This window comes from Quercus suber, unplaced genomic scaffold (genome assembly GCF_002906115.3).
Source record: "Quercus suber isolate HL8 unplaced genomic scaffold, Cork oak 2.0 scaffold_13, whole genome shotgun sequence".
Lineage (NCBI taxonomy): Eukaryota > Viridiplantae > Streptophyta > Magnoliopsida > Fagales > Fagaceae > Quercus > Quercus suber.
The window spans coordinates 329660-400007 of record NW_027069478.1 but is presented as its reverse complement, the minus strand read 5'-3'; the positions used below and the strand labels follow the sequence as shown (position 1 = coordinate 400007).

At 34.6% G+C, this 70348-nt stretch overlaps 3 protein-coding genes and 2 long non-coding RNA genes across 7 annotated transcripts in view; 2 read left to right on the top strand and 3 right to left on the bottom strand.

The window, feature by feature from the left end:
• Positions 1 to 2603, top strand: part of LOC111998130 (heat stress transcription factor A-1b) — a 9361-nt gene extending 6758 nt beyond the window's left edge. Inside the window, 6 exon segments of the mRNA XM_024030232.2 lie at positions 435 to 597; positions 600 to 716; positions 719 to 1363; positions 1366 to 1464; positions 1467 to 1749; positions 2254 to 2603. Of these exon segments, the coding sequence (XP_023886000.2) occupies positions 435 to 597; positions 600 to 716; positions 719 to 1363; positions 1366 to 1464; positions 1467 to 1711 (1269 nt within the window). The 3' untranslated portion in view covers positions 1712 to 1749; positions 2254 to 2603.
• A 7179-nt stretch (positions 2604 to 9782) lies between these two features.
• Positions 9783 to 17212, bottom strand: LOC111998129 (syntaxin-22). Its single transcript, XM_024030231.2, has 7 exons — positions 16703 to 17212; positions 14805 to 14898; positions 14360 to 14499; positions 13043 to 13117; positions 11351 to 11508; positions 11127 to 11227; positions 9783 to 10169 (listed from the first exon to the last, which is right to left on the bottom strand). Exons 1-7 carry the CDS (start codon positions 16894 to 16896, stop codon positions 10104 to 10106), a joined length of 828 nt encoding a protein of 275 aa, XP_023885999.1. The 5' UTR covers positions 16897 to 17212; the 3' UTR covers positions 9783 to 10103.
• A 21865-nt stretch (positions 17213 to 39077) lies between these two features.
• Positions 39078 to 44784, top strand: LOC111998134 (binding partner of ACD11 1). 3 transcript variants are annotated; one of them, XM_024030236.2, is made up of 5 exons: positions 39078 to 39209; positions 42006 to 42109; positions 42340 to 42415; positions 43772 to 43858; positions 43929 to 44784. In XM_024030236.2, the coding sequence occupies exons 1-5, from the start codon at positions 39204 to 39206 to the stop codon at positions 44487 to 44489; spliced, it is 834 nt and encodes a 277-aa protein (XP_023886004.1). In that variant the 5' UTR covers positions 39078 to 39203; the 3' UTR covers positions 44490 to 44784. The 3 variants fall into 3 exon arrangements, with proteins under 3 accessions (XP_023886004.1, XP_065635652.1, XP_023886003.1); XM_065779580.1 differs by lacking the exon at positions 39078 to 39209 and adding an exon at positions 39217 to 39312 and having other exon boundaries at positions 43938 to 44784; XM_024030235.2 differs by lacking the exon at positions 39078 to 39209 and adding an exon at positions 39224 to 39312.
• Positions 44785 to 45675: 891 nt separating this feature from the next.
• LOC111998140 (uncharacterized) lies at positions 45676 to 50191 on the bottom strand. Its single transcript, XR_010631386.1, has 2 exons — positions 46997 to 50191; positions 45676 to 46192 (listed from the first exon to the last, which is right to left on the bottom strand). It is a non-coding gene; the product is annotated as an uncharacterized LOC111998140 (long non-coding RNA).
• Positions 50192 to 54636: 4445 nt separating this feature from the next.
• Positions 54637 to 56289, bottom strand: LOC111998139 (uncharacterized). The gene is made up of 3 exons (XR_010631383.1): positions 56042 to 56289; positions 55847 to 55899; positions 54637 to 55049 (listed from the first exon to the last, which is right to left on the bottom strand). It is a non-coding gene; the product is annotated as an uncharacterized LOC111998139 (long non-coding RNA).
• Between the last annotated feature and the right edge of the window lie 14059 nt (positions 56290 to 70348).

Below are 70348 nucleotides of genomic sequence, written 5' to 3'. Positions count from 1 at the left end.
AAAATACTTGGGGAAAACATTTTGATTGCAAATGTAATTGAGGACAATGACTTTGTTTCATGTTTTCCAATGTTTGAGGTGTATTTGAGGAATCTATAATTTTTAGAAAAAATTTACTTCTTCATGGCTAAGGGAGGCGATTGGTGGGTTCAGTTGGTGGTTGGGTAGGGATAAATGAGGTGGCAGGCAAATTAGTCCATTGTTGCATTTTGTCTGTGGAAAGAAGATGGAGATGTGATTATAATGAGTGCCTCTGCTGGTGACAGATGGTGGAACTTAGAAAATTTGACTTTATGTTATATTCTCAAAAGCAAAACTCATTGAGTTTAAGTCTTGTTGTCTTAATCAACATTTTGTTGAATAGTTTGAACAATTTTGTTTTTTTACTTCTGTTTTTATTTGTATAAATATATATTTTTCATTTGCTTACATAGGGTTTTAAGAAGGTTGATCCAGATCGCTATGAATTTGCAAATGAGAGGTTTTTGAGAGGTCAAACACACCTTTTGAAGAGTATTAGTAGGCGGAAACCAGTTCATGTACCTGGTCATCAAGAACAACCTAAAGTGCAGAGCTCCTCAGTTGGGGCATGTGTTGAGGTGGGAAATTTGGGCTTGAGGAGGAGGTTGAAAGACTTAAAAGGGACAAGAATGTTCTAATGCAGGAACTTGTTAGGTTGAGGCAGCAACAGCAAACAACTGATAACCAGTTGCATGATGTGGGCAACGTGTACAGGTAATGGAGCAGCAACAACAACGAATGATGTCTTTCCTTGCAAAGGCTTTGAAGAGTCCTGGCATCTTAGCCCAGATTGTACAGCAGCAGAATGAAAGCAGTAGGAACACTGCCGCAGTGAGCAAAAAAAGGAGACTGTCTGGGCAGGAAGAAGAAAGTGCAGTTGGTCAGCATCACACTAATGCTCCTGATGGACAGCTTGTCAAGTATCAGCCTTCCATAAATGAGGCAGCTAAAGCATTGCTGCGGCAGATCTTGAAGATGAATGCAACACCTAGGGTGGAACCATTGATGAACAACTCCGATGCATTCCTGATTGATGATGCTCCTACTCATACATTTGACAGTGGATGTTCCTCAAGTCGAGTTTCAGGAGTGACCCTTTCTGAAGTTCCACCTATGTCTGGGCAGTCATATATGCCAGCGAAGGCAGGATTTCCTGTCAGTTGTCCATCTACTTCCATTCCTGATATTCAATCTTCCTCTTATGTAGTGCCTGATCATGCTAAAGCTGCTCAATTCTCAAAATTGAATGTGCATAATTCCCAAGAAGAGACTGTTTTGCCTGACTTCACTGAAATGCGAGGAATCCTGCCAGAAAGCACTGCAGAAATCGGTGATATGAATCTTGTGGGGCTGTGACTGGGAATGAAAGTCATTTGGATCCAATATCTGCGGCTTTGGATGGGACAACACCCATAGAAACTGATGCTTTCTCTCCAGAAAGTGATGTGAGGCCTTTCTTGATGAGATCCCTAAACTTCCGGGCATTAACGATATTTTCTGGGAACAATTCCTTGCAGAGAGCGCACTTAGTGGGGACACAGATGAAATTAATTCAAGTTCGCTAGATGGTAGTGTTGCCATGGATCATGAGTTACAGATTGAAAATAAAAATGGTTGGGACAGGATTCAACATATGGATCATCTTACTGAACAAATGGGGCTTCTTGCATCGGAGAGCAGAATGGGATGACCTTACCAATGTATATGCATGTTTCTTTCCATCTAGAGGTAAACTTTTAATCCACCACTAATCATAGTAACCATGTTGATTGTCACCAACTCCTTTTCCCAACTATACATAAATTAGACAATGCATACAGTATTTCTCATTGATCCCATTTTGCTGCCTTTGATCAGTCATTTGCTTGTTCCTTTTCTTTCCTTCATCAGCTTGGTTTCCTGTCTTGGTGAGAAAGTTTATTTTATAGAAAAAGCAATGAGCTTTGGTTAAATGATGTTATGGCATTTCTCTAGTTACTCTATAACACACACAGAAGTCATTAACACATCAAATGTACCAAATTCCCTCAATCTGTACTAAACATTTTTAAGAATGAATAATGATTGTACTTCAAATACTTCTGAAGTGCATTGTTTCATCTTGTACATATGACTTGTTTAAGAAATCTCATTTAGTCTTGAGTTGCAAAATTTTTTTGTTAGTAATTTAATTAGACAACCATATTACCATCCGGTTTCCAATTTTTGTATGTTTCTGTGACTCGTGCCCAGGTTGATGTCCTGCACTGTTGGCAGACAAGCTTTCTTCAAAGAGAGATGACCGATTATGATATTATGTATAGGAAACTTTTTCCCAGTTAGGATTCAACTTTAATAAATATTTTACTGTTACATATGTATTTCATAATTCTGCGTGCATGGTTACCTGAAGACATTTTGTGGACATATTACAGTTGATGTTTATAGCATAAAACCATAAAATATGTGTAACCATTTTCCTGTAAAAAATACAGGTACTGGTTGAATGCCTGTAATATGAACAAGTGGTTCCATCTTGTTCATTTTCTATGAAATGTACAACATTTTTGCCAGATACAAGTAAAAAATTTAGGTTTAGAAGCTGTTTTTTTTTTTTTTTTGATAAGTAACGTAAGAAATTTATTAGAAAAAAAACCAAGTATATTGGAAGTGTACTATAGTGGCACAAATCAAGAGCTCAGATTACAACGATCAATAAGATCAGAGAGAGAAAAACAAGAATAAAATGGCAAAACTAAACTCCAATCAAGGAGAGTACATTCACAATCCTCAAAGCATCTAGCATTCCACTCCCACCATAAACACCAAAATAAACAATGCGGCACAAACCTCCATAAATCTATATTTCGTTGCCTACCCAACATGCCCCGCTAAGAAGCCAACAACTCCCTAACATGATATGGCATAATCCAATGAATACCAAACAAACAAAAAACCATAGACCATAACTCATAAGCTATAGGACAATGAAGGAGAAGGTGATCTACCGATTCCCCACACCTTTTACACATAAAGCACTACTCTAGCACTACAATATGCCTCTTCCAAATATTATCTATAGTTAAGATCTTACCTAATGCAGTAGTCCAAGAAAAGAATGCTACTCTAGGAGGAACCTTCGATTTCCACATCATTTTCCAAGGAAAATCAATGACAAAAGAAGGAAATAAAGAGTGATAGAAACCTTGAACCTCAAAATCTCTATTCAATGCTGGCTTCCAGCAAAGTTTGTTGTCACCAACACCTCTCACATTTGTGGAATAAAGCATATCCCAAAGCAAATCCACCGATGCTTCCTCCCAATCTCGCGGAGGACGACAAAGTTGAAAGTCCCAATGCAACTACCCGTCAGAGAACCACATAACCTCTGACACTAAGGACTCCTTAGTACGACTAATACCATACAGTTCTGGAAATGCAACCTTAAGAGCACAATCCCTACACCATTCATCCTCCCAAAACTTTACTTTAGTTCCATCACCTGCATCAAACCGAAGGAATTTAGAAAAGTCCATCCAACCACTTCTAATGGATTTCCACACACTAACACCATAAGTACCTGTCACCGGTTTGGTGCACCAACCACCCCCTCCATCCCCATATTTTGCCTCAATAACCTTCCTCCAAAGGGCATCTCTCTCTGTTCCATATCTCTATAACCATTTACCTAACAAAGTAGAATTAAATTGTCTCAACCTTTGAATCCCTAAACCTCCATTCTACATTGGCATACAAAGCTTAGCCCATTCCACCAAAGGCATCTTAGGAGCATCAATACCACTCCAAAGAAAGTCTCTTTGTAATTTCTCCATACGATTAGCCACCTTTGCTAGAACAGGAGAGAGAAAGGAAATAAGTATGTAAGCTGGACAAAGTACTCTTAATAAGAGTTACTTTGCACCCCTTAGATAAATACAACTTCCATCCAGCTAGATGTCACTCCATCTTCTCCAAAACAGGGTTCCAAATTGTCTCCTTTTTATGTGTAGCACCCAACGGAAGCCCAAGTATTTCAAGGGAAGCGAAGACGACCTACAACCCAAAATATCCACTAATTCCTCCATATTAGGCATGATACCAATTGGTACCAATTCTGACTTCAACAAATTAATTTTTAGCCCTAACACCACTTCAAATTTAGCAAGAATCCCACGCAAAGCAATTAAATGGTGTGAGTCAGCATCGCAAAAAATGAGTATCATCTGCAAATAAGAGATGGGACATTGTAAGCAATGTACCAGCTGAATTACCTACTGAGAAGCTCGAAAACTATACCAAAATAGCAGTTGCATCCAACATATGACTCAAAGCCTCTATGACAATATCAAAAGGAGCGGAAATAATGGGTCCCCTTGACGAACACCCCTACTGCTTCCAAAGAAATCATCCGGGTACCTTTATCAGAATAGAAAATTTGACAGTTGATACACCCACATAATCCACCTTCTCCATTTTTTTGAGAAGCCACACCGCCCAAGCAGATACATAAGAAAATTCCAATTCACATGATTATAGGCTTTCTCAATATCCAACTTGCAAATAACCCCGACACCCCTGACTTCATCCTATTGTCTATACATTCAGAAGCAATTAATATAGAATCCAAGATCTGTCTACCTTTAACAAATGCATTATGTGAGTTTGAAATAAGACTAATTGCCACCCTACACAAGCGATTAGCCAAAACCTTAGAAATAATCTTATACATCCCTCCCACCAAACTAATAGGGCAAAAATCCTTCACTTCCACATCATCAGGTTTCTCAGGAATGAGAGCAAGGAAAGAGACATTAAGACTTATTTCAAAAATAGCTTGCTCATGGAAATTATGAAGAACTACCGTAATATCTCATTTCAAAATGCTCTAGCAAGATTGAAAAAAGGCCATGGAGAAACCATTTGGACCTGGTGACTTATCGCCATTGAATCCATTAACCACCCCAAACACCTCATCCTCCTCAAAAGGTCTATCCAACCAGCTAGCATCTACCTCAGAAATTCTTCCCAACTCCACATCATCCAGAACAGGGCGTTGAACCTCATTTTCAGAGTAAACCTGTCTATAAAAACTAGTAATACACTCTTTAATGGATCCCTGGTCAGAAGACAGAACCCCATCCACCATAAGCTTATTAATAGAATTAAACCTTCTATGAGAGTTGGCCATATGATGAAAAAAATTTGTGTTCTTATCGCCTTCTTTAATGCAAACCACTCTTGATTTTTGCCTCCAACAAATTTCTTCTAACGTCATTTTTTCCAATTCTCGGATAATTCTTTCCTTATTCAGTTTTTACTCTATCGTAAGAACACGACTTTTCTCAACAGTCTCCAATACCCCAAGATCACTCCACAACTTCTTCTCCTTTTCTTCTACATTACCAAACTCCTCCACATTCCATTTCTTAAGATCAACCTTCAAAGCCTTCAATTTACTTGCTAAAATAACACTTGGGGCTCCATGGAAATGATAAGACTCCCACCAGGTGCGAATCTTATCCACAAAACCTTCATCCGTTAGCCACATATTCTCAAACTGAAAAGGCCTCTATGAAAATTAACTCCCTCTAGAAGAATTGGAAAATGGTCTGATACCAGCCTAGACAATCGCTTTTGACAAACAAAAGGAAACTTAGCCTCCCAATTTGCTGTCACGAGAAATCTATCCAACCTCGATCTTTGAAACAACCTCATGAGAGTTTGACTAAGTGAAATTCCTCCCTTCTAATGGTAGGTCAATCAAACCATGTTCGGAGATAAAATCTGAGAACTGATGCATAGCCTGGGTAAAAAAAAAAAACGGAGCCTAATCGTTCAGAGGGAAACTGCACAACAAATTAGGCCCATAATAATCTTCTGTCCTGTCAGAATACCAGATAGCTCATCCCGTAATAATCTTGTGTCCCGTCAAAATTAGGCCCATACATTCCAGTAAATTCCCATTCAAATTGATCAACCACATTTTTAAACCTACAAGAAACCAAGAAGCACCCAGCCCCACTACTTCCTCCAAAATCTCCACCACCTGTCTGTCCCACATCACAAGCACCCCTCCAGAAACACCCACAGAACCTAAATAAACTCAGTCCACATGCTGAAAACCTCACAGACTACGAATAATTCCTCTAGTTATAAGCTCCAATTTAGTTTCCTGAAGACAGACAATATCTGCCCTCCAAGACCTAATCAAATTTCTAATCCCAAGCCTTTTCTCCTGCTCATTCAAGCTGTTAAAATGTATGTTTGCCTTACTGGGAAATCCGTGTTCCCGATGATTTTTATCCAGGATTCCAGACACATTGTGGCTTGGTTTTTAACTGTCGTGTCAAGAAATTTTGACAAGGATGGATAGAATCTGCACAGATTTTACTGGCTTTCAATGTATATAAATGCTTGTTGATTGAAGCATATAACAGAGTACTGTAATCCGAGAATTTTTTCTGGTCATTGGTCCTTCAGATATTGGCCAAGATATTATGTATTTCTTCACTGTGAGCACAGATGGTAACCAGAGGACATAAAAGAAAGAAATTGTAGTGGTGTGGGTTTACAAGCTGTGGGAACTATGTAAAAAATGGCTTAAAATCCTAACTCTTGTAAATTTTAGCAAAATGTAGATTTTCATGAAGGTGTTGGGCATTTTATTTTTTCCTTGTGCTTGTGTAGAGAAAGAAAGTAAAAGACGGGTGATAAAGGAGAAAATCTGTTCATACAGCTGGAGTAATAAAATTAAGAGCATCACCTTTGGTATCTGCATGTGCCTTGTGCTGAGTTTGCATTCATTACTTTCATATTAGGGAGTTTAACTAAATATTATACATCTTATGCTAATTCTACTTGTAAGTAGAATTCAAATAGCTTGACATTAGGTGCCTTGGTATTTTATTCATATAAATTCCAAGCAAATTATTTTCATTGAGTACTGGAATGCTCAGTATAGGTTTATATGTATTGTAACCTATTCGTTTTTTTTTTTTTTTTTTTTTTTTTTTTTTATTTTTTTTTTATTTTTTTTTTTTTAAGCTTGTTGGCCGAACTGGTCCTAATAAGCAAAATTCAGGCAAAATCATGACTACGTTGGAACAGCTTGCAGAATATTGTTGCATTTTGTAGATTGATTTCGTTTTCCGACATTGAAATCACAAAATGTTAAAAAAATTAGTCAATAATGAATGACAGATTGTTCCCATGGATCTGCCCAGTTAAAAAAGAGGGACGATGATAAGCAATGTGAATGTGATTTAAATTCCACTTCATCCAAACTGATTGGAAGCAATGCTAGAACACAAGTCAAGATTAGAGTGTATTACTTGATATACAAGTTTAGCCTTGACGGCTGAGTCTTGACGCAAAGATTTGAGGTTCCAGCTGTGAGGGGGAAGTATACATTCACATCCGGAAATTAAATTTATTTATAAAAATAAAATAAAAATTTGCATCACCAAAATGCTACTTATGCAAAACTATTTAAAGAACACACTTGCATACATATTCTTTATTTTGACATTTATCTAATTAAAATAATACTATGTTTTATGCGCGCCAATAACAAAAGGAAAAGGAAAAAAAGGAAAAAAAGAAAAGAAAAGAGTTTTTGTTCTTTCTAGCGACAGTAGTAGGAGAGAATAAAAAACTTTTACATGTTGCTAAAGTAAATATGAATATTTACAGTTCACTATTGCAAGATGCAAACAATTTTGCAAGATGTGTAAAGTTTTTGTGGATTTGGTGTTACCATGAACCCCAAAAAGGCATTTTGCATCACCAGATGCTAATGCTCTACCGTACCGTGTATATTGATCATGCTGAGGTTTGGATGTTTAATATATCCCTTATTTTGGCGAAGGCCTGGTTGGCTCAATATTTTGGCGTGAAAGGAAGAAGCCTGTTGGCCAAATATTGATAAACTTATCCATCAAGAAAGCTCCACCATTTACATACACAAGTTGTTATGTTTGCGAGTTTCCCTCCACACAATAATAGGTGGAGAGAGACACCGAAGAAACATGATTCACCTCTGGTTACAACAGGCCAGGGAACATGTGAAAACAATCAATGACATACAAACGATCATGGAAGAGTTTCAAGTTTTATTACAACTAGTCACAAACCTATGCAATGCGTGAGAATTAATAATTACTTTGTAATTTTGATATAAATATAATTTGTTCTCCTAATTTGTTGAAAATAATTTATTTCACCAAAAAATTAAGAGAAATGTTATGTTGACAATAATTTCACAACACTTTCACAACAAATTATAAGTAGTAAGTTATTATTGTTTGTTATTGGTTGACAAAAAAGTAGTTTTAGTGATATGTTTAAATTAGGACCAATAATAATTTACCAACTATGACTTCTTGTGAAAACGTTGTAGACGTAGCACTTTACAAAAATTATATAATTTCTAAAATTATTTTTCATCTCAATATCTCTACAAATACAAATATATCATTTTATTATTTTTGGGTGTATTTGATTGATATTTATCCATTTTTTAGGTGGCTCATATTCCTTTAAATTATATTATAGTGCGTTACGTTTTCCTAATTTGATTTTTTAGTTTTAGATTTTTGGATTATGCTATTTTCTTTAAAAACTTGATTTTCCTTTTAGAATGTTCTCCTCTTGAATATCTAGAATACAACTAAACTTTTTAACTAAGTATTATCTCAAACAAAAATTAAATCAAAACAATAAGGAGAGAGAGGACTTTTGATAGAAAACTCAATTCAATTCAATTGGTGGTCTTCATATAGCCAAGCATACATCTTTTTGGAATTTCTCATATCCAATTGGTTTTCGTGGATTTTGAAGCTTTGTCTAAACTTGGATAATCTTTCACCCTAGTCCTTTTTTCGGTTGTTTGTGGCAACCTTATATACATGTCCTTTGATTTTATTTTCTTTCCATTGACATCAAATTCTATAATTTTGGCAAAATGTCTTACAACAAAGGCATCCCATAATAATATCTAAATTTGTTACAATACAAAAAAAGAAAAATAACATATCTTGTACTAAGTTATGCATATATATTCATGTCACAACTAATATGTACATACACTAGAATTGATTTATGCTACGCATTTACAAAGATAATCATTTATCCATAATGGAGAATGCCACACAAATTTGCGTAAGAGGTATAACATCAGTGGAAGAAAAAAAAAATCATTAATGATTAACAACCACATAAACTATAGTAGTAAGACCCCATTGCAATTCTTTTAATGTATTCTTCACCATGACGTTGAGATTTTTTTGGTTGGTTTATGGGAACCAATATTGTTGGTGCCTGAGATCTCCGATGATACATCACTAACAAAATTAATTAAAAAAACTTGAAAAATATGAGAGAGAGAGAGAGAGAGAGTTTGCAGGAGTGAAATAGAGCAATTGCAATTATATATGGACACAAATTAGTAGTTTTTTTTTAAAAAAAAAAAATTTATTTGAAAATTCTAATAGAGTGGCAATTGAACAATTTTCATAACTACTTGACTAGGGAGAGGGAGAGTCATAAAGTTGAAGGAAGTTTGGATTATTATCAAATTGGGCTTGATGGAATAATAAATAGAAAGTAAAAGAGTTAGGAAACGTTAATTAGGAGATAGAGTTTTTTTTGTTTTTTTTTTATTATTTTTTTTAATTTTTTAATGTGATTGGGAAAATGTTAATTTGCAAAAAGAAGGAAAAGAAAAAAAAAAAAAAAGTTAGTGGGAGTGATGATTTGTCCGCTAATGTGGTTCAACAAGAGCATCACAACAATAAATACTATGTTTTAGCTTTTAGATATATATAAATTTCATACATAATTTTGCTCTAAAAGAGGTTGTCTTTTTTTTTTTTTTTTTTTCCTTAAAAAAAGAAAATAGTTAAGACGATGTCAGCTCCAAATAAATGAACTGTACATTATTGGGCTTCATTATTTTACTGAAAGGATGGGAACTGTGTGTAATTGGAGTCGATAAGAGCAGCACAAGTTGGGGGGAGGACCACTTCCTAAGGAACACCATCAGAGACATCGCAGGTAGACCATGCCTCAAAATTAAACTTAAAATAAAGCAATTGATTTGTTGCTCAAGCTACAACCACTATGATGACAATGATCATAATGATTCCAAAGATCACCAAGAGCAAACACAGCTGCATATAAAATAAAATAAAAAGAGGGAAAACGATTAATGATATTGTCAGAATGAAATTTTAAATAATTCTGGAGCATATTATGCATTAGTGATATTACGATTGCTAGAAATGGAAAAAGGAGATTTAAATAAGAACATGTAGCACAAATTATAACTTGGCTCCTAACACTGTTAATTTGTTAAATAAGAATCAGTTGAACCAGTTATTAAAATACAAGGCTTAGATGGGTTGCTTCCACCTGAGGTTCAAGTTACACAAAACCAAATGCCAAATAGTGTTATCATATCTAAATATAACAAATTCACAAGGGTAATTAAGTGGTGGGCTCATTGGTCTGGAAAATGATGTCAAGCCTGAGGTCCCAGGTGCAATCCACCATATTATCATTTCAGTATATGGGATTAAGAAGTGTCTTATGGGTAGAGAGTGGAATAAAAAAAAGAGTCTAAATATAACATTAAATGGACATATTCTAGGCCACATCTCAAAGCCACCATGTTGGCCCAAAGACAACATGAATGGAAATGGTGTATCAATACAAGTTATTTACAGAGGCAACAACCAAAAAAGATTCAAAAAAGAAGAAAACGAAAAGGAAAAAAAGGGTCAAAGCAACATAACTGTAGATACTAGAGGATTCCTCTAACCATCATCTAGTTAAGCCGTCAATACAACAAGAATCATGTCTACCAAGCTAACATTTAGAGCCTCATTGCCATTCCAGATATTGAGTATGTGTAGTATTGTCAACTGAATTTAAGCAACTGCTTGGTTCAAGATCAATTTTCAATTATAACAATTCCAATCACAGCAGAGCAAAAACCTGGGTGCTAATGATCTAGGCATCTACTTATTTTCTCTATCTAAGATCTTTTTTTTTTTTTTCTCTCTACATAAGAATTAAAAGACAAAGAAAAATTGAAACAAAAGAGAACCACATTAATCAAAGTTTACCAGAGATGAACTAGATTTTTGGCTTTTGGATGCTTTATGAAGTTGTGAACTAGCTTGTGTAGTTGCAGTATGAGAGCTTTCAATGTTAGAGCTAATGTCATCTGAGAAGATAAAGGAACACATAATTGACATTGTCCTTATAGAATATGCAAAAATTTTAACAAAAAATGCAAGAAAACTTAAAAAAAAAAAATGGTAATGATTATTAATAACACAGGGCTTACCAATCATAACTCCTTGCTCATGAACCAGCACAGCTAGATCCTTAAAAATCTCATTTACCTCACTTATCTGGTGCTGAATTTCTTTGATCCCCTGCTCTCTTTCTTCAATAATGGCTTCATTAAATACAATCTCATTATCAAACAGTATGACGTCTTGTCTGCACATAATGTAATAGAAACTTAGGTTGCAATATAAACATAGATTCTAATTGCAAAATGGGAAGAGAAATTTCAAACACTTGGGCAGCAAACTTATATTTTGATTAAAACAAAGGTAGCAAAATTATATTACATATACAGTATGGAAGAAACATACTACACATAAAAACTTTGAATATTGTCATGTATTTGTTCAAAAATGTCATTTGAAATAGGTGCTGTCTGTTTTTTTCCTTTTTGGGTGGGTTTTTTTTTTTTTTGGGGGGTCCCCTCTCTCCCCTCTTCTGTTTCTGTTGTTAGGTCCTCAACATATAAGAGTACTTTCACACAACTTAAGTTTACCCATTGCATGGTGCTTCATCGCACCTAATTATAGAAAGAAGTTACAAGCATTACATTCATGCATAAGTTCCAGAATAAAGCCAGTACAATTTCCAACACAAGGTTTGCATTATTATTAGTATCAGTAAAGGTATTAATTAAATGATGTTAATTATCAACTTCAGGTTGGTTGAAACTGAAACCATTAAGTTTCTAGAGACCTATTTTCTTCAAGTTCAGTCTTACTTTTTAATCTTATACCATTCAATTTAAATCAATTTACAAATCCTAAAGCTTTTCCTCCACCATTCAAAATCCTGAAATTGTAACTTTTCCCAACCCTAGCCAAATTGAGCAATCATAGACAGATTTATAAGTCTGTCCTATCTCCTATGTCATGCGTTCAATAGTGAAATGCCAAAATTGATTACTAGGGCTTCTTCTGTTTCACAGGATGATGTGTTTAGGTTTCTTGTTAGCTAACCAGGCCTTCACTCAAAGGCCCTTTTGGGCCTGATTTGAAAAGCTCAGGCAGTTTGAATGGTTAAGCTCAGGTGGAATGAATGTATCCACAAAGTGGAAGCCCCAGGGCCTCATTCCTGATCAGAATGTTCACCATTGTGAACATGGTGCTCAGTATTTTTGAATAAAAGTTATATTACCTATCAAAAAAAAAAAAGAGAATGATACAGGCAGCATTGAAAACTTGACTGGCTGGATTCGTCCCTTTTAAGTCAGGCTATCCCTATAATTAGTTAGAGTTATCTGGTTTGAGGGAATGTCTGGTATACTCAAAACCAGCAATATAAAGCTGACAGGCAAAGGTCATGGTTTCGAAAGGATGAAAACAAATCCTTAAGGATCTCCAAGCTACAAACCATCCATTGATTCTCCTTTAGCAATAATCCTAAAGAAAATGTCTGCACTTGACACAAAGAAACTGTTTTATATGTCCCATTTTCTTTATGTAAGTATGGCTTGCCCCCCACCAGAAGAAGGGGAAGAGGATACTGGGAAGAACACATTTTTTCCTCACTAGAAGTTCAATTAACACTAGACTAAAAAACACAAAGAAAGGTTAATAACTGACAGAAATTTATTTTACTCACAAGACATTATAATAAAATGAAATAAATTATCCTAAGGCAGAAAAATTACCAAGTTATGAATATAGAACAATATTAGAAACATACTGTAGGAAGCAATGCTAACCTTTTGGATTCCAGAAGAAGAACTTGCTGTTCAGAAGTCCTGGATGAACTTATTTCCAGCTCATGGGCATCATAACTGCATAATGATTGACAAAGTTAAGGCATGCCAGTTATTTATTTGACCGAAGTTAAATGCTAATGTATGCATGTCTTTATGCATGCATGCACAGATGTATAAGTGTGCATGTGAGACCAAATACTTAGTCAAGCATCACTGACACCGGAACGTTTTAGTCCATCCATCTCTATTTGGACTGGGAATGAATTGACATCCTTATGGATAAGGTGGAATTTTAACATTGCACAGTGCAACCCAATATATATCGAATATTAGGTGAATTGTTCTGTACTGGTGATACTGGCAGTGAGGCTATGTATAACATCACCAACATTACAAATGAAATGTGCAAGTCCAAATTATAGAAAATCCATGTGAGATCAATTAAAAACATCATACTATTGTCAGAATTGGTAAATGATTGGTTCACCAATTACCATGACAAATTTTCAGCCCCCAAAATATATATTGACTTTCTAGGTGCAGGATGGGAACAACCTTTTTGAGGTTAAAAAACATTTAGTGAAAGCTACTTCCTAATTTACACTCTTTTTCATTTCTAAATGGATTATTATCATTTTTATTTTTAAAAAAATAAAGATATTATAGGAATTCCATAAACTAGCAAATATTCTTTTTTAGAAAGAGGATGCAAATTTTGAGACATTCCAAAAAGCAATAGAGGATTTACGAAATGAGACGGAGTAACATACATACACAGTAAGGAGACATTCAGTTGTGTAGAATTTCCCCTAAAGAGGGTAAACTTTTAGTCTATGAAGGTGAACTTTCCAGACTAAACTAGTGACAAAATATATACAACCCAGAGAGAAGGGAACAGACATATATATTAAACTTCCCTTTTCAACTCTCCCAATCTTAAAAAACCTCATCCAATTTTCAACAGAATTTAGAATCCTAATTCTCCTTCAAGCCTTCTATAAGAATAAATTGAAGTATAAAAATGCCGGTCTCTTTGACGACATTAACAATTTCTATTTACTCTTATGGCCTTAAAAAAAAGAGAACATTAACATTTTTGTGCTGTGCCAAACCAATCCATTTTTCATGGTCATAGTTTCCAATCTCTAAGGTGTCTTTGATTTCTTTTTGAAACATATCCAACAAGTTTCACTTCCTATCAGGAATAAGCAGTTACCTCAAATGCACCAATATCCACATCCTGGAACTTTAGACCAGACAGGCCAAGGAAGTGACATACGAAATTTTGAAATAATCAAGTTGTCAAGAAAAATCTACCTGGATGGAAGAATTTCTTTGGGAACAAATGGAGCATATGTTGTTTCCCTCTCAGCTGCAAGCCTTTGTGCCTTCTGAAATTCCTTAAGAACTGACTGGAAATCTTTTGCAAGCTTAGCATCAGCAATCTTCTTGGCAGGCTGGAGTTTAATGAGTAAATGTCAAGGCATAAGAATATAAAACTGAACCCCCTCCATCCCACCCCAAAACAAAAGAAACAAAAACTAGAAAAATAATTAATTACCCTGTCCTAAATAACCAGAAATGTATATTGGAGGGAAGGTAAAATAAACTCTAGAAACAATGCAAGATCAATTTTTTAAATACAGTAAGAAAGGAAGGAAGGGGGAGCATGGGTAAGTGAGCCAAGAGAACAACAACAAGAGAGAGCGATTTCTCCAATGATGAAATGTTAACTTAGAAATTATGTTGGGTATGAACTTACACTAACTTCCAAATGCTGATCAGCCTCGCTAGCCTGCTTAAGTTTAGCTGAAGTATCTTTTACCAACTGCCCAATGTGTAACCTTGACTTGTGCCTGCCAGTACAGTCAATCCAATTTAAATAACAGTGACAAACAAGAACAAGATTGATTGATGCGTGCAACAATCTTTTCCTTATATCATTACCTAAAGATTAACCAAATTAAATATTTAGAATGTGAAAAAATAAAATTGTTGTTATTTGTACAAGATTTCAAAAATATTTATTGTTCTAGTGAAAAATTGCAAAAACATTAAAGGTGAGTAGTTGAAAATGCAAATTCATATGCTTTATTAGCATCATATCTTCCATCCATAAAATAACCAAAAAGAAAAAAGAAAAAGCCAACCACTTAAAACTAATAATAGGAAAAGATTGAAATTGGAATTAGAGGAGTAATTAAACAAAAAAGGGTCAAAATGGAAATTAAGGTATTTTTTAAAGATACAAAGACAACCCTACAAAACCTTTTTTTTCTTTTTTTTCAATAATGAAAATTTTATTAAACTGTCAAAAAAGAGTCACCCAAGTATGCAAGAAGAATACATTAGGGACAAGTACAGTCAAACACACTAATTACAAGCAACAACCCTACAAAACTTGTTACACAACTCTTTTTTTTATAAGTGCTCGTTACACAACTCCTTACTACGTAGTTTAAACTTGTTTTACACAACCATCAACATTTAAATAGTTGCAATTCCTCTCAAAAAGGGGAAGAATAGATAATTTTTTTGATAAATAGGGGAAAAATAAATAATCCAATGCGGATTTTTAAAATACAAATGTTATTCATTTAGTGTAAATTATGTAGTTTTTTGTTTATTTAACATTTATTCTCACATTGCATTCCTTTATGAACTCCCAAAAATAGTGCTAAACATGGTAAATATTTCTTAAACAAAAGCCTACAAGAAAAAGTAAAACACCCACAGCTTGTTATAGGGTGTCCTTCAAAGTTACAAGTCTATAAAAGGGTGCAAGCATTTACAGCACAATGTACAAGTACTTCTTACAAGCTTCTTTAATTTGCTTTTTTTTTTCTTTTCTTTTCTTTTTAGATTAGATAGAATTTAAACCAATGCCATCTGCTTTATGATGATTTTTTTTTTTTTTTTAATTTTTTTATCATCAAGCCAAGACACCAATTGGTTTTTTGTGTAGATAGGATTCAAACCCCAAATTTCTTATTCAAGAATAAAAGATTCTAAACATAAAATACAATACATAATCTTAGATTTACCGATTAAATTCAATTATGTGTCCTTGGAAGCCACAACCATACAGACAGTAAGTGCATCAACTAATAAGCTACATGTTGTGTTGCATTGGCTAATAAGCAACTTAATGCCCATTAACCAATACTGTAAGTAGAGTTTTTGCAATATAGTTTTATCTAAAAAGCTCTTAAAATCTTTAAAACTCTGAATTCATAAAATATGAACAGTAAATTATAAAGCTCTTTTTTCCCCTAATAAAAGCCCAAATTCTCCAAATTTTTGGGAGTTCATGAAAAGAGGCAAGAAAAGGCACAAGCAATTACAGCACAATTTACAAACACTTATAGCACAAATGTATGGACTTAAATGGATCCTCAATAAAATGCAAGCGGTAGCATGTGGGACCTACTAGTCACGCAAGAATTTGATTAGTTGACTGATTCTTCTACCCAATACACATACATAACATTATAACCAAACTAACAAATCCCAGAAAAAAAAAAAAAAATCAAACCAACTTTCAATTGTTAAATTCCACAAAAACAAAAACCCAGAAATTTTTAATTTAAAAAAAAAAAAAAAAAAAACCATAAAGCCGTACAAGTTTAAGGAAAAGAAGAAGAAGAAAAAAAGACTGACAGTTTGTCACGGAGTTCGAGGGTGTCTTTGGGAGTGCCAAGAGAATTGACAAGGCGAGAGAAGGAAGACACGGCTGTGTTGATTTGGAAAATTCCAGAAGCCAAAGCCTGAGATGGGTCTTGAAGCAGTTGTTGTTGTTGACGTTGTCGTTGTTGTCTTAGTGGTCTGCCAGCTTCAAGATCTTGAAAGCTCATTTTTTCGAAACACAGGAATTGAACAAGTTTATACTACTTATTATCCAAAACCCAAAAACAAAAAACAAAAAAAAAAAATCTAAGTCTGAAAAACAAGTTACAAATGTTTTTGTGTTGGAAGGAGAAGTTTGGTGGGGATATATATTATTGGTGGAGTTGTGTTTAAGGAAGAAGAGGCAAAGCAAAAACAAGAAATTGTGACTTTGAAGATTTCAAAGTTTGTGTCTTTTGAGTTATTGGGTCTTAGAGTTGAATTGAAGTTGAAGCTCTTCTCTTTGTAGTTTGTATTGTAGTTTGTAAAAAGTCAAACTAGGAAGGAAATTTCCTGTGGGGCCCGGACGACTGTTTAACAAGGCGCAAGCGAACACATCTAGCTCTTTCCTTTCCTTTTTGCTTTTTGTCCTTTCAATTTCATCGTTTCCCTCTTTTAATCCAATATTTATTTTATTTTTGGTTAAAAGGGACTTTCATTGAAAACAAACAACAAAACAACAAAGCACTTTCACTGCCTCGCCACAGGTGCAAGGTCGGCATTCATGAGTCTCTCATAATATATATCTGAAGCATCGAGATTTACAATAGGCAAAATATCAGGGCTCGGAGGAAATGTAAAGACAGCAAAGCTCTCCGACATGTTTACCAAAAAAAAAAGAAGCTCTCCGACATAATGGCAACCCTTCTAGCCAGCGCATCAGCGCCCTTATTTCCTTCCCGATAAGTTAAGAGTTGTGTTAGGATAGAATAACTACAATTTTTTATTGTAAAAAGTGTAATTCAAATACTTTTTTTTTATAAAATATTTATATTATTGTCTTATTTAATTGACACCAATTATATTAATTTTGCATTAATTTATAAGTTTTTATTAGAAATATTTTATTTCAATTTAATTACATATTTAGAGTACGTTTGACTCCATCTTAAAAAGCCAGCTTATTTTATTATTTAGTTTATTTTTACTACTATTTATGGGTCTCATTGCACTTTTTGGTACTATTTATGAGTCTTACTGTATTATTTCAGTTAACTTTTACCTGTATCTACAGTACTCTCAGCAAAAAAATTTTAATTTCAACAAAATAAGTGGATCTCAAATAGACCCTTGTACTCAACTTTTGTCCCATATTTAAAATTAGTCCTTTATCTTATATACTTTAAGTTTGTATCAAAAGTTCCTCACTATTTTTGAAACATGGGACAAAGCTTGAGAAGTAAATATATAATTTACCCTACAATAAAATACGTATTTTGTCTTAATGTACCTAATTAAGCATATCTAGTTTTTGCTAATCAAATATTTCAATTCAATGATAAGATAAGATAAAGACTTAATCAATAAGCTAAAGACAAACTAAAGAATATCACTGCTATCAAAAGTTGAGAAAGAGGTGCTAATTAAGGTTGTGGCCCAATCTATCCCCACATATATACAATGGGTGTTTTCCAGTTGTCGACAAAGCTTTGTGACGAGCTTAATGCAGTGTGTGCAAGATTCTAGTGGGGTCAAGTTGGCGGGGAGAGGAAAATCCATTAGAAGTAAGGGCGTAGTCAGGAATTTTTGCTTGGGGGGGGGGTCTAGGTAAAATTATCATTTTGATTTGCAATTTAACGAAAAACTCAAAGTACAGTATATTTATAACACAAGATCATTGATAGAATTTTTTTTGTTGGTGTAATTCTATAGCACTCAAATATCAAAATACTAACAAGTTAATCGCCCAATTGAGCATAAGTCTTTTTTTCTTGAGTTTCTCCCATTCTTTTGAAAAACTATAAGTCCACAACATTCATAGAAATCAAATATAAGTATACAACAAAACTGCAGAAGAAGAAGAAAAAGAAGAAGTTGGTATTTCTCAATATTTGCTTAGCTTTAAATAAGAAAACTCTTTGTTAAGAAAGAGTGAGAAACTAATGAAAATGTGATTATGTGAGAGCATCCCATGGAAGAGTTAATGAAGAGTAATTGAAGAGAGAGCACCAGTGATGACGAGAGTCTTTTCAGTGGTTTTTAAGTGCAAAGGGATATTGTAATAGTTTTGAGAAAATGCAAAACTTAAGTACAATATCCTAAGTGTAATACTTAGGTTCTTCAATTAAATTCAAGCACATGTTTAACATGACCAATGAAATACAAATAATGTTATTATTTGTAAGGACAATTAAATTCAGTACATATAATTTTAATAATGTAAGGTTGAATTTAATCAACCATCTAATTGGCTTTATTCCGTGACCAATTTGCTTGTAATTTAGCACTTAGTAACCCTGTATTTAGGTGGGAAAATTGTAAGGGTAGTGTGTGAGAAGATGTGAAGAAAAGCTCAAGAGTGTGCAAGAAAAACAGAGTCTCGCGACTAGGACTCGCGGGTGGTTCGCAACTGGCAAGCCGCGAAAGGCAGTCACATGAGAGGCACACTGGGAAGCTGAAGGGTCGCGCTCTCTCCATTGTCATACCCTTGAGAGGTCATTTACCAAACCCTTGTCTCACCACACCCACGTCTGTGAGAAGGTCCATTTGGTGCTTTGGGAAGCAGTTTGGAAAGGAACCAATATACATTGGTTAATGCTATGGTCAAGTAGCGGAATCCGGGAAGCTAGAGAAGAAATAGGTTCGGCGTAACCTCGTTGGAGCAAGAAGCTTGAAGGGCTTAGGTACTTGGGTAGATTAGGCTTGGAGGGTCTTCTGCTGTTCATGTATCCCAACTACATTCTTTAGTGGATTATTTGACCGCTTGGAGGGCGGCAGAGAGGTTTTACGTCGAGGACTTCGGTTTCCTCTTCGATAACACATCGTGTGTTGTCCGTGTGTTTGCATCTTCTTTCCCTTTATCTTTGCCTTATATTTACTGCTGTAGATGTGTTTATATTTGGCTTAGATTGCTCTATCAATTCAGTTATAAGCTTGTTATCATATTCCGCACATAAATTGTTTGATATAAAGCTTGAATTGGTATTTTTGTTATTTGGGGTCTAAACGTTCAAAGGTGTTTTATACACTTTTTGAACTTTCAAATAAGGTAATATGATGTACTACATCTCAATTTTATCCCTTCACAAAAATTGAATAACTAAAAACTAAAAAAATATGGATGTGGCTATCATGCTTTAGAGAAGAATGGAAAAGACAAAATGAGTTAATTTTTATGATTGCACAGTTAGGATTTGGGGTGGGAAGAATTTTATGAGTGATGTGTTGGAGGAGGGGGCCAATCTTTCAATCTTGTGGGGGCCAACTCTTTACTCAAAATGATTCTAGCCTAGTTTTACCTATAATTAGAGAAGTTTTAAAAAAATTTGGAGGGGCCATGGCCCTCCCAATGCATAAGGTGGCTCCGCCCCTGATTAGAAGAGGTGGCGTATGCTAACTCAATCCAAGAAGGTTGGAGGCATGGGTTTCCAGGACTTGAAGTCCTTCAACCTTGCCATGCTAACTAAACAAGGGTGGAGATTATTACAAAACAAAGGGTCCTTAGTGCACTAGTGCCTAAAAGCTCGATATTTCCCACGTTGTAATTTCCAGAAAGCTGTTAATTCTCTGAATAGCTCATTTGTATAGAAGAGAATCACCACTGCTCAGCCAGTTTTAAAAAGTGGAAGCTGCTTGAGGGTGGGAGATAGGGCGTCAATACATGTCATGACGGATAATTGGATTCCCAACCATCCTACAAAAAAGATCCTATTCCACCCTGTTAAGGAAGAATGGGAATGGAGAGTTTCTGATCTCATGGACCCCGAATCAAGGTGCTGGAATAAAGAGGTTATCATGGCAAAGTTCCATAAGGATGATGTAGAGGCAATTTTGCATATACCATTAAGTAGGAGGCAAATCATGGACCCTGTGATGTGGCTACATACGACCAATGGTATGTACTCAGTGAAGTCAGGCTATCATGTGGCAACACAAGTTCTAAGAGATGCAGACTGGGCAGAAAGTTCCAGAGGGCCAAGTGGAAATAAGGTTTGGGCATAGCTATGGAAGTTTAAGGTACCAAATAAAATTAAAGTCTTTGGTTGGAGGGTGTGCCAAAACATTCTTCCAACTCGGGATAATTTAGTCCAGCGTAAGATTATGGTAGACAACACCTATGAACTATGCAGGATTGCACCAGAAACTGGAATTCATGCTTTATGGGAGTGTGGAGTGGCACAGGATGTTTGGGCAAACAGTTTTGTGAGTCTGCAAAAATTTGTTGGTGCCCAATGTGATTCGGTCCAACTGTTTGAAGAGTTACTGGATTGCCTGTCAATGGAAGATTTTGAGCTGTTTCTAGTCCAAGCCTGGCTCATCTGGAACCAACGGAACATGATCACCCATGAGGGAAAGTTTTAGGAACCAACTCAACTGAATAAACGAGCCTCTGATTATCTAGTAGAATTTCATCAAGCTCAAAAGTAGCAAGCTATTGTTAGCAGAACTGGTACTAAGAGCAGATGGTGCCCACCACCAAATTCTAAGTTCAAACTTAATTTTGATGCGGCCATTTTCTCAGACTTGAGGTGCTTAGATATGAGAGCTATCATTCGAAATAAGAAGGGAGAAGTTATGGGAGCAATGTCTGCTAAAGGTCCTTAGGTACAAGAGTGTGGAAGCTGAAGTCTTAGCATGTTGCAGAGCTCTGTAGTTTGCCATTGACATTGGCTTTTCTGAATTGATGATTGAAGGTGATAGTGCATAGGCGTTGAACTCCATTTGATCTAGTGACACAAACCAATCTCGGCTAGGCCATGTCATTGCAGACATTTAATCCCTTGTAGCTGGTTTAAACTGGTAGAGGTGACATGGGTGAAATGGGATGCAAATTTTGTTGCCCATACTTTAGCGCGTTATAGCTATATTACTATTTTTAGCACCAGCAATACTTAAAAAGCATGTTGTAGTGGTGGTACCATAGATAAAACTTTTTAGCTTTTTGCAACAATGCAGAGCTATTTATGGCTATGCACTGTAGCTCAAAGCTAAACTCAAATATTATTTTTTATTCCCACTCTCATTAAAACAATATTTATTTCTTTCTTTTTTCTATTTCTTTTATTCCTCTGCCGTTTCACACTTATTCTCTCTTTCTCAAAAATAGAACTCTCACTTCTCTCTCATCCTCCTCAAACTCTCACCTCTGATTCATCCATCATCCTCCTCATCCATCATCCTCATCAATTCATCATCCTCCTCACCGCCACCACCGAAGCTCACGCACCATTACTGACCCAATTTATCATCCTCTTCACCCATCTTCGAAGCCCAACTCCATTCATCCATCATCCTTACCGCCGACCCGATTCATCATCACTGACTTGATTCATCATCCTCCTTACCCATCTTCGAAGCCCAACTCCGTTCATCCATCATCCTCACTAAAGCTTTCTGTTTAATCAGCCATCACACCCTATCGCCGTCTTTGTGTGTGTTTGTTTATGTTGTTGTTGATTTTGCTTTGGGGTTATTGAAAAGATTCTAAATTTTTTGAAGTTTCGTTTGTGATTGGTGATTTTTGATGGTTTGGGTTGAGGAAAAAGATTAGGGATTTGGGTTGGGGTCATGCAACCCTTTTGTTTGGTTACTGAGAAAACAAAGGATATATTAATAATTTGATTGTTAATTGAAATTGGGTTTTGCTCGGTCAAATGGTATTTTTCCTTCATTTTCTAATCAGCTTGAGATTGAATTGAGGAAAATATTGTAAACATATGGATTGTTACGCTTATTATTTTTTTATCTTGTAAATGTTTGTTTGAGAATTTTCTGTGTGCAGCGAGGTTTATATTTTGTTGTTTCTATATATGCATGTGATATTGGCAGAGGCAGAGGTGGTGGCGGTGGCGGTGGCGGGGCGGTTGTAATTGCGGTGGTTGTGATTGTTGTTTATTGTAGAGGATGTATATTATTTTATTGTAGTAGATATATTATTTTATTGTATTGAAAGCTAAAATAAAACCACTGATATTGGATGTTTTGTAAAGTGACAAGGTAAAATAGATAAAATAGTTTTTTGTGGTGCCAAATAGCTAAAATTATAACTCCACTAATGTGGATGCTCTTATGCAAAAATTATAACTGATGATGTAATCTGGCTGGAGGACTCTCCACCACCAGCCTTGAAGGCTTTGTACCATGATTCCCTTCAGTTTCAATGAATGAAGTATCGTTGCGTTCTCAAAAAAAGAAGAAGAATATTACTACTTAACCAAGGACAATTTAGTCCATAAAAATAGGATACTTAAAGTTAAAAAGTAAAAATAAGAAATGTATTTTATTGTATTTCCTATATGGCTATATGTAACAAAAAACTCAAGAAGGGGACTCTGATACCCTAAATTATTAGATTGAATTGTATGAGTGTGTTTTACATGTATGTGTGTTGAGTTCCACATTAAGGATATACTAGTAGGACAAATAACACCTACAATGGAAAATTATTAGAAATAGAAATTATTTTGATTTATATAAGAATTTAAACTCTTCTTTGGAAACTATGAAACATTCACATATTTTGCAGATTAAATGACTTCCACAAAGACCATGAGTCCATAACCAAGTTAATACAAAAATTAGAAGTAAGCACATAAATTAAAAATCGTCAAATTTTCGAAAGTTCGTGCCTTAAACTATGAGCATGACTAAACAAATTTTGTTGGAAACCATTCTCTTTCATTTCAGAAAAGAAAATTGTGACGATGTCCAAAAGATAGTGAACCCCACATCTTCCTGCCAACAACTTAAAAAAAAAAAAAAAAAAAAAAAAAAAAAAAAAAAAAAAAAAAAAAAAAAAAAAAAAACAATCGAAGATGCATAAGGAAATAACAAAATGGATTCCAATATTTTTAATTGATCTCCAAAGGAATAGCAATTACGTAATCATTGAATTAAGAATTTGAATTATTTTGAGTAATCAACATATTCCAAAGTAGCAATAGCATAATCAAGTAGGCATCATACATAGTGTAAATCTGCTGCACTGACTACATAGTTTCCTTTCCTCCAAAAAAAAAAAAGAAAAAAAAAAAGAAAAAGAAAAAAAGACTACATAGTTTCCATACTGAATTGTTTTTACCAAGAATTTAGGAAGATATCTATTTTGCACAATGAAAGGTTTGAGTCTTGATTGCCTTTGCCAATCTCAATTCCAAACCCCGTCAAATGTGTCCTTAACATCAAATCCACCAAAGCCATCAAATAGTTGCTAAAGTTTGGCTTAAAAAAAAAAAAAAAAACCATTGAAAAGCCCAAATTGAATGAAATGTTAGAAATAAATTTATAGAGAAAAATAAACTTGAGATTGATGAGAATGAAACTTGGCCCTTGTTTTGTGGTGCCTTCACAAATAAAAGATAAATATAAACATGATTAACAAACATGGAGGTTAGTGATAATGAGGAGATTGTGAGTGTTCATCAAAAAAAAAAAGAAAAAGAAAAGAAAGGAGATCATGAGTGAGAAAGAGAAAAGTAAAAGCCTGATAGTATCATATTATATCATATATTATATACTAGTATTAAAATTTGGGTTTAGAAGTTGTGGTTGTGCCAAGTAGCTTCACTAAATTGCAGCAATTTTTTTTAACAAAACATGCAACATGAATTTTTAGATAAAATAACAATAAATATTTTAACAAAACATGCAACATGCATCCAAGTTTATTTATTTATTTTAAAGAGAGTTCTAACCTATGGCGTCCGCTCCTGACGATAACTTTTTATCATCAGACCAAGACACCAATCAATTTTGGCGTAAAACCTATTTTCGTCCCTATATTTTCACGCAATTCCCACTTTGGTCCCTCACCTTTTTTTTCACCGCTTTTAGTCCCTATTCTAGAAAACGTGTCTCGTTTTTGTCCCTGCCGTTACATCAGAGACAGAAATTGCACATATGGTAAACGGAAGCTGACGTGGCCATTAAAATAATAATAAACAATGTTATTTGGCATTAAAGAATGACACGTCAACATCTAAATTTTAAAAAAATTATTAACTTTAACTAAATAAAAAAAATTAAAAACAGAATTAAAAACCAAAAATCACATGAATTGAGATCTAAGTGTGTCTTGAACAAGAACAACAGGAACACAAACTCAGATCTAAGAACACAAAATTAAAATCCAAAAATCAAAAACCCAGAAAATAAGAACACAAAATTAAACTATAAACCCACATCAAATTAAACATGAACAATAAATTAAACATGAAAACAAAATTTAAAACCTAGAAAATTAAAACCTTAGAGCCGAAACCCAGAATTAGAATTCATGCCAAGAACACAAACCCAGCAAATTTGAACAAGAACATATTAAAACCCAGCAAATTTAAACAAGAACACATTATATATTTGAATAAGAACATGAACACAGTAAAATTGATAAATTAAACATGAACACATTATATATTTGAACAAGAACACAAACCCAGCAAATTTAAAACCTAAAAAATTAAATTCAAACCCAGCAAAATGAAATTTGAGCCTCCAAATCTCACATCCTAGCAAACCCAAGCAACCACTAACAAATTGGCAAAACCCAACCCACCCCCACTCCACTGACCTCCCACACCACCAACAAATTGAAACAAAACCACCCACCTCCACTCTACCGACCACACAAATCCACGTGTTGGAAAGGGAAAAAAGAAAAAAATAGCCGGCCAACCACCCATCACAACCCATAATCCCAACCACCACCATGTCCCAGCCACCCAACAAAAATCTACAAACCCAGCCTTAAAATTGAGATTGGTAAGCCATAAGCCCACGTAGCACTAAAACTATAAAATCAGTAACCCTATGCAGCCAAAAAGTAAAGCCAATGAGTAAGCTATTGAAGGTGGAGGTAGAGATGATGGAGGTAAAGTAGGTGGAGGTGGAAAATAACGAAAAAAAACCCAGGAAGTTCAAACCTGAGAATCGATGTGTAGAGCTAACCATAGTGGAAGTGAGGCTAGTCATGGGTGGAGGTGTGGCCGGTCATGGTCACCGCACTCATTCCATCTTTGGGTCACTGAGACGACGCTCCAGGAGTTAGAATTGATCGAAGAGATGGACCGAAACAATGGTGTGGAGATCAGAGAGTCGTTGAAGGCGACGTATTTCAAGGCGGCGGCGGAGTGCATGGTGAAGTAGTTGGCTTTTAGGGGAAGCGATGGGAAGTACTTCAAGGCGGTGAAGAGGGTGTGGAGGGGCAGAATCAATAATTTGGGTCTTCATCAATGGAGATTTTGGGTGTGGCCTGTTATGGGTCTTTGATGATTTGGTTGGATTTGAGAAAATGGGGGCTTTGGGATTTATGAATTTGTATTTGAGCTAATTTTTTTGGATTTAAATTTTTGAATCTAGGTTTGAATCTGGGTTTGAATTTAATTTTTTGGGCTTTAAATTTGTTGGGTTTGTGTTCTTGTCAAAATATATAATGTGTTCATGTTTAATTTGATGTGGATCTATAGTTTAATTTTTTGTTCTTATTTTCTGGGTTTGTGATTTTTGGATTTTAATTTTGTGTTCTTAGATCTGAGTTTGTGTTCTTGTTGTTCTTGTTCAAGAAACATTTAAATCTTAATTTATGTGATTTCTGGTTTTTATTCATGTTTTTAATTTTTTTTATTTAGTTAAAATTAATAAGTGGACATTATTTTAATATTTTTAACTTATGCCATTTGCCACATGTGCAATTTCTGTCTCTGACGTAACGACAGGGAAAAAAACGAAACGTGTTTTCCAAGATAGAGACTAAAAGCGGTGAAAAAAAAAAGTTAGGGACTAAAGTGAGAACTGCGTGAAAATGTAGGGACGAAAATGAGTTTTACGCCATCAATTTTTGATATAGGCGGGGGTTGAACCCCAGATCTCTTATACAACCATCAGAGAATTTACCAGTTGAGCTAGCTAGAACTCATTGCATCAAAGTTTCAATTGATGGAGACAACAACTTATTTGTCCTTATACATTTCTTTAGATAAAGTAATAATAAGTGTCTTAACAAAACATGCAACATGCAACATGCACTAAGTTTTAGAATTTAAATCCTACTCCAAACTAAAAATCTATTATCAAATTTCAAATTTTATAGATACCAATGGTCATTCCATAGAATCCCTCTTACAACCCACGTTTTTGGTTTTACAAGTTGCAACTTATGCATATGTATTTGTATTAGAAGGATGTATATGTTGTATAATTCATAGGAGTTAATAAATTTATATGATACTCTCTCTCTCTCTCTCTTTCTTTCTCTAACACTTTTTTTTCCTAATAAACAACTACTCTCATTAATAGGTATTTTATTGTATTTCCGATATGGAGCACAAAACACAATTATGGGGTTGTGATACTCCAAATTATATGAATTATGTATGACTGAATTGTATAAATGTATATTACATAAATGTGTGTTGAGTTCCACAACAAGGGCATACTTGGTGGATTATAGCTTAATTGGTTGATATCTCTTGTTGTTTTCAAATGAGACATCTAAGATTCAAATACCTCTCTCTACTAATTATATATAATAAAAAAAGGAGGATTGTTAGCATATAAGTGATTACAATGAGCTTCAATTCTATATTGACAATTCTTTTTAAGGTATAAGTGCAAATGTGATCAATGCTATCCTTATATTATTACAAATTGTATCAGAGCCAACTTAATAACTAGGGGGGGGGGGGGGGGGGGGGGGCCCTGAGTAAGCTATTGAAGGTGGAGGTAGAGATGATGGAGGTAAAGTCAGTGGAGGTGGAAAATAACGGAAAAACACCCAAGAAGTTCAAACCTGAGAATCGATGTGTAGAGCTAACCATAGTGGAAGTGAGGCTAGTCATGGGTGGAGGTGAGGCCGGTCATGGTCACCGCACTCATTCCATCTTTGGGTCACTGAGACGACGCTCCAGGAGTTAGAATTGATCAAAGAGATGGACCGAAACAACGGTGTGGAGATCAGAGAGTTGTTGAAGGCGACGTATTTCGTGGCGACGGTGGAGTGCATGGTGAAGTAGTTGGCTTTTAGGGGAAGCGATGGGAAGTACTTCAAGGTGGTGAAGAGGGTGTGGAGGGGCAGAATCAATAATTTGGGTCTTCATCAATGGAGATTTTGGGTGTGGCCTGTTATGGGTCTTTGATGATTTGGTTGGATTTGAGAAAATGGGGGCTTTGGGATTTATGAATTTGTATTTGAGCTAATTTTTTTGAATTTAAATTTTTGAATCTAGGTTTGAATCTGGGTTTGAATTTAATTTTTTGGGCTTTAAATTTGTTGGGTTTGTGTTCTTGTCAAAATATATAATGTGTTCATGTTTAATTTGATATGGATCTATAGTTTAATTTTTTGTTCTTATTTTCTGGGTTTGTGATTTTTGGATTTTAATTTTGTGTTCTTAGATCTGAGTTTGTGTTCTTGTTGTTCTTGTTCAAGAAACATTTAAATCTTAATTTATGTGATTTCTGGTTTTTATTCATGTTTTTAATTTTTTTTATTTAGTTAAAATTAATAAGTGGACATTATTTTAATATTTTTAACTTATGCCATTTGCCACATGTGCAATTTCTGTCTCTGATGTAATGGCAGGGAAAAAAACGAGACGTGTTTTCCAAGATAGAGACTAAAAGCGGTGAAAAAAAAAAGTTAGGGACTAAAGTGAGAACTGCGTGAAAATGTAGGGACGAAAATGAGTTTTACGCCATCAATTTTTGATATAGGCGGGGGTTGAATCCCAGATCTCTTATACAACCATCAGAGACTTTACCAGTTGAGCTAGCTAGAACTCATTGCATCAAAGTTTCAATTGATGGAGACAACAACTTATTTGTCCTTATACATTTCTTTAGATAAAGTAATAATAAGTGTTTTAACAAAACATGCAACATGTAACATGCACTAAGTTTTAGAATTTAAATCCTACTCCAAACTAAAAATCTATTATCAAATTTCAAATTTTATAGATACCAATGGTCATTCCATAGAATCCCTCTTACAACCCACGTTTTTGGTTTTACAAGTTGCAACTTATGCATATGTATTTGTATTGGAAGGATGTATATGTTGTATAATTCATAGGAGTTAATAAATTTATATGATACTCTCTCTCTCTCTCTCTTTCTTTCTCTAACACTTTTTTTTCCTAATAAACAACTACTCTCATTAATAGGTATTTTATTGTATTTCCGATATGGAGCACAAAACACAATTATGGGGTTGTGATACTCCAAATTATATGAATTATGTATGACTGAATTGTATAAATGTATATTACATAAATGTGTGTTGAGTTCCACAACAAGGGTATACTAGGTGGATTATAGCTTAATTGGTTGATATCTCTTGTTGTTTTCAAATGAGACATCTAAGATTCAAATACCTCCCTCTACTAATTATATATAATAAAAAAAGGAGGATTGTTAGCATATAAGTGATTACAATGAGCTTCAATTCTATATTGACAATTCTTTTTAAGGTATAAGTGCAAATGTGATCAATACTATCCTTATATTATTACAAATTGTATCAGAGCCAACTTAATAACTGGGGGGGAGGAGGGAGATGGCCCTCTTGGCTTTTCAAAAATCCTCACCCTCTTGTATTTTTAGGAAAAACAAAATTTTGGACATAAATTTCAATAATGTCCTCCCTAGATTTTTACTATAAACATGTGATGCTTTTATGTAGTTGACTAATGCATTTTTTATTCCCTCTAATTACTCTTATGTCATACATAATTTATTAAATTAAAGTATATGTAATGTATACTGTAGGGACTCAGATTTGGAGAAGTTCCCCAACAATATATTTTTAGAGAGTGGATCGAAGGTTTAGGCCCTAACAGACTAACAACGGAATACAAATCACTTCCTTAACAACGGAATACAAATCACTTCCTTCTCACTGAAGGGGAGTGAGCCCAGTTTACAACTAACGTTAGCTCCTCGGCACCCGTCCGAGGAGGCCCCTCTCCCTGAAACCAACACTACCTCTAAGTTCCTCTCTGTCACTCCCTTTCATCCCCCCCAAAAAAAGGTCCCCCAAACAATTCCTTTTTTCCCCTTCTTATATCCTGCTTCTTTCTCTTATCTTCTCCTTCCTTCTGTTGATCATCCATTGGCCTCCGCTCTGACCCTCCGTCCCATCAGAGGTCTTATCCTTACTCAAGTGGCTCACCATGATCGATGTTGCCCTGCCAAGGGGTTACATCCCCATTAATGCGGCCAGGAGGGTTAGGTGAGCGCATTCAATGCGGAGGTGACTGCTCACCTAAGGCTTGCTCCTTCGCCATGCTCCTGTCGCCGACGCATGGCACTGGGTCCTCTCCTCCTCGGGTATTAAGGATTCCTTTGGTGGGGTGGCCCTCGTGTTTTTCTGAGGTCTCGGACGCCCGAGGACATGGTCATCCTCGGATATTCTCATCGGAGGTTGGTCTTCGCGCTTTCGTCCTCGGACCCATCTAGCATCCTCGGCGCGGGCCATTTGGGCTTGGTTTAGAGTGGGCCGATGCTACCCGATTTCCTGGCCCCACATATACTATACATAATTTAATTATACTTTTATTTTTATTAAATTGACTTGTATATTTTTAGACATGTCAAGACTTTTAATTTTTTTTTTTTGCAAAGATGTAGACACTTATTTTATGTAAATATTTTTGTTTATGTAAGAAAAATATCATATGTTAAATCAAAATTACAAATATTCCATGTATAAGCAATAAATAAATATTATATATACTATCTCAAAAAAATATTATATATATATATATATATTGTGTGTGTGTGTGTGTGTTATTCTTGGGATTTAATTATATATTTATTTATCTTGGCCCCTTCTAGGAAAAATTTTCTGACTTCATCACTATTGATAATGTCGTTTGGCATGAAAACATTATAGCATAATGCATACCTTAATGAGGATGTTAGGAATTTAAGTGGAGGGAGGAATTGAGATACCTTAATGGCCCTCTTGACTTTTCAAAAATCCTCTCCCTCTTGTAATTTTAGGAAAAACAAAATTTTGGAAATAAATTTCAATAATGTCCTCCCTAGATTTTTACTATAAGCATGTAATGCTTTTATGTAGTTGACTAATGCATTTTTTATTACCTCTAATTACTCTTATGTCATACATAACTTATTAAATTAAAGTATATGTAATGTACACTGTAAGGACTCAATTTGAATTGAGTGTTGGGTTTTCAGCCCAATAAGCCCAAACAATACATTTATAGAGAGTGGGCTGACAGGCTTAGGTGCTGGCCGTTGATCACCATGCCCAAACTTATTTTTAAAAGTGGCTAAGTGTTTTCTTACAAATGAGGGAATGCTCCTCGGCCTGTGGCCGAGGAGGCCTTTCTTTCTTCAACCTCCTTTTTGGCTTTACTAGTTCTTCTTTTATAGTTTTAATCTTCCTATCTTTTGCTTCCATCTGTTGATTGTCTATTCACCTTTTTCTCTGGTCGTCCATCCCATCAGAGGCTTTATCGATACTCAAGTGGCTCACTCTGACCAACGTTATCCTGCCAAGGGGTTACCTCTCCATTAATGCGGCCAGGGGGGTTAGTTGAGTGCATTAAATGCGAGAGTGACAGCTTACTTTGGGGTTAGCCACTCCCTGAAATCACACTTGTCAGGCCGAGGACAAGGTATCCTCGGCATGGATTCAAGAGAATAGGCTTCCCCCCTTCTCCTCAGAAATAGCTTGCGCTCCTCGGCATGGGCCTTGGGCCNAGTACCCAGGTATAATGGTGTGAATAGTTTTACCATAGGCTTGGGTCCGAGGACCATGCAATACCTTGGTTCTGTCTACCACTTCTATTTTTCTGTAAGTATCTAGTTTCCCCATAGGTTTGAGTCCGAGGACCATGCAATACCTTGGTTCTGTCTAGTACCCAGGTATAATGGTGTGAATAGTTTTACCATAGGCTTGGGTCCGAGGACCATGCAATACCTTGGTTCTGTCTACCACTTCTATTTTTCTGTAAGTATCTAGTTTCCCCATAGGTTTGAGTCCGAGGACCATGCAATACCTTGGTTCTGTCTAGTACCCAGGTATAATGGTGTGAATAGTTTTACCATAGGCTTGGGTCCGAGGACCATGCAATACCTTGGTTCTGTCTACCACTTCTATTTTTCTGTAAGTATCTAGTTTCCCCATAGGTTTGAGTCCGAGGACCATGCAATACCTTGGTTCTGTCTAGTACCCAGGTATAATGGTGTGAATAGTTTTACCATAGGCTTGGGTCCGAGGACCATGCAATACCTTGGTTCTGTCTACCACTTCTATTTTTCTGTAAGTATCTAGTTTCCCCATAGGTTTGAGTCCGAGGACCATGCAATACCTTGGTTCTGTCTAGTACCCAGGTATAATGGTGTGAATAGTTTTACCATAGGCTTGGGTCCGAGGACCATGCAATACCTTGGTTCTGTCTACCACTTCTATTTTTCTGTAAGTATCTAGTTTCCCCATAGGTTTGAGTCCGAGGACCATGCAATACCTTGGTTCTGTCTAGTACCCAGGTATAATGGTGTGAATAGTTTTACCATAGGCTTGGGTCCGAGGACCATGCAATACCTTGGTTCTGTCTACCACTTCTATTTTTCTGTAAGTATCTAGTTTCCCCATAGGTTTGAGTCCGAGGACCATGCAATACCTTGGTTCTGTCTAGTACCCAGGTATAATGGTGTGAATAGTTTTACCATAGGCTTGGGTCCGAGGACCATGCAATACCTTGGTTCTGTCTACCACTTCTATTTTTCTGTAAGTATCTAGTTTCCCCATAGGTTTGAGTCCGAGGACCATGCAATACCTTGGTTCTGTCTAGTACCCAGGTATAATGGTGTGAATAGTTTTACCATAGGCTTGGGTCCGAGGACCATGCAATACCTTGGTTCTGTCTACCACTTCTATTTTTCTGTAAGTATCTAGTTTCCCCATAGGTTTGAGTCCGAGGACCATGCAATACCTTGGTTCTGTCTAGTACCCAGGTATAATGGTGTGAATAGTTTTACCATAGGCTTGGGTCCGAGGACCATGCAATACCTTGGTTCTGTCTACCACTTCTATTTTTCTGTAAGTATCTAGTTTCCCCATAGGTTTGAGTCCGAGGACCATGCAATACCTTGGTTCTGTCTAGTACCCAGGTATAATGGTGTGAATAGTTTTACCATAGGCTTGGGTCCGAGGACCATGCAATACCTTGGTTCTGTCTACCACTTCTATTTTTCTGTAAGTATCTAGTTTCCCCATAGGTTTGAGTCCGAGGACCATGCAATACCTTGGTTCTGTCTAGTACCCAGGTATAATGGTGTGAATAGTTTTACCATAGGCTTGGGTCCGAGGACCATGCAATACCTTGGTTCTGTCTACCACTTCTATTTTTCTGTAAGTATCTAGTTTCCCCATAGGTTTGAGTCCGAGGACCATGCAATACCTTGGTTCTGTCTAGTACCCAGGTATAATGGTGTGAATAGTTTTACCATAGGCTTGGGTCCGAGGACCATGCAATACCTTGGTTCTGTCTACCACTTCTATTTTTCTGTAAGTATCTAGTTTCCCCATAGGTTTGAGTCCGAGGACCATGCAATACCTTGGTTCTGTCTAGTACCCAGGTATAATGGTGTGAATAGTTTTACCATAGGCTTGGGTCCGAGGACCATGCAATACCTTGGTTCTGTCTACCACTTCTATTTTTCTGTAAGTATCTAGTTTCCCCATAGGTTTGAGTCCGAGGACCATGCAATACCTTGGTTCTGTCTAGTACCCAGGTATAATGGTGTGAATAGTTTTACCATAGGCTTGGGTCCGAGGACCATGCAATACCTTGGTTCTGTCTACCACTTCTATTTTTCTGTAAGTATCTAGTTTCCCCATAGGTTTGAGTCCGAGGACCATGCAATACCTTGGTTCTGTCTAGTACCCAGGTATAATGGTGTGAATAGTTTTACCATAGGCTTGGGTCCGAGGACCATGCAATACCTTGGTTCTGTCTACCACTTCTATTTTTCTGTAAGTATCTAGTTTCCCCATAGGTTTGAGTCCGAGGACCATGCAATACCTTGGTTCTGTCTAGTACCCAGGTATAATGGTGTGAATAGTTTTACCATAGGCTTGGGTCCGAGGACCATGCAATACCTTGGTTCTGTCTACCACTTCTATTTTTCTGTAAGTATCTAGTTTCCCCATAGGTTTGAGTCCGAGGACCATGCAATACCTTGGTTCTGTCTAGTACCCAGGTATAATGGTGTGAATAGTTTTACCATAGGCTTGGGTCCGAGGACCATGCAATACCTTGGTTCTGTCTACCACTTCTATTTTTCTGTAAGTATCTAGTTTCCCCATAGGTTTGAGTCCGAGGACCATGCAATACCTTGGTTCTGTCTAGTACCCAGGTATAATGGTGTGAATAGTTTTACCATAGGCTTGGGTCCGAGGACCATGCAATACCTTGGTTCTGTCTACCACTTCTATTTTTCTGTAAGTATCTAGTTTCCCCATAGGTTTGAGTCCGAGGACCATGCAATACCTTGGTTCTGTCTAGTACCCAGGTATAATGGTGTGAATAGTTTTACCATAGGCTTGGGTCCGAGGACCATGCAATACCTTGGTTCTGTCTACCACTTCTATTTTTCTGTAAGTATCTAGTTTCCCCATAGGTTTGAGTCCGAGGACCATGCAATACCTTGGTTCTGTCTAGTACCCAGGTATAATGGTGTGAATAGTTTTACCATAGGCTTGGGTCCGAGGACCATGCAATACCTTGGTTCTGTCTACCACTTCTATTTTTCTGTAAGTATCTAGTTTCCCCATAGGTTTGAGTCCGAGGACCATGCAATACCTTGGTTCTGTCTAGTACCCAGGTATAATGGTGTGAATAGTTTTACCATAGGCTTGGGTCCGAGGACCATGCAATACCTTGGTTCTGTCTACCACTTCTATTTTTCTGTAAGTATCTAGTTTCCCCATAGGTTTGAGTCCGAGGACCATGCAATACCTTGGTTCTGTCTAGTACCCAGGTATAATGGTGTGAATAGTTTTACCATAGGCTTGGGTCCGAGGACCATGCAATACCTTGGTTCTGTCTACTGCTACTATTTTTCTATAAGTATCTAGTTTCCCCATAGGTTTGAGTCCAAGGACCATGCAACACTTTGGTTCTGTCTAGTACCCAGGTATAATGGTGTGAATAGTTTTACCATAGGCTTGGGTCCGAGGACCATGCAATACCTTGGTTCTGTCTACCACTTCTATTTTTTTGTAAGTATCTAGTTTCCCCATAGGTTTGAGTCTGAGGACCATGCAATACCTTGGTTCTTTCTAGTACCCAGGTATAATGGTGTGAATAGTTTTACCATAGGCTTGGGTCTGAGGACCATGCAATACCTTGGTTCTGTCTACCACTTATATTTTTCTGTAAGTATCTAGTTTCCCCATAGGTTTGAGTCCGAGGACCATGCAATACCTTGGTTCTGTCTAGTACCCAGGTATAATGGTGTGAATAGTTTTACCATAGGCTTGGGTCCGAGGACCATGTAATACCTTGGTTCTGTCTACCAGTTCTATTTTTCTGTAAGTAGGGGTTTGTCCTTGGACCGCTTTACTGGAGATGATTCCTCCTTGGGTCGGATTATGATCTTTACACGTGGCGTTGATCTCGCCTCCAGCTCGAGCCCCTATCCTTTTCATTTATGAAGCGTCCTTTGTCCGTTCGTGTTCCGCGCTCGACGCTTCGGTGCGCGAGACGCGCCTTCATTAATGTCCTCGTGAATTAACACGAGTCCAACGGTCTACGGCCCCCTTGGAATTTGGTAGCTTCATTATTAGTTCTACTGATAACTCTCTTTTCGAATTCTGCATGAATTAATTCTCACCAACCCTCATCCCCTATACAAGGTGGGGGGATGGTTTCTCCACATTCCATGAACCTCCCTTTCAGCTCTCCAAGCCCCTTTAACAACCCCGCCGGAATTGTGACTGGAGTTGGCAAATATGAGGCGGCTTTGGGCGGGTGTGAGGACATCCGTGCCAAGAGCCATTGTGGCCGCAGCCCCCACTGGGCTTCCGGTGCGGCAGAATCTAGGCGTAACCCCGATGGCGCCATACAAGGTGGCCCGGAGGGATGTCGTTGAAGTACCTAACATCTCTCCTCGGAGCGCACCCCCGACGAAGGAGACGTGCGAACTCATGTCATGGCTGGTGCTCGAATGTTGCCGTCTCCAACGGCCAACGCTCGTGAGGAGTGGAGAGAATCAAGGGAACATCATGGGGAAGGGTGCCTCAGAGCCCTTGCATCTGCTCCTCTCTTCGTACAAGCTCCGCTGCTCCGAGAAAGGAGTTGTTGGTGGCCTTGAAACAAGCTGGCCCTCCCCCTTCCCTGCTTTTATTGTCAAGTTCTCCCATTCTCTTTATGCCAATAAAAGCATGGGTTGACACTTCCCTCTAGCTAGTTTTTTAGGGCGGGTCCACCTGGGCCTCTGATTGTAGAACTAGCTGGTAGGATTAGCTTGTAAATTTGTTTGTAAAACACGCATGCCTAAGCCTCTGATTGTAATTTGTACTGTTTCTATTTATGAAATAATATCAAGATTTCTCTTTTCGCTGTCAACTCTTCTATATTTTTTTTTTCTCTTTTTTGTTTTTACTTCGCCAACCTACTGTAAAACGACCACTTAGAACAATCGCCTGGTGCGCCGGCCAGCGCACTAATCCTTCCCACAGACGACGCCAATTGTAAGGACTCAATTTGGATTTTCAGCCCAACAAGCCCCAAACAATAAATTTGTAGAGAATGGATTAAAGGTTTAGGCGCTGGCCGTCGTTTACCAAGCATGAACCCTCTTCTTTTATTAAAGAATACTTAGAACTTATTTACAACTGGGGGATGCTCCTCGGCCCATGGCCGAGGAGCCCTTTTTCTTCTCCCTTTTTTTTCCCTTCCTTTTCTTACTTTACTCGCTCCTCTTATATAGTTTTCATTATCCTATCTCGTTCCTCCATCTGTTGATCATCCATCCACCTTTCTTCTGACCGTCCGTCCCATCAGAGGCCTTATTAGCACTCAAGTGGTTCACTCTGATCAACGTTGTCCTGCTAAGGAGTTATATCCCCATTAATGCGGCCAGAGGGGTTAGGTGAATGCATTAAGTGTGAGGGTGACAGCTTGCTCTGGGCCTGGCCTTTTCCAAAATTATCCTTAGTATACCGAGGACGAAGAGGTCCTCGGCATGGATCCTGAAAAAGAGGCTTTCCCTAATTTAGCCTCGGATGGTCATTCCTCCTTGGCGTGGGCCTTGGGCCTACTACACGATTGGCTGAGGTTATCAGGGCCACGGGCCCCACATATATATATATATATACACACGTGTGTGTGTTATTCTTGGGATTTAATTATATATATATTTATTTATTTATTTATTCATTTATTTATATTGGCTCTTTCCGGGAAAAATTTTCTGACTTCATCACTATTGATAACGTCGTTTGGCTCGAAAATACTATAGCATAATGCATACATTAATGAGGGTGTTAGGAATTTAAGTGGAGGGAGGAATTGAGATACACTTGGTTATGTGGATTAGATTGTATAGGCGTGTGTTGTGCATGTTGTTGGAGATCAAAGGGTAAACGATGAAAGAAATAAGTAAAAGATTAATGAAGAGGTTGACAAAATTTTAATGGCCTAAAGCATAACGGCGAAAATTAGGAGGTTAAAGTGTACTTTACCGTATGAGTAGTAGAAAATTCTCCGATTAATCCAAATTCATATCTAAAGAAAAATCAATGTGATTATTTTGTCGAGAACTCTGATATTCTCTGTTAAAACTGCATGCTTTTAATGATAGAAATGTCAATGAGAAATTCAGACTAGGAGGCAACGATGCTCAAGCTGAAATTTTTTTAAGGTACACTGTTCTCAAATAACATAATATTCTCTTATCTCATATAAAATAAGTTTCATTAATTAAATGAGAAATAATATGTCCACAACATTTTCACGATAAAATTTACCGTTTACCCTTGAGATCATTTTTCTAATCTTTATTTTAAAAAATAGGATAAAATACTATTTTAATTTCTAAACTTTACTAAATATATTTTTTTTCATCCTTAAACTTTAAAAAATTAATTTTTCTTCCTCAAAATATTAAAAATGTTTTATTTTTCTATCCTTAAATTTTAGGGCAAATTACAATTTATCCATCTCTGGTTTGGCCGAAATTTAAGTTGCTTACCTGTAGTTTGAAATTTGACACTTTACCTATTTGAAGTTAGCTCAATTAGAGTTTCGTAACCCACTTCTGTTAAAAACATATCTAAATATGTAACTTTGCTCCACTTTTATATTTCTCTCCTCGAAAAACACAAAAAATATAAAAAGACAAGATCAAATAAGATAAAAAAGAATTCAGAAGAACACTTGGATCATGTGATTTTTAAATCACAGGTAGGCAACTTAAATTTCAATCAAACATTATGGGGGCAAAATTTCAAATTTCAAATTTTAAACCACAAGTAGGCAACTTAAATTTTAGCCAAACCAAAAATAGATAGATTATAATTTACCCTAAATTTTATCAACAATTTGTATTTTCTCCTTAAACTACTGAGTTTTTTTTTAATTCATATTTTTGTCTCTATACTATTAGAAAAACTCTTTACAAAATTCAACAATGAAAAAATAATTTTTTAAAATTTGGTCACAAAAAAAAAAAAAAAAACTTTTAGTAATCCAACTGGTATTTTACTACCATAAATTAAAAAATATATATGTGTGTGTTTGGTCACACGTGAGGGGAAGGTAGTGATATCATATGTCAGTTGTTTGACTCATAGATGTACCTCCATTTTTAGCTACAACCGCTTCTCAAAACTAAAAACACCTTTATATAGAGAAATGTTACGTTTATAATAATTTTACAACAAATCGCAGATGGTTAGTTGTTATTGGTTTAAATTTGAAACTAACACTAAATTTATTTTTTTGCTCCAATAATAACAACTAGTAACAACCTGTCACTTAGGATTTGTTGTAAAAATGTTGTAAAATTATTCTAAACATATCATTTTTCTTATATATATTGTACCTTTTTGCTCATCACTACCCTTTCCAAAGTACAACTCGGTCTTAAACAAACCGGTCCGCAGACAATCAAATTTAACTTTTTTTTTTTTTTTTTTTTGACTAAACAATCAAATTTAACTAACCGCCCTTGATATTTGCCCAAGAATCCTTTATAACCGTCAATTTCTCTCTCTCTCTCTCTCTCTCTCTCTTTCTCTAACATTCTCTGAAAGTTTCTTTATCTACCAAGAAATTGATTTCTATTGCACAACAACCAATATTTCATGGCGGTGAGTTGTGAATTTTCTTGTTTTCTTAATCTCTGTTCCTTTAAGATTTGCTTTGTTTTCTGTTTTGTTTGCTCACAGAATGTTGGGAAATGAAAGCTTTAAGGTAACTTGTTGTTGTCTTCAAACGTTAACATATGCAAATCTTAAACTTTGGAAATGAATCTGTATTCCTTCGTTTTCTCAATTACCCAAGCTAGGATTTTTATGGGAAATATCCGTTTTGTGTTTTTGTTTATATAAATGGTATCTGTGATCTTATGGTTATGAAAGATATGGTGCTTGCACCTTCATTAATAAGTTATTTATGATATTTGTGTTATTGGGTTACCTTTTGATGCTTATTGCGATTTGCAACCTTGTGGTTAACATATCTTTACCAATTGCTTTGAAGATATATATATATTTTTTTATACTTTTATTTATTTTTTTATATATGCTTTAGAATTTTAGCCTATAACGTCTATTCCATTATGATTGCTCCGTATCATCAGGTTAAGATACTAATTGGTTTTTGGTGTATGCGGGTTCAAATGCAAAATTTCTTATTCAATGATGAGAAAGTTTACCAATTGAGCTAACCAGAACTTATAGAGAATTTATTTGTTTGTGAATTGGGAATGATTATATTAAGTAAAGGAAGCACTTTGTGAAATAGCATGTAATTTCAAAAGATCTGGTCAGATCGAGACATTTATGATGTTTTCTATATCATGTTATTTGTACACAGTGGGCCATGCCCATTTAGTAACTATTTCAAAGTACAGCTTTTATAAACTTCATTTTTCTTTAGGTATAGCTGTTTCAAACAAATCATTTTCAAAAAGTTGAAAATTCAGCTATGCCTACCCTAATTTCAAACAATAAGTGCTTATCACATTATTATACACACACGCACATGCATTGTTGACATTTTTAGCATAGAATTTGGAAATTTGCCTTTGAATGTGTTTGCATCTTATTTTTGGATAAAGTTTTACTGGAAAATTTGAATTCTCAAGTTCTTAATCTCCTCTCCCTCTTTGTCCTTCTTGTGGGCCTCTGTTATAATTGCATAGTACTGCTTATTGTTGGGGTGAAACCTAGATGTACTCACTTGCCACTCCATTTATGCACCAATTGGACTAAGGGTTTGCTCAATCCCAAGTTGGGGAAGTAGTGAAGAATGTAAAACGTTTATATGGCTAGTTTGTAACCAAATTACGGTTTTTGTTTGGATTTTCTTGTACCAGAATTGTGATGAACTTCATGTGGCCTCAACTCTTTCAATATGTAGTCAGCAGAGTCTTCAGGCATTTTCGATTTTAGTTGATTTAATTATATTAGGTTGCATATATTACTCCACTTATACTCACCTTGAAGACTCTGTTAACGTGAAAATAAATTTGTGACAGTGGATCATTTTACTCTTGATGTGTTGGTTATATCTTGAAACTGTATCTATAACTGCAACTTTGGTATCATACAAAATCTTCTTAACTGCTTTTTTTCCTCCTCTTCCCACTTCTAAGTATTAAGCCTAGACCTTAATGATTGACCAGGGCAGTAGTCTAAGCACTTTTGGGTTTGAAATTGTTGTGGTAAAGATGTATGGTTAGTGTCATGTTTATTGGGAAGACTTTCATATCCTTAGTGTCACATTGTAGTAGCAGAGCCTCAAATGATGGTCATTAGTAAACCTAACCAAGCACATGAAGTTTAAAGGTGACCTACTTAGCATGTTTGCTTTTGGAGAATGGCTTACATTGTAGAAAATTTCCTGAAGATATTGAATTTGAAGCTAAATCTTGATAAGTAGTCATGTGTGTTAAAGCATTTAATTTTTTTCCCTTCTTTTTAAATCAGAACTTACTATTTCAGACTTTCAGCTGCTGCCTATGAAACATGGGAAAATGATTATGTCATTTATTGCCACTTTCTGAAGGAAATTAAATATCCATGTATTAGTTTTTTATGAAAAATGGGGAAGATGATTGACCAAGTTTTATGAGTGTCAGATTCTTGCTAATGTATAGCTCGGGTTAGTGCAGATTTTGGACCTGGAAATTTCTCATGAATACCTAACCAAGCACATGAAGTTTAAAGGTGACCTACTTAGCATGTTTGCTTTTGGAGAATGGCTTACATTGTAGAAAATTTCCTGAAGATATTGAATTTGAAGCTAAATCTTGATAAGTAGTCATGTGTGTTAAAGCATTTAATTTTTTTCCCTTCTTTTTAAATCAGAACTTACTATTTCAGACTTTCAGCTGCTGCCTATGAAACATGGGAAAATGATTATGTCATTTATTGCCACTTTCTGAAGGAAATTAAATATCCATGTATTAGTTTTTTATGAAAAATGGGGAAGATGATTGACCAAGTTTTATGAGTGTCAGATTCTTGCTAATGTATAGCTCGGGTTAGTGCAGATTTTGGACCTGGAAATTTCTCATGAACCCCACAGCTTTAATTCTCAAAAATAAAAGTAGATATATTTGAAAAGAGAGGATGGGGGTGGCTTAAAATCTTTTGCTTGTCAAATGATTTGGTGGTCTGCTATTATCGATACAATAAAAGGACGACAGATACGAAAAAGTTCATTTATTTTTTTAATTCTGGCTTTTGGCATTAAAGGCTTTTTTGCTCATGCTCCTTGGTACTGCCTGTTAAAAGCATGATTATATTGTTCTTGCCACACTATCTTTTAATCCTAACTTATTATAGTTATATGCGTGCTCCACTCATATGGAAAAGTTTGTTCTACAAGTCTCTAGTTGGTAATTTATTAGTTGCTTGTCTGGTTCCTTTTCATTCCAGATAACAACAGTGAAAGTCAGCAATGTCTCCTTAGGGGCATCTGAGCAAGATTTAAAGGAGTTCTTTTCATTTTCTGGAAAAATTGAATATGTTGAAATGAAAAGGTTAGTATAAAAGACTTGGATTTATTTCAGCATTTCTCCTATATATGTTATGCATGGCTGCGTAAAAGATGGATGTTAGGACATGATCTAACCAGAATCAGCTTTCGGGTTCCAAATAGTTGTATGACCACATAATATTTTTTTTCCTTCTTCCTGGTGACCTGACAAAGAAATTACAATTTTTATGGAAACTGATGTAGCCTAATTTTTCTCGTCTTCTTTTTCTTAAGTGAGGACGAGAAGTCTCAAGTTGCATATGTCACCTTCAGGGAAACCCAAGGGGCAGAGACTGCTGTGCTTCTTTCGGTAAAATCAATTCTATGTTCCTTACGAGTTAGCCTTCTCATTATTCATAAATCTTTGCTGATTCTCCTTTTGTTCATTATTTTATGGCAATATGCATTTTTATGAGACTGGACTTCCAAGTGCTAATCTCTTGGTTTATCATGTCATCTATGCTTTTGATGGCTGTACCTTCATGTTTTAGGTGCATCAAAGCATTATTACATAACTTATGGTCACTTTGCAGTTCATTAGTTCTCATTGAATCTGTCAAGCCTTAAGATTGCTCAACATTACTATTGGTCACAAGTAAAAAGTTTTTTATTTGAAGTACAATTGAGTGCATTTTTTACAAATCATTCCCTTCATTAGTACCTGTGGAAAGTAAATTTCACTTTCCATGTTAATGAAGACCAAATCAAGAGATTGATTTGTAACAGAAAGTTATGGGATTATTGCTATAGAAAATCATGGAATTGAGACAATTAATATGCAATTCAAATTCAAATTATGTTTGACTATAATATGTAATCCCATTATAAATATGGGTTCTCTTGTAATGTGTTATTAAGTCAAGTTAATCAAGATGTAGTCTTTTAGGGTTTAGTGGTGTGGTAGTCTTTTAGGGTTTAGTGGTGTGGTAGGTAGTTAGGCTGAACCACATGTGTTCTTCTCTTTTTTCCTTGCTTATGCTTCCGCATCTTCTACAATTCTCCATTGTTCTCTTTAATTTTCACAGTACCATTAATTAAGTATGATACTTTGCTTTTTTAAAATGAAATTTAATTATGATTTATGAAAAAGCAAGAAAGTAGGAATCTAAATTTGATCCACTTTCAATGTGTTCAACTTCCTCCGGTATTTTAACCTTTTCCTCTATTTCCCTTTTTTTTTAGGACAAAGTTTAGTTACAAAATTAGTTGTAGCCTAAAACTACAACTTTACTCAATAAAATAACAAATAACAAATAACAATGACTGACAGAACCTTCAGTATGCCTGCCTTAAATGCATGTAGGCTAAAGACAGTTGGTTCTCTACCAGTAAACATTGAATTTTTTTTTTTCATTGCAAGAATCATCATTTCTCTGTTCTCATGGTCATCGCAATTAACCTCACAGGGCAATGCGCCCTATCTAGATTAATGTCTTTTCTTTTTTCAAGCATGTTTCCTTTTTCCACTTTATTTAAGCATTTAAATTAAATGAATTTGGATCTCTTAATGATGATAGCAAGTTTCTTGGTTCTAGATATATATATATATATCTCTTGTATGTATATCTTTTGGCTGCAAGAGAGAATATTGTTCACATGTAAATGTATCTATCTTCTTTACAGTTTGATTGCTTTCTCACATAATGAACCTATAAGGCCTTTTCAGGGGGCAACAATAGTTGATCAGTCTGTCCACATAGCCCTGGCTCCAGATTATGAGCTACCAGCTGCAGCTGCTTCAGCACTGGCAACTGTAATATTGTCTCCCAAGTCCATATCTTAATATTGTTGTCAATGCTCTTCCTGACATTAAATTGTTTCAGTCTCATCAGGAAACAGAACAAAAAAGAGAAGGTGGTTCCGAAACTGCTATTCAAAATGCCGAGGATGTTGTCAGCAGCATGCTGGCTAAGGGCTTCAATTTGGGCAAAGATGCACTCAACAAGGCAAAGGCCTTCGATGAGAAGCACCAGTTTACATCGACTGCTACAGCCAAAGTTGTGTCTCTGGACCAAAAGATTGGTCTCACTGAGAAAGTGACTGCCGGCACGACCATTGTGACTGAAAAAGTGAAGGAAATGGATGAGAAGTTTCAGGTTTCTGAGAAGACCAAGACTGCAATTTCAGCTGCTGAGCAGACAGTCAGTAATGCTGGATCTGCCATTATGAAGAATCGGTATGTTTTAACTGGAGCTACATGGGTTACTGGTGCATTCAGTAAGGTTACCAAGGCAGCAGGGGAAGTGGGGCAGAAGGCAAAGGAAAAGGTCATAGCTGAGGAAGATCAGGAGAAAAAAGTGGAAGGCTCTGCTCAGACCCATGAAACTGAATCCCCAAAAAATGAGCCCTCCAAAACCACACCAGCACAGGGATTGATCCTCTGAAACTCCAATACTAGCATAAATATTTGCATAGAAAGTTTAGGCTTTGTCATCATATTAAAGAATACCAATGCTTTGCTGCTAGTCTGGAAGTGGTACATGTATAATGTGCTGTCAGATGCTGGATGCTTTATTATGTATTTAACATGGAAGTCATCATTTTCTGTTGTTTTAGTATTGTTCTCTTGTGTGTGTGTGTCTTGTGATTCAATGTCCTTCGAGGGCCACTCTAAAATTATGCATCTATGTAATTATTTAATAGAAGTATAAAGATTAATCAAAGTTAAATTTTGATGTCGATATGAATAACAGAATTCTAAAAAGCTTTGTGCAAAATATTTGCTTGGTGGGATTTAATTACAGATATCTGATATGGATGAAATTGACTTGGATGAAATTGACTTGGATGTGGTATGCAAAGCTGAAAAATCAGAAACTTTATTGCAACCTACGTTTTGACTGGATCCAATTCTGTAGGCTCTCTTGTAAGGGCCCTGCAAGATTAGACTATGATTTTGGTTTCAATTGTATAGATAAAAACTGTGGGTTTTTGTAGTAATATCAAATTAATTTTCCACCTCCTCAACAGCCATGATCATGGATGCATTTCTCTTTAATTTGGTTACCCTTGAAGTCTGGATATTATTGAAGCTCAAAGAAGCAGCATAATAGGCTTACCAAACTGAGACACAGTATTTGCAATATTTTGATTGATGGCTACAAGCTTCTGCAGAGTCATGAGCATTTGTGATTTTCCAACCAAAGATTTATGTGGTGTTGAACATTCACTTGTGTTATGCATGCTACTTCTAATTGCCAACATCACATTACTTTATGCATTGCATTTTGCATGAAGAATGGAACAAGCCTCTAGCGAAGTATTTGATTGTGATGAATTGAACAAAGTTAATTAAAATTGTGAACTTGGTAATAAGTAACATGGTTAAGAAGAAGGTGGTTGGCCAGATAACGTGGTGCATTTCAATTGGATTATGATGCTGGAAAGCTGAACTAAGGAACTTCAGAAGGGGCTACCAACACAAGCCCCCATAACAGTGTGCATAGTGTTTTGCCACAGTGGTTTTGTTTGGAATAAATAAATAAAAGGACATTGATTAATGCAACAACCGATCATTATTTTTCCTCCTTGATTCAAAAACGCATTAGCAGAGTCAGCAGAGATAAGAAATACACAATTACACACTAGCAGATTCATTTGTTGTAAAATAATAGAATACACATTACATTGATGAAATTGAAAAAAGAAATAAAAAAACACTGGTAATCACTGATTCCGATTCATTTTTTTGGTGCATACAATGTAGCAGAATAAGTATGAACTCTAAATACCATACATTCTTCAGAACCACTGTATCATGCTTCCTGTATGACTATGAATGACCCAAAGAAAAATCCTAGCAACATGACTAGAGGATAATTAGTCAATTTTAATGTCTAGAAGACTTTAAATAGAAGCCTTACTTCATTACAGAGAAGTTCCCCAAGGCTAAGCTTATAACAAATTTGCTGAGCATCTTCTTTGCAGCTTCGGCAGGTGCATGATGTTCCAGCCAGGTATTTGGAGAGATTGTTGCCTTTTTTCTGCAAGCACTACCACCATCCTCTCCCTTGGCTGAAGAGACACTATGTGCCATGCAAATATTCGGAAAAGTCTTTCAAGTGGCAAGTGCAATGGATAACATACCCTAAAATTAACTCAATAAAGTCAAATAAAAGTTATGATTATGTATAATGTCAAATTTGGCTGAATGTTGACAAGTATATGCATACTGGAGAAATTCTTTTATCCTAAAGAAAATTTAGGAAGATGAGATATATTCTGCCATCAAAAGCACAAGATGTCTATGAATTATACAACTGAAAAGAGTCACATATGGCCACATATAACTATTTTTCACTGTTTAATTTATGAATTTAGCCAACTTATTTTTGTATGTACAGTTTTTTAATGTCTCAAGCACTATATGTACAGCTTTTTAATGTCCCACTTCTCCTTAGGCACATTGTAGTCAAACTCAGCATATTTTTATCTTACCAGATTAAGCTATATCAAATGTACAGAAGTTAAAAAACAGACTTAGAGACAAAAATCTTGAAAGACAGCGAGAAAATTTAATTTGTAAAAATAACGAATGTCAACTAAATCAACTAGTAAAGTCTTTTGTGATCAAATGTGGGACTACTGATTGAATCCCACCTACATAAAAGAGGCAAGCTCCCTCCAGTTTTGTAGCCTATAGGCTGGATTCAAAATTAAAAAAAAAATTAAAACGGTGCAAAGGTACATATGTAAAGCAAAGATGTACGACCTGAAGATTGTGCACATGCTTGTTTGGCCTTGTTTTTTTAAGGTCTAGTAAATGTAAATCACTGTTTGGATGTAATGGGAAGCCATTTTGATACAAAAGCCTCTTGAACACAGACATTTTGAATGATTCTATCCCTCTCTCTCTCTCTCTGGAAATATTTCTTGGAAAAGAAAGATACACCTGATTTCATGCAGGATATCTCACATAAGAATAATGTATTTATAGCAATGCTGTGGAATTGTCATGGCTTTCCCCAAGAGTTTGCAAATTTGTTAGGTCCACCCGCCATTTAAAGATGATCACATATTGTAAGGCACATAAATTTTCTTATTGAAAAATAAGGCGAAGAATTCCTTAATGGAAAGGAAAGAAATAATGTAGTCATAACAGTTTTAATGCATGGTATTCCAGCAGAATTCCACAATTAGATGTGGCTGAAAAAGATACTGCAGTATCCTGTGGGCACCAATTTGTCAAGTACAAATTATATCCTGTTCACCTTCCACTTACACTGCACTGCACCAGCCATCCCCTCATTGGCAAGTTTTATGTTCATGGCCTGCCTGTGAAACAAATAGATTATGAAAGGCTATTCGACACCCTCATTTTTTAGCATGGCCTAATTCTATCACTCTTCAAAATTATATAACCAATCATGTTTAAGAAATAAATGAATTGGGATATAAATTTTTTTTGTGAGAAATTGAAAGAAGGAAATTTCCTTAGATATCAGTAACAGTAGATTGAAGATTCGTATGTAGCATCTTATTATATGTGGCACCATAGTTGACACAAGGCAATTTTCAAGTTTCCTATATAGTCTGCAGTGAAATTTTTGGTATTTATTTGGTTTTCAAATTCAAAAACACTAGTTGAAATCTATGGAAATATGATCGATTGAACTTTGTAGTTTATATGACAAAAGCAAAAAACCTACTTGACCTCTTAAATTATCAACCTCAAGCTTTAAGTACAAAATGCGAGGATGGTGGGCAGTAGTCTCATTTTATACATACAAGAGACAGAATGATCATGGGTCTACTTTTTTTTTTCTCTATACACGTACAAGATTGAAGTTGTAGCTTTAAGGAGAAACATTCTCTTTTTTCTTCTCCTTCTGTTCGACTAAACTCAGTCCATAAACTTGCCTTCTTTTCACAATTGATGCAAGATTTGTGTAATTAATGTTTGGGTATACACGTGTGTGAAGTCCTACATTGAATAATGATAAGAAGAATGAGTGGTTAATATAACACAGGTGAGCTCATACCCATTGGGCTTAGGCCTTTTGAGTTATGTGATGTCTCTACACATTATATTAACTACTCAAGGATTCTCCCCAAGGTGTTATCTCCCCAACAATTAAAGTTATTTTACTGTAGACTTGTGACTGAGAAGGAAAATGAGTAGTAGAAGTATACCTATCATTTTACTATGGAAGACACCCATACTTACTAAAGTTGGACTGGCTACATTATTCCATAACACTTTTCTTAGAAATAGTAAAGCAATCCAGATAAATAGATATTAAGACCATATTCCTCAATTTTTTATAGTATAGGTTATTATATTAAGAACATATTCCACAATGAATTCAGGTTTGAGCAAGAGTTCAATAAAGTCTAGAACAAATCAAGAAATCAACTCCCAAGGTTGTAAAATTATAAGCGCATCCCAAGTCCTTCCAACAGTTTGATGAATGAAAATAGACATCGTAACTCTACATGAAAAAAAAATAAAGCTACTACATTCCAGCTATGACCTTTCAACTTTGATGAATGAAAATAAGTACTTTACTCACTCACAGCTATAACCTTTCAACTGTGCAAAGTAAATACAACATAAGTGTTTACAGAACCAATTAAGTTCAAAACTTTGTATTCGGAAAGATACATAATGCTTAATGAATCTAAGACTTGAGTACTAAAAAAGATATGAGATCCCTGACGAGGAAAAGATTTACAATGAACCAAATATTTTAAGCATGAGTTGTTTTACATATCTTTATGCTTTGACAGATATTTTCACCAAAGAATCAGAAAGTTTCCTTCTTAAATTACTTTGATATCTTACCCTATATATTTCCCATATATATATATATATATGGCCAATTGCTATGGTTTAGCAATATGCTACATTGATTTAGTTAGTTGAGTGAGCCAAGTTAGAAGCTAATATGGAGAATTGCAAAGCATTCATCAAAACATGAGTTCCTTTGATGCTGTAGTCATCTTATTAGTGCTCAAATACATATCTATGGTGTGATTGATATTCCAAATCCAACTAGACATTGAAGGACATAGCTCCAAAGATCATAGCTGAGCCCTGTCTCTATGTCCTGCAATGTCTTGTTGGTTTTGGGAGCCAGAATTGACCAATAGGAGCCACACTGTAGCTGTGCAATATGACACATGATTTTCATTGCCTGTGACCTTTGCCACCAGCCCTCTCTATAAATGAGTATGACAATAATCATGGCTCAGCCCTGCATGATATGGGAAATCAAACATGGAGAGAACAAGGGGCAAAAGGTCACAGGCGCTCAAAATAATCTGTTGCGACTTAATTAAAATATTCATAAAGTAGCTAATTTACTATCCAAATAATAGAAGTAATGCATTATTATTAGTTTTCCCCATGCTATCAAAAAGAAAAAAAAAAAAAAAAATCTGATCCTTTGCATTGTCAATGAGAAAAAAAGACCTTTTCAAAAAATTACTAAGCAAAGGCCCTCCTTAAGTTAACCTCACAAGCCAAACAAAATAGTCAACAACAAAAAGTACCATGAACTTTACTTGGTCATAGCTCTACTAAATAAGATCCTATGGCATGTAGTTCATATTTTATTTGGGTAGATTCTTTTTAGATAATGAAAGCTGTGATACCATTTCTGTGAGTGTAATCAATTATAGTGGTGTTATGTGGAATAGAAATAGAAAAATAGAATAAACAATCGCAAATGGACCATAAAGATTTATGTGGTTCGACTTTAGTCCTACATCCACAGGTGGCCGAGTTGAATAGAAATTTTCACTCAGAAATACGGAAAAGGAAAGAGTGGTACACAAAGACTAGTTTACAGAGAAAAGATAGAGCTGGTTGGAAGACTTTCTGTGGAGACAACCCTAACCAACTAGGACTTTAGGTGATACTACTGGCTTTGTTGTACAAGACAAGAAAGCTAACTGACTATCAATGGGATATACCTCCAAGTGGTACATGTAAGGCTTATTCAAGCCATGCATAAACTTGATTTATTATAAAATCAGTAATCAACAATCCAACACAAAATCATAGGCAAAAAACAAGGGAAATCAGGTTGGATTTAGAAGTTATATGTATGCCTCTCTCACCAATAACTCTCCAATTACTCTATCCAACATATTTTATGGGAAATCGTCTTATCTAACCAACTAGGACTTTAGGTGATACTACTGGCTTTGTTGTACAAGACAAGAAAGCTAACTGACTATCAATGGGATATACCTCCAAGTGGTACATGTAAGGCTTATTCAAGCCATGCATAAACTTGATTTATTATAAAATCAGTAATCAACAATCCAACACAAAATCATAGGCAAAAAACAAGGGAAATCAGGTTGGATTTAGAAGTTATATGTATGCCTCTCTCACCAATAACTCTCCAATTACTCTATCCAACATATTTTATGGGAAATCGTCTTAGAAACTAGAAAACATAGTTTTAAGACAATCTTTCTATTATATAGCATATCAACATTAATTTTCATATTTACTGAATTAGTGAATCTTTAAATCCTGCCTAGGCTACAAACAGCTGTCACTAATGATTACATTGATTTGTTATATAGAAAATGAAAATCTAAGATTTTGAAATTAAGATTAATAGCATACGACAAGAGAGAGATTAAACAAAAATCTCTCTCTCTCACAAGAATTCTATTCACAATCCAAAAAGTGACAAGTTAAAACTGCTCCACTTTTCAGAATCAAATGTGACTTGATCTTTCTACTCTCTCTCATTCGGATAAATGGCCCCACTTGGCAGTTTTATGCACAACCTTTATTTAAGAAACTAGTGACAGTGAAAAAATCTGGTGTACTCAACAGCCACACCGTACACATGAGATTAGTACTTCCAAGAGGCTTGCCTCCTCTCAACTTTCCAAAACATATCTATCCATGGCATGATCCAGTTCTAAGATATAATTATTCTTAAGTTGAATTTGTTACAAGTTCCAGCTTCAACATTGATATAAATTCTTGCACATAGCAATATTAAAAAAAAACAAAATTAGGAAGCTATACCCTCTCTACTCTAACCAATTTCCTGATTACCTAAAGGAATAGGTTTTCCCTTAAGAATCATTTCAGAAGTTTTCTCTCTCTTTTTTTTTTTTTTTTTTTAACAGAAATTATCATATTTGGTATTCTGACTCCAATGATAATTGAATATGTAAAAATTCACTCCCTAAATGACAAAACTGCAGATTACACAATAACCGTCACTAGTTTGAAATAAAGAGATGTGAATATAATCCATATTGTGAGAAATAAAAATATCCATTACTCAGTGAAATAAAGTTGAAATTATCATGGATTTAAACTGCCAGGAATGATGCCCAATCTAGAATATGGTATTATCCTACTTTGGAAGTCATTATCAAGAGAAAGCATTGATATTTTAGTATGCCATGTTGCGTACAAGATTGATGTACGCTTAATTGACTTGTAACGGACACAAGACACCAAGAAGAGTACAAAAAGGGCAATGACATGTTCATGTTTCTCCAGGAAAGCTTGAAGAAGTCGAGAGTCATTCAGCAATGAAGCTGATACTGCTATATATATATGTATATATATATATATAACTCTAATGCTAGCCAACCCAAAAAAGGGGGGGTGGGGGTGCAGATCTACAGTAGCAACCACCTGGAAAGCCAGAGCATAAACCAAAACAGTAAAAAACATCAAAATAATCTAGGGTTTGTATACCACAGGATGGATTTTCAATTAAGATGAATTATAGATTTACATAGATGAAAAAAAAAAAAATTAATATATCATAAAGAGAATAAGAAAAATGATAAGATCTGTACCACTGGTTGCACGCTCCCACCTCATATGGCTGCATCCATGAATGTTCTAGAAACTGCATCCAAAGTTACAAAGCACATACCATCAGAAAATTATGGCAACATGCATGTACATATATGATATATCACATCACTAATATGAAACCATTTGTGTGTATAAAGATATGTGTTTGTGATAAGAAGAAAGAGATTGCTTACTTTGAAGGTGGGTCATACTGTGAAAATCTGGTAATTCGCTGATTCGCTGTGAGCACAAACTTTTTTGTTCGTGCTGCTGTTTTATTCTCTTCTTGTTTGAGAATATGAGAATTTCTCTATTCTCCTCCATTGGAGTTTGCCTACCTACAGAGATCTATATTGCTCACTCTCTCTTTGATCACATTCACAAGGGTTTCTATGAGAATTGAGAAGTGAAGAAGACTGAGGCATGGTGAGGCTATTTATGGTGTGTTTGGTTTGTAACGTATAAGTTATGTAACGTTTACTTTTCTTACTTCGAGAACGTACATTAAATGTTAGGCCAACCAACCACCAATTGTACTTATCTTTTTGAGGGTTCGATAGTACGATAGTACAAGAGAAAATTTTGAACCCTCTTGGGACCAATAGTTACTAATCTTACCCCTTTAAAAAATAAAAATTATTTTACCTTTTTTTTTTTTTGAAAAATTTTTAAGTATACATTTTCTTACCTTTAAATGTGCTGGATACTTGAAATAATCATAACATGTTGTAAAACTGAATCAAGCATTTTTTACATATGTTACTACAATTAAAATTTTAAATGATACCTAAACATTATTTTTTTGTAAAAGTAAATTTTAGATTTTTAGTATTAGGTCAGCAAACTGTGAGCAAACTTGTGTCACTTGTGCCTTGAAGTTGACTTGAAGTCCAAGACATGTACCTATGACTGCATAAGAGGCTTCACAATTTTTGGAATCTCTACATATAGTATATGGATCGAGATCTTGACACGTAGCTTACTAAATTTGATCTGTTGAGATAATAATGCCGTTATAATCTTGAAACAACCTAATCATTTGACATAACTTTTTAGGGTTTTGTGGATTCCAAGTTAAGGTATAAAAAATACTTAGAGGATGTGATTTGAGACTTTGGTAACTGTGTATTGCACACCTAAGGTGAGGGTTAACCAAGTTCTCACAAAAGCATCACCTAGTAATCAAGGAATTATGCAAGATTTTATGATCAAATTGAAACGGTTTTAATGAGTAGCCAAAGAAGTTCACATTCGAACAAAGTCCATGGAAGAGGAGTCCTTGGTTTTTTTGAAACAAGATAGAATTCTACTTGAGTTAATAAGGAATATTATTGAATACTTTGGGAGTACTATAAATGTGTACCCCCCTTGCATAAATTGTGTGTTTTGCTATAATTTTAATTAGTGAGACTTACCGTTAAAGTACCTAATAATTACCAAATTAACAATATATTTAGCATTAAATATGTTGTAATCTTCCATTATTTTATAATATATTTGTTTTTTTTTTTAATCTAATAGATTTGTTTCCTTGAGGTTGGTGGATAAATTTTTGGAGAATTTTTCTTATCTAACATTTTCTTTGTCACCGTATCATATGCTTCATTTAATTTCCATTTCTTTTTTCTTTTTTATTTTTTATATATGGTAGATTGATTCTCTCCTTGTTTGAGAATTCGAGAATTTCTGTATTCTCCTCCATTGGAGCTTACCTAAAGATTTCTATTGGACTATTGTATTTCTCACTCACTCTTTGATCACAAGGAGTTTCTATGAGAATTGAGATGTGAAGAAGACTAAAGCATGGTGAGGCGACTTATAGTGTAGTAGGTTTGTAACGTATACTTCGAGAACGTACGATAATTTCTAGGCCAACCCAATGGTGCTTATCTTTTTTGAGAATTCGGCAGTACAAGATTTGAACCCTCTTGGGAGTTGGGACCAATAGGATTTTTAAAATATTTTTTTTAAAAAGTTTGTTACAATTTTTAAAAAAATTATAATCAATTATATGACTTTTTTTCTTCTCAAATAAAATATTGGATAAATTACTAAATTTCAAATTACATCCCTAAAGTTTGAGAGTATTTGAATTTTACACCCTGAAATTTTAGAATTTAGATTTTATCTCCTGAAATTTGGAGATGTTTGGATTTTACATCATGATGCTTTTAGAATTTGGATTTTACTCTCTAAAGTTTAGGGGTGTTTGTATTTTNTTTTTTGAGGGAAACCAGCACTACAAATAATAAATAAACTTGACTCATTACTGGAATGAAGAATGTTATGATATGAAAATGAAGCATTTTCCAAACCTTTAGCTCCAAACCTACTTCTATTTTTCATTGAAATAAAGCGTTGTCCGAAGCTCTAAAATCCCATATATTTACTATCAGAATGAAATGAGGATTGAATTTAAAAATGCTTAGATATAGAAAGTTACAATCTGAGTGACTAGTATCAAAATTATTTGACTCAGCCAAAAGTTTTATGATTCAGTGACTTCAAATGTCCAATTAACCTCACAACAACAGGAAACCGAAGTAATTCAAGTACGATGGGGTTTAAAAAGAAACTACCAATTAGTAGTTAAATTAAGATTAGAATTTAGTAAAATTATATCCCTTCAACTCTATACTAAATCAATCTTGTAACAAACTTACCAAAATATGTTGCAAGTAAATCAATGTTATTGCGATTAAGCAAGATCTATTTTTTCAACTTTCCATGTACAATATCAATTCCATAAAGTTCAGGCTTTGACATTCATGATCTTCCTTTCTAAATACAATGTTTTGTTCATTTCATAATAATAAATAAAGAGATAGTGAAACTACACATTGCAATGTAAACTAATAACAGACATCTGGTAAATCACTGATCCGACTTGTACAATCAATGGTTTGAAGCTAGTATAATCCATAGTAATTAAGCGTACTGTACACATTATCTGATAGTGATATTGTTCACCCGCTTCATATGGCCTACTGGAAGATATCGGCAAGGTGGTCAGTAGTTTCGTTGAGTCTGACAACCTTCTTGGGATATCTTGGGCATGTGAACCAGTGCTTTCATGTTGTTTCCTTAATAACATCTAATTTTCTTCATTTATGAATTGGGATGTCATTAAGGACAGATCTTAATCAACGCAAAGCTGATAAAAGAAAAAAATATGTAAGCACATCCTGAATATATATTTGATACTTTCATATATGTATGTAAAGGAAAATTTATGTGATAGTTGAGACTATTGAGTTGTTAATGGGGATGTACTAGACATTAATTATGAAGTACTATCTAGATAGATCAAGTAGATTATAATTGAGATTCTTTTTTTTTTTTTTTTCTTTTTTAAATGTTGCTTTAACCGATACAAGTCTTATAAGATATTTAAGAATTTTGAAAAATATGTTGTTTGCCATCGGTTTTTCTTAAAAAAATAATTAGCTTACTTGCCTTTGAAAGTTTTTTATATCCTCAATGTTCTTTAGGTATAATGGTATTTTAACTAACTTTCAGCTAATAAACAATAACAAAATAACAAAAGGCTCATCGAATCATGCAAAATTTCAAAGGTTGTAGTCCTTAGTCACTGAAATAAAACAATATTAATTAAAAGAAAAAAAATTCCAAAACTTTATCGGCATTGAAAACGAGTCAAAAGATTTTATTTGGCATAAAATACACGACTGATCTAAAAAAAAAACAGTAGATTCGGATTTTGTAGTTGGTTGTTCATATTAATTATATACTAATTATGTGCAGATCTACAGTAGCAACCACCTGGAAAGCCAGAGCATAAACCAAAACAGTAAAAAACATCAAAATAATCTAGGGTTTGTATACCACAGGATGGATTTTCAATTAAGATGAATTATAGATTTACATAGATGAAAAAAAAAAAAAATTAATATATCATAAAGAGAATAAGAAAAATGATAAGATCTGTACCACTGGTTGCACGCTCCCACCTCATATGGCTGCATCCATGAATGTTCTAGAAACTGCATCCAAAGTTACAAAGCACATACCATCAGAAAATTATGGCAACATGCATGTACATATATGATATATCACATCACTAATATGAAACCATTTGTGTGTATAAAGATATGTGTTTGTGATAAGAAGAAAGAGATTGCTTACTTTGAAGGTGGGTCATACTGTGAAAATCTGGTAATTCGCTGATTCGCTGTGAGCACAAACTTTTTTGTTCGTGCTGCTGTTTTATTCTCTTCTTGTTTGAGAATATGAGAATTTCTCTATTCTCCTCCATTGGAGTTTGCCTACCTACAGAGATCTATATTGCTCACTCTCTCTTTGATCACATTCACAAGGGTTTCTATGAGAATTGAGAAGTGAAGAAGACTGAGGCATGGTGAGGCTATTTATGGTGTGTTTGGTTTGTAACGTATAAGCTATGTAACGTTTACTTCTCTTTTTGAGGCCAACCAACCACCAATTGTACTAATCTTTTTGAGGGTTCGATAGTACGATAGTACAAGAGAAAATTTTGAACCCTCTTGGGACCAATAGTTACTAATCTTACCCCTTTAAAAAATAAAAATTATTTTACCTTTTTTTTTTTTGAAAAATTTTTAAGTATACATTTTCTTACCTTTAAATGTGCTGGATACTTGAAATAATCATAACATGTTGTAAAACTGAATCAAGCATTTTTTACATATGTTACTACAATTAAAATTTTAAATGATACCTGAACATTATTTTTTTGTAAAAGTAAATTTTAGATTTTTAGTATTAGGTCGGCAAACTGTGAGCAAACTTGTGTCTTGAAGTTGACTTGAAGTCCAAGACATGTACCTATGACTGCATAAGAGGCTTCACAATTTTTGGAATCTCTACATATAGTATATGGATCGAGATCTTGACACGTAGCTTACTAAATTTGATCCATTGAGATAATAATGCCGTTATAATCTTGAAACAACCTAATCATTTGACATAACTTTTTAGGGTTTTGTGGATTCCAAGTTAAGGTATAAAAAATACTTAGAGGATGTGATTTGAGACTTTCGTAACTGTGTATTGCACACCTAAGGTGAGGGTTAACCAAGTTCTCACAAAAGCATCACCTAGTAATCAAGGAATTATGCAAGATTTTATGATCAAATTGAAACGGTTTTAATGAGTAACCAAAGAAGTTCATATTCGAACAAAGTCCATGGAAGAGGAGTCCTTGGTTTTTTTGAAACAAAATAGAATTCTACTTGAGTTAATAAGGAATATTATTGAATACTTTGAGAGTACTATAAATGTGTACCCCCCTTGCATAAATTGTGTGTTTTGCTATAATTTTAATTAGTGAGACTTACCGTTAAAGTACCTAATAATTACCAAATTAACAATATATTTAGCATTAAATATGTTGTAATCTTCCATTATTTTATAATATATTTGTTTTTTTTTAATCTAATAGATTTGTTTCCTTGAGGTTGGTGGATAAATTTTTGGAGAATTTTTCTTATCTAACATTTTCTTTGTCACCGTATCATATGCTTCATTTAATTTCCATTTCTTTTTTCTTTTTTATTTTTTATATATGGTAGATTGATTCTCTCCTTGTTTGAGAATTCGAGAATTTCTGTATTCTCCTCCATTGGAGCTTACCTAAAGATTTCTATTGGACTATTGTATTTCTCACTCACTCTTTGATCACAAGGAGTTTCTATGAGAATTGAGATGTGAAGAAGACTAAAGCATGGTGAGGCGACTTATAGTGTTGTATCATATGCTTCATTTAATTTCCATTTCTTTTTTCTTTTTTATTTTTTATATATGGTAGATTGATTCTCTCCTTGTTTGAGAATTCGAGAATTTCTGTATTCTCCTCCATTGGAGCTTACCTAAAGATTTCTATTGGACTATTGTATTTCTCACTCACTCTTTGATCACAAGGAGTTTCTATGAGAATTGAGATGTGAAGAAGACTAAAGCATGGTGAGGCGACTTATAGTGTAGTAGGTTTGTAACGTATACTTCGAGAACGTACGATAATTTCTAGGCCAACCCAATGGTGCTTATCTTTTTTGAGAATTCGGCAGTACAAGATTTGAACCCTCTTGGGAGTTGGGACCAATAGGATTTTTAAAATATTTTTTTTAAAAAGTTTGTTACAATTTTTAAAAAAATTATAATCAATTATATGACTTTTTTTCTTCTCAAATAAAATATTGGATAAATTACTAAATTTCAAATTACATCCCTAAAGTTTGAGAGTATTTGAATTTTACACCCTGAAATTTTAGAATTTAGATTTTATCTCCTGAAATTTGGAGATGTTTGGATTTTACATCATGATGCTTTTAGAATTTGGATTTTACTCTCTAAAGTTTAGGGGTGTTTGTATTTTACTCTCAAAAGTTTGGAGTGTTTGGATTTTATACCCTGAAGTTTCAGAATTTGGGGGTGTAAAATCCAAATTCTGAAACGTTAGGATGTAAAATCTAAATACTCCCATATTTTTGGGAGTAAAATTCAAATTCTGAAATTTTAGGGTGTGATATTCAAATACCCCCAAACTTTAAAGGCATAATTTGCAATTTACCTTATATATATATATATATATATCTTACCTTTTAGATGTGCGATTTATGTGCTGCTGGATATGTGACATAACAAAAACAATTACGTTGCCTTTTATTCATATATCACGTAATTTAAGATTTTAAATGATACATAAACTTCATATTTTGTAAAAGGTAAATGTTAGGCTCATAGTATTAGGTTGGCGAACCATGAGCAAACTTGTATCTTGTAAGTTTATTTGAAGTCCAAGACCAAGACACGTGCCCATGATTGCACAAGAGGTTGCAGGTTACAAATCTTGACACAGTAAATCGATCGAGATCTCGACACATAGTTTGCTAAAGTTGATCCATCAAGAATGATGCAGTCAAAATCCCGATTTAGCTTTCAAAGCTTTTAATGTTTTGTGGATTCCAATTTAATGTATAAAAGGAAACCTAGAGGACGTGATTTGAGACTTTTGAGAGTTGTATATTGCACATTTAAGGAGAGGTTTAACAAAGTTCTCACAAAAGCATGATCAAGGTTTTAAGATTATTCAAGATTTGATGATTAAATTGAAACTATTGCAATGACAGAATAGATAAGTTGCTAAGAAGAATCTTTAAGAGGGTTCTTAAAGGCGTGAGCATGTGTTCACATTGAAAAAGTCTATGGCAGAAGAGTCCATGGTTTTGGTGTTACTTTTGATCACTTCAATAAGTTTACTTGAGTTCATAATATATTTAGATTTAAATATGTTGTAATCTTCCGTTTTTTATATAGTGTATTTGTTTTCTTTTGGTTGGTGGATAAATCCTTGGAGAGTTTTTTTTTTCCGTCTAGCGTTTTCTCTTTGCCACCATATGCCTCATTAATTTCCATTTTGTTTATTATTATATATTTTGCAATATTGTTATGTGATTGTTTAACCAAGGTTTGAATCACTTGATCATAATTGGTTGATTAAATACTCTTGGCTTTAAAATTGGTTAATTGGTACAATTAGGGTTTGAATCTCTGACAATAAAAATCAAAATTTATGATAAAAAATCTTAAAGTAGGGGCAAAGCCATCATTTCACAAGTCTAGGGTTAAAAAAGTCATTTTACAACATGACATAATTCAAAACTTGACCTAACACAAAGTTAAAAGTTGAATTGAACTTTCAAAGGAATTTTTTTATTTATTTATAATTTTTTGCATAAAATTTGGGAACTTTATTCTATAAATATCAAAGCATAATTCTCATTGGTTGAAAAATACACATAAAGTAGTATTGAGCATAAAATAAAACTTAGGTACAATTGCTATGTGCCATACATTAAGTGTCTAGAAGTCATAAATTGAAGCATTGCTTCATTACATAGAAGTTCCTAATTTTATACACAAAAATTATTTCAAATTCTCTATGTGAATTAATGAATTAATATGGTAGCACAATAAAACCTAATTTGGTTATGTTTTCCAATTTGGTTTCTTGAAAACACCCCAAATTTGCCTTTTATTATTTGAGCAAGTTCTTCACTCTCAATCTTTTTGACTTGTCATCCGGTTTTCTTCCATTCCAAGATAAAAGTTTATAATTCATAACTCTGACCTCACATACCCACTATTATTTTTTCCTCTTCTCCTTACATCATTAAATAGAGGGAAAATTTAATAGATGCCCTAAAAAAGGTTCATTGATTTAATGTGTCATTGAATGAGTATATTAATGTATCTTTAATGAGATTGATTGATTTAATATGTCATTGAATGAGATTGATTTAATGTATCATTGAATGAATATATTAATGTACCTTTAATGAGATTGATTGATTTAATGTATCATTGAATGAGATTCATTGATTTAATTATTCTCATTTAATGTACCTTTAATGTGCCATTATTCTCATTTAAGATACATTAATTATTCTCATTCAATGACACATTAAACCAATCAATCTCATTAAAGATACATTAATTATTCTCATTCAATGACACATTAAATCAATGATACATTATAAATTTTGGGGGTGATTGGATTTTACTCCCTAAAGTTTGGGAGTGTTTGAATTTTATACCTTGAAAATGTTCATTGATTTAATGTGTCATTGAATGAGTATATTAATGTACATTTAATGAGGTTGATTGATTTAATGTGTCATTGAATGTGATTGATTTAATGTATCATTAAATGAGTGCATTAATATACCTTTAATGAGATTGATTGATTTAATGTATCATTGAATGATATTCACTGATTTAATTATTCTCATTTAATGTACCTTTAATGTGCCATTATTCTCATTTAAGATACATTAATTATTCTTATTTAATGACACATTAAATCAATCAATCTCATTAAAGATACATTAATTATTCTCATTCAATGACACATTAAATCAATGATACATTATAAATTTTGGGGGTGTTTGGATTTTAGTCCCTAAAGTTCGGGAGTGTTTGAATTTTATACCTTGAAATTTTAGAATTTGGGGTAAAATCCAAATACCTCAAAACTTTAGAAGGTAAATCCAAATACCTTCAAACTTTAAGAAGTAAAATCCAAATTCTAAAATGTCAGGGTGTAAAATCCATTTAAATATATATCTTACCTTTTAGATGTACGATTCACGTGCTGTTAGATTTATGATCAACAAAAATAATTACATTACCTTTTATACATATATAACGTATTTTAAGATTTTAAATGATACTAAATTTAAAATGATATGTAATCTTTGTATTTTGTAAAAGGTAAATGTTAGGTTCATAATATTAGGTTGGCAAACTTGTACCTCGTAAGTTTATTTGAAGTGCAAGACATGTGCCCATGATTGCACAAGAGTTTACAAGTTATGAATCTTGAGATGTAGTACATCGATTGAGATCTAGACACGTAATTTGCTATAGTTGATCCATCAAGAATCACGTGGTCAAAATCCTAATTTAGTCTTCAAAACTTCTAATGTTTCTCAAATTCCAAGTTAATGTATAAAAAAAGACCGAGAGGATGTGATTTGAGAATTTTGAGAGTTGTGTATTGCACACTTAAGGTGTGGTTTAACCAAGTTCTCACAAAAGCATGATCAAGGTTTTAAGATTATTCAAGATTTGATGATTTAAAAAAGTCATTTCACAAGTCTAGGATTAAAAAGTCATATTACTTTTCCTTTTTTCTTTTTTTGTAATATAACTTTTTTAATCCTAGACTTGTGAAATGACATTTTTTAATCATCAAATCTTGAATAATCTTAAAACCTTGATCATGCTTTTGTGAGACTTGACATAACACAAAGTTAAAGTTGAATTGAACTTTCAAGCGCAAAATTGTTATTTTTTGCATAAAATTTGGAAACTTTATTCTATAAATATCAATGCATGCTTAATTCTCATTGTTGAAAAATACTCATAAAGTAGTATTGAGCATAAAATAAAATTTAGGTTCAATTCTGATGTGCCATACGTTAAATGTTTAGAAGACTTAAACTAAAGCATTGCTTCATTACAAAGAAGTTCCTAAGTTTATACGCAAAGATTATTTTTCTGAATTCACTGTGTGAATTAATTAATTAATATGAAAGCACAAGAAAACCTAATTTGGTTATGTTTTCCAATTTCCTTCTACTATTTGAACAAGTCCCTCACTCTCAATCTTTTCAACCTGTAATCTAGCCTCCTTCCATTTCAAGATAAAAGCTTCAAATTCATAACTTTGACCTGACCTTCCCACTATTTTTCCTCCTTCTTTTAAAGCTCCTTACATCATATAGTTTAAAGAAACAAAAAAGTAGAGATATTTTAAAGGAAAATTGTTAAAGAAATGTGAACTAAAAAAAGAAAAGAAAAAAAGAATCCACTCTAATTAGTGTAATCGTGACTAAAATACACAGAGAAATAAAAAATTTAAGTCGGGATTCATGATGTACGAGGTGAATTGAAAGATTTGAAAGTGGATTTGAATTTTAATTTGGAGGCAGTACTTGAATTTTTTGGAATTGTTTTTGATGTAATTGATTTCTAATACAATATTTTTTAAAATTTCCTTATATTCCTATAAGATTTTTTGAAGAGTAGTTTAGAACATTATGAAATCTCTACACATAGTAGATCCATCGAGATGCCATGGTTTCAATTGGATTATGATGCTAAAAAGCAAAACTAAGGAACTTCAGAATGCGCTGCCAACACAAGCCCCCCATCACAGTGTGCATAGTGATTTGCCATTTGTTTGAAATAATGAAACTGATCATTTTTTTTTCCTTATAGATTCAAATACACAATAGTAGGGTCAACATAGATAATAAATACACAATTACAAACTATGAGATTCATTTGTCGTAAAATAAAAGAATACACAATACATTTATGATATTGTTAAAAAAAAAAACTAGTAAATCACTGATTCCGACTCATCGTTTGGTGCATACAATGTAGCAAAATAAGTATGAACTCTAAAAACCATACATTCTTCAGAAACTTTGACCACTGTATCATGCTTTCTGTATGACCATGACTGACCCAAAGAAAAATACGAGTAAGATGACTAAAGGATAATTAGTCAATTATAATGTCTGGAAGACTTAAATAGAAGGCTTACCTCATTACAGAGATGTTTCTCAAGGCTAAGCTTATAACAAACTTGCTGAGCATCTTCTTTGTGGCTCCGTATGTGGGTACATGATGTTCCAGCTAGGTATTTGGAGATCGTTTCTTTTTTCTGCAAGCACTACCACCATCCTCTCCCTTGGCTGAAGAGACTATGTGCCATGCAAACTTGGGGGAAAAGTGTTTTAAGTTGCAGGCGCAATGGTTCATATTACCTGAAATGAACTCAATAAAGTCAAATGAAAGCTACGATTATGTATAATGTCAAATTTAGTTGAAAGTTGACAATCATCAGCACTCAGCATGCTAGAACAATTCATTTGTCCTATTGGAAATTTAGAAAGATGGGCTAGATTTTGCCATCAAAGGCACAAGCTGTTTATGAATTATACAACTAAAAAGAGGCACATATGGGCCACATATAGCCTTACTGTTTGTCATTGTTTAATTTATGAATCAAGCCAACTTATTTATGAATGTATAGTTTTTTTTTTTTTTTTGGGTCTCAAGTTCTATATGTATAGCTTTTTAATGTCCCGATTTTTCCTAGGTACATCTTAGTCAAACTCAGATTATTTTTATCTTACCCAATTAAGCTATATCAAATGTATGGAAGTTAAAAAACAGACTGAGAGACAAAAATCTTGAAAGACAGCAAGCAACTTTGAATGTGTAAAAATAGTGAATGTCAGCTAAATCAACTAGTAAAGTCTTTTGTGATTAAATGTGGGACTCCTGATTGAATCCCACCTATATAAAGTGAAGCTCCCTCCAGTTCTATAGCCTATAGGCTGGATAAATTATTATTATTATTATTTTAAAAAGGTGCAAAAGTACATATGTAAAGCATAGATGTAAGATTTGAAGAAAGTACACATGCCTGTTTGGCCTTTGTTTGTTTAAGGTCTAGTAAACCACTGTTTAGATGTGATGGGAAGGAATTGTGATACAATAGCCTCTTGAACACAGACATTATGAATGATTCTTTCTCTTTCTCTCTCTCTCTAGAAATATTTCTAGGTGTCTCCATCTGTCAACCACAGCGGCTTCTGTATGAAATAAGAAAAACAAGGAATTGAAAGGATACCATTAATTTCATGCTGGATATCTCACAGAGAAATAATGTTTTTTTTTTTTCCAGCATTGCTATGTGAATTGTCTCATGGCTTTCCCCAAGCGTGTGAATTTGTTAGGTCCACCTGCCATTTAGGAGGGGGAGCTGAAGAAGAGCTTGCATAGCATTAGGGGGAGCATAACTTAGAAACATAGTAACATTGGTTATTGGTTCTACAGACGGTTTAATTTAGTTTATTTTAGTTTTTATAACTACTTTACTGCTTTTGGTTTAAAGCTTTGATACTTTGTTTTTATTTCAGTATAATTTCAGTAGTTCTTTTGTGATATTCTCTATGCTTTGTAGCATATCTTGCATGTACCCATGTTGCTTTTGTAAGCTTTAAGGGTTTGTTTCATTGCATATTTGTAGGCTTTTATGATTTGTGCCATGCATATGCAGTACCTTGTTTATGCAGCCTTTATGCTTGTGTACTTGATATTTAATGTCATACATTTTACGTTAGTACATCGCTCTTGTGCCCTTGTAGGATTGTTCCTAGATGCATATACGTTCTATGCATTGGTTGAGTGATGAACACTTTTGTGCCCTAGTAGGATTTTTCCTAGATGCAAATACTTCGTGTATTCTGCATTGGTTGAGTGTTGGATTTGCAAATGATACTCTTCAAATGAGCTTATCATCTTGCAAGTCCGGATGTTCATTCCTTGTGTGAATGGGCATAGTAATTACTTTTGTATAGTGATTACTTGTTTGATCTTGCCATGGTATATTGCTTATTCCATTTTGCTTGATCTTATTTGCAAATGATACTCTTCAAATGAGCTTATCATCTTGCAAGTCCGGATGTTCATTCCTTGTGTGAATGGGCATAGTAATTACTTTTGTATAGTGATTACTTGTTTGATCTTGCCATGGTATATTGCTTATTCCATTTTGCTTGATCTAATTATATTTGCTCCATATGCATTTCAAGTTTTCTACATACAATGTTATTATTTTGTTATTATTTTTCAGGAGATACTTGTTCATATGTTTCAAGAGCTTATTAGAATCTAGAATTAGGTGTGAGTGAGTTTTGCCTTTGTTCCCAAACTCACGTTTAAGTCTAGAGTCTGTTTTAGGGTTTTGTCACGGAATAGCCAAAGAGGGAAATTGTAAAGTTGTTATTTACAACTATGTATTTTGTTGACTTTTATTTTGTATCAAATTTGATTGTAATTATTATCAATCGTTTATACCCTGTATATATTGTGGGATTTGTTGTAAGAGTTGTGTGATAGAGAGAGAGTGTGAAGACTCAAGCATTTGGAGGCTGAAGAATTCTCGCGGGTATGTTGCAACCTAGCTTCCCGCGAAGTGAAACATGTGCCCTGCACATGCTGGAATGCGAAGAGTCAAGTCAGGTGGAGACAGCTGTGTCTCGCGAGTATCTTGCGGGTAAGGCCTTCCCGCGAGACACCCGCGAGGCTATCTGTTCTGCCAGCCTGTACTGAATGACTCACACTTTCTGTGCCTATCCTATATATACCCTCTTTACCTATAATTGTTCAGGAATGCTTTAAAGAGAAAAACCCTAGCTAAACACATTGTAAATTAGAGATTGTCATCCCCACCTTTCTCTATACACTTGCTTGTGGTATCTCCTCAACCCTTCCCTCTTCATTTCCACACCATTGAGAGGTTGATAGCCCAAACACTTACCACACCCTCTGAGAGTGCTGTGTGACGTTTTGGTGCTGCTGGGAAGTATTGGAAGAAGCCTGGAATGGTAGATGCAACATGGAGCTTGTTGCGAGATTCGGGGTGCTAGACAAGACACGGTTCCGAGAAGCCTTGTTGGAGTAGGAGCTTGGAGGGCTTAGGTACATTGAGTAGATTAGGCTTAGAGGATCTCTTGCTAACCCATGTATCCCAACTAATTGTCTAGTAGATCGATTTTCTCTTGGAGGGCAGCGGAGAGGTTTTTCACTGAGTTCTTCGGTTTCTTCTTCGAGAACACGTCTCGGTATTTTCTGTGTTTGCATCATTCTTCCCTACTTTTGTTTATTCCATTATACTGCTGTGTTGCTTAGTTTATGGATAAGAATAGTTTATTTGTTTATCCGCTCGCTTTTACACTATTTCGCACTTAGTCTTAAGTTAGTGTAAAATCTATCGAGCCGTTAGTTTAATTGGGGGGGTCTAAATTGCTCTTGTGTTTTCAACACATTTTCGAGCTTTCACATTTGAATCTGATAAAATAAACCGAGGTTCCATATAATCAATATCTTTGTTCAGCTTTTAGTGCATGCTGATAGAAAATCAATTTCAGGATTTGTGTTCACTCTTGGCGAGGGAGCAATAAATTGGAGAAGTTGCAAGTAAGATACTATTGCAGACTCTACTACAGTAGCAGAGTATATAGCTGCAAGTGAAGCTGCAAAGGAAGCTATGTGGATTCGCTAGTTCATTCAAGAACTTGAAGTTGTTCCTTCTATTGTGACAATAGTGGGGCTGTTGCAAATGCAATAGAACCAAGGGTTCATCAAAGGACAAAACATATTGCACGTAAATATCACTTGATACGTGATATCATACATAGAGGTGATGTAGCAATAACAAAGATTGCCTTTGCCAATAATGTTGCAGATCCACTGACAAAGGCATTGTCTTAAAAGGTGTTTGAGAAACATTTGGACGCAATGGGTATTAAATACATGTATGATTGGTTTTGAGTGCAAGTGGGAGATTGTTAGAATTATGTGCCCTCAAAAACAATACTATGCATTTTTATTTGATAATAAAATTTTATTTTCACATTCATAATTTTTATAGGTATATTTTTTTGTTTAAATGTGGCATGTGATGTCATCTCTGTAGAAAAATCATGTTAATAGTTAAGGAACCAAAGATAGGGATTAATGATTTTTCATAGAATATTAAATTGTTATAGGCTATGGATATTAATTGAATATTACCACTAAAGCCTACACTTGTTGTGCTGCTATATAATAGGATGATTTACTTCGTCATTGAGGTAGTGACTTTAAACAGACGAGTGGATGTAATGTAACAAATACATACAATGAATTGGATTCGATCAAGGATACCTTATGGAGCAATCACTGTTAATTAAAAGGTTGTCTTATCACAATTTTTCTATTGTCCTCAAACATAAGGGGTTTGTGTATATTTATTTATTATGCACATAACTTTGACAATGTCAACTGGTGATGCCAATTTTAAAGGCTATATACATACACGTTGGGTTATGTTTGTAATGAGTAAAATATATAAATGCTCAACAATGAATTCACCAGTCTCTAAAGAAGATAGTATATTTAGTTGATTTTCATATTGAAGTTGGACTCAAAACAAAACCGGCCGATGACATTTTTGAAAAATGTTTTTCATATATATAATATTGTGTATATATATTTAAAGAGTTTTTTTTTTTTTTTAAATATTTTGGAGTCCAATAGAAATTATGAAATGAAGAAATTAAGGGTTACATAACCTAGGGACATGACAGTGATATTAATCTAGTCCTAGTGGCTTGTGGGAATATAGTATGGTGGAAGGATATAGTATAAAATTGTAAGTAATGGGACCTCATTTGTAATTCTCTAATCTTCAGGGGCAATTGCAATGTGTTGATGGACATTATTGCAATCTGTAGAAGTTCAAATATTTTCTTGATATGGTTGAGAAAATTAAGGAATATTTTGAAAGAGTTTCAAGATAAGTCAATAACGTTCAAAAAGTTATTGATGAATCCTACAACTGAAGATTAGGATCCCTAAAGATCCCACGTCCAATCTCACTTTTGGGTTTTTAGAAGTCTAAAATAAAAAAGATTTAAAAAAAAAAGAGATTATATTAGTGGTTGGCCATTAGAACTACTGAGTGATATTACAGTCTTCTGAAAACTCAAAAAGAAATAGAGAGAGATGTGAATACCTTAGAAGGCAACATACTTGGGTTGCTAAGAGAGGTACGCAATTTTGTTCTATTTAGAATCCGTGGTTGTGTAGTACAATGATCTTTAAATGAAAAAAAAGTTTTTTGTTTTATATTGCTTCCGCAAAACTTTCACATGCAATAATATACTGTTCATCAAGTTAAGGCACAATTTTCACTAGGAAGATGACTGTACACTAAACTACAAAGCATAGTTTAATTTAATGTGGACTTCACGCTTTATAGAAATGCATGAAACAATAATACATAAGACAAGTACCATATAATTCCTTCTCTTTTGCCAAGAATAAGATTAATTTGATAGTGCCAATCACTGCGTTCCACACATTCAAAAAATGTGAGAGAGAGAGAGAGAGAGAGAAATTTTCATTAACTAATCAAATAAATTAAAACTTCCATTTGAGATCAAAGCAAAGCAGAACATTATCTCCATAATACACGTGTTTATTCACCGCGACTATCTCTTGGTGTCAAGCAATTGTTGGCACCAGCAGCCATTTTACCAAACTAGATTAAAACCATTATGGCATGAAAAATAGCCCGCATTATACAACATACGAAAAGTTGGGAGAAAAAAATCTCATACTTTTGTGAAAGTTTGGCACCAGCAGCTAATAAGAAATGTCATTATAGAAAATTCGAAAAATTGAAGAAGAAAAATTGATTACATTCGTGTTGAAAGTTGAAACTTGGAAAGATTATGCTCAAAACTGCGAACATGCTATGTGAAGTTGCAGGTCACCATAATCACATCGAATGACTAGGTTCAACCAGTGTACCACAAGCTGTGTAAACCAGATTGTGACCATATGTGAAATATTTGGACCAAGTGATCCTTGTATCACAAAAGTACTTCTAGAACCTCCCAAGCACCCTTCTCGCTGCTACAAGAGCTACTTTAAAAACCTTCCCTTGGGGTCTTTTAGAAATGACTAGCAATAATTGTTATTTTTATCTTCTTTCTAAATTTTGCAAGGACTTTTGATTACATAGCAAGGAAAAAAAATAACCAGCACTACAAATAGCTAATCTATATATTACTAAAAACTGAAATGTAGCGTTTAATGTTGCTACGCTCCAGTTAAGCGACGTCAGCACCATGTCATCATTTATTTTATTTTCTTTTATTATTTTGTTTTTTGTTTTATCGATTGCCATTTATTGAGTTTCTTTTTAAATTCAGGTGTTACTTTATCTCCATATCTATCGCGTGTCTCTCCATTAACCCATAACCCATACTTTTGAGATGTTGCTATTATATGGAATTCTTATAGTTGCCAATACTTTATCTCCATATCTACCATGTGTCTCTCTATTAACCCAGACTCTTGAAATGCCGCTATTATATGGAATTCTTATAGTCACTAATACTTTATCTCCACATCTATCATGTGTCTTTCCATTAACCCAGACTCTTGAGATGCTGCTATTATATGGAATTTTTATAGTCACCGATAGATTGCAACCTCCTCACCTCTCATTTTTTTTTCTATAAATTTTCAATTGTTCTCTGTTTACAAATTGATCGGTATGGCCTTCAATGCGATAGTTTCTTGAGTGTTTTTTCCGTTCTTTTGGTCATGGCTCAAGTTCGTCTACCAAAATCCAATCAAGTGAGCGCAAGAGATAGATAATGACTCTAGAGCTTGCAAACGAAACTAAAGCAGATGAGAGGTGAACATTGGTAGCCCAAGTCCAAAGGGTATAAACTGAAAATGAGTTCTGCTATTTGTATTATTCTTTTTCTTTATTTTTCTTTTTTTATTCCCATCTCATTATTAGAAAAAAAAAAAAAAAAAGCGTAGTTCAATTTTGAGTTTTCATTATGAACGAGATTGAGTTTTCATGGTCTTAAAACTATTAAAATATATGTATATATATATTATATTTATATTTTAAAAAAAATTATTTGAGTTGGCATTTGATCATGTTTGTTATAAATTGTTTTATGGTTGCCATTCTCTAGATTGTAGGAATGTTACTCTCAATATGTTTGTTCAATGTGATGTTTTTATTTTGGTCTTTGTTTTATAGTAAGAGTGTTATTCATTTTCATCAAAGAGAAATTGTTATTGTTCTCTTTTTCCATCGTCTTATATGCTAAACTAAATTTCATTTTTATCTCTGTTTTGTTTGTTAATTCTTCGACAAATGTCAATGATCAAGACTCGCAATAATTTGAGGCTTTTTAATCTATTAAAGGTCATACTAATCAATTGGTAACCATTCTTTTCTTAGAATATTTTGAAGGAAAGAGGAGTAAAATTGTTGCTTTTCTTAGGTGGTGCTTGATA

Excerpts from the sequence above, each read along its gene's own strand:
- LOC111998129 (XM_024030231.2), bottom strand. The coding sequence starts at position 16,896 with ATGAGCTTTCAAGATCTTGAAGCTGGCAGACCACTAAGACAACAACGA. Across the intron at positions 14,899-16,702 it reads CTCGAACTCCGTGACAAACT|GCACAAGTCAAGGTTACACA; the intron begins GTCAGTCTTTTT and ends CTGTACTGGCAG. Across the intron at positions 11,509-13,042 it reads CTTCTTCTGGAATCCAAAAG|ACAAGACGTCATACTGTTTG; the intron begins GTTAGCATTGCT and ends CATTATGTGCAG.
- LOC111998134 (XM_024030235.2), top strand. The coding sequence starts at position 39,289 with ATGTTGGGAAATGAAAGCTTTAAG. Across the intron at positions 42,110-42,339 it reads GAATATGTTGAAATGAAAAG|TGAGGACGAGAAGTCTCAAG; the intron begins GTTAGTATAAAA and ends CTTTTTCTTAAG. Across the intron at positions 43,859-43,928 it reads CTGCTTCAGCACTGGCAACT|TCTCATCAGGAAACAGAACA; the intron begins GTAATATTGTCT and ends AAATTGTTTCAG.